This window comes from Coffea eugenioides, chromosome 7, assembly GCF_003713205.1.
Source record: "Coffea eugenioides isolate CCC68of chromosome 7, Ceug_1.0, whole genome shotgun sequence".
Classification (NCBI taxonomy): Eukaryota; Viridiplantae; Streptophyta; class Magnoliopsida; order Gentianales; family Rubiaceae; genus Coffea; species Coffea eugenioides.
In genome coordinates this window covers 29,032,464-29,102,545 of record NC_040041.1, presented here as the reverse complement: position 1 = coordinate 29,102,545, position 70,082 = coordinate 29,032,464, and the positions used below count along the sequence as shown (strand labels likewise).

At 39.0% G+C, this 70,082-nt stretch overlaps 7 protein-coding genes and 1 non-coding gene across 10 annotated transcripts; 5 read left to right on the top strand and 3 right to left on the bottom strand.

Moving 5' to 3' along the window:
• Nucleotides 1-299: 299 nt before the first annotated feature.
• LOC113777208 lies at nt 300-2,710 on the top strand. Its single transcript, XM_027322243.1, has 2 exons — nt 300-476; nt 563-2,710. The coding sequence occupies exons 1-2, from the start codon at nt 300-302 to the stop codon at nt 2,708-2,710; spliced, it is 2,325 nt and encodes a 774-aa protein (XP_027178044.1).
• A 45-nt stretch (nt 2,711-2,755) lies between these two features.
• Nucleotides 2,756-5,908, top strand: LOC113777207. The gene has a single exon (XM_027322242.1). The coding sequence runs from the start codon at nt 2,756-2,758 to the stop codon at nt 5,906-5,908; it is 3,153 nt and encodes a 1,050-aa protein (XP_027178043.1).
• A 4,502-nt stretch (nt 5,909-10,410) lies between these two features.
• On the bottom strand, nt 10,411-13,662 carry LOC113778870 (zinc transporter 5). Its single transcript, XM_027324394.1, has 2 exons — nt 10,885-13,662; nt 10,411-10,758 (listed from the first exon to the last, which is right to left on the bottom strand). Exon 1 carries the CDS (start codon nt 13,607-13,609, stop codon nt 11,006-11,008), a length of 2,604 nt encoding a protein of 867 aa, XP_027180195.1. The 5' UTR covers nt 13,610-13,662; the 3' UTR covers nt 10,411-10,758; nt 10,885-11,005.
• Nucleotides 13,663-16,870: 3,208 nt separating this feature from the next.
• On the top strand, nt 16,871-19,434 carry LOC113778549 (protein NRT1/ PTR FAMILY 5.9-like). Its single transcript, XM_027323987.1, has 4 exons — nt 16,871-17,038; nt 17,196-17,413; nt 17,973-18,481; nt 18,560-19,434. Exons 1-4 carry the CDS (start codon nt 16,981-16,983, stop codon nt 19,377-19,379), a joined length of 1,605 nt encoding a protein of 534 aa, XP_027179788.1. The 5' UTR covers nt 16,871-16,980; the 3' UTR covers nt 19,380-19,434.
• A 1,111-nt stretch (nt 19,435-20,545) lies between these two features.
• LOC113778719 lies at nt 20,546-23,014 on the bottom strand. 2 transcript variants are annotated; one of them, XM_027324202.1, is made up of 2 exons: nt 21,686-23,014; nt 20,546-21,076 (listed from the first exon to the last, which is right to left on the bottom strand). In XM_027324202.1, the coding sequence occupies exon 1, from the start codon at nt 22,695-22,697 to the stop codon at nt 21,690-21,692; it is 1,008 nt and encodes a 335-aa protein (XP_027180003.1). In that variant the 5' UTR covers nt 22,698-23,014; the 3' UTR covers nt 20,546-21,076; nt 21,686-21,689. The 2 variants fall into 2 exon arrangements, 1 of the variants encoding a protein (XP_027180003.1); XR_003469312.1 differs by having other exon boundaries at nt 20,552-21,076; nt 21,167-23,014.
• Nucleotides 23,015-28,335: 5,321 nt separating this feature from the next.
• On the top strand, nt 28,336-31,964 carry LOC113778268 (protein CREG1-like). The gene is made up of 6 exons (XM_027323608.1): nt 28,336-28,890; nt 29,965-30,000; nt 30,645-30,846; nt 31,044-31,122; nt 31,271-31,388; nt 31,538-31,964. The coding sequence occupies exons 1-6, from the start codon at nt 28,697-28,699 to the stop codon at nt 31,560-31,562; spliced, it is 654 nt and encodes a 217-aa protein (XP_027179409.1). The 5' UTR covers nt 28,336-28,696; the 3' UTR covers nt 31,563-31,964.
• Nucleotides 31,965-32,320: 356 nt separating this feature from the next.
• LOC113778668 (CRM-domain containing factor CFM2, chloroplastic-like) lies at nt 32,321-38,946 on the top strand. Of its 2 annotated transcripts, XM_027324143.1 has the most exons (14): nt 32,321-33,145; nt 33,621-34,152; nt 34,232-34,362; nt 34,492-34,806; nt 34,890-35,046; nt 35,167-35,459; nt 35,666-35,725; nt 35,816-35,872; nt 35,965-36,072; nt 36,822-37,059; nt 37,774-37,904; nt 38,060-38,394; nt 38,522-38,579; nt 38,704-38,946. In XM_027324143.1, the coding sequence occupies exons 1-12, from the start codon at nt 32,438-32,440 to the stop codon at nt 38,291-38,293; spliced, it is 2,964 nt and encodes a 987-aa protein (XP_027179944.1). In that variant the 5' UTR covers nt 32,321-32,437; the 3' UTR covers nt 38,294-38,394; nt 38,522-38,579; nt 38,704-38,946. The 2 variants fall into 2 exon arrangements, with proteins under 2 accessions (XP_027179944.1, XP_027179943.1); XM_027324142.1 differs by having other exon boundaries at nt 38,522-38,946.
• A 1,085-nt stretch (nt 38,947-40,031) lies between these two features.
• LOC113778895 lies at nt 40,032-40,155 on the bottom strand. The gene has a single exon (XR_003469361.1). It is a non-coding gene; the product is annotated as a U6atac minor spliceosomal RNA (small nuclear RNA).
• Between the last annotated feature and the right edge of the window lie 29,927 nt (nt 40,156-70,082).

Genomic DNA, 70,082 nt, shown 5'->3' with positions numbered 1-70,082 from the left:
CTGCTGTTTTTGGCTTAACAGCTTTAAGGGCGAACACAGGTAACGCTATTCACAGCAAAGCAACTACTCTTTTCTTCACGACTCTTCTTACTACTTGATCGTCGGAGTTGCTAAGGGGACCTAGCCCCCGCAAGCTCGCCTGAGTGCGGTCAGACCGCTGCAGCTTCGCCCTCCACGCATCTGGCCAGGTCGGACCTTCTCTTCGGCAGTCGCAATCAATTGGCGCCGTTGTGGACACGTTGCTTCTCTTCGCGATCTGCCGAAAACTAGGTCTAAAGGAATGCTGTGGATCCAAAGGGATGGAGGAAGCGGCCCCAAAACGCTCATTAGAGGATCCGACACCTGAAGGAGCAGGGGCGGGGCCCCACGGATCCCCGGAACAGCTGGTGCAGACGGTGGCAGCAAACGCCCACTTCGAGGCGATCATGGACTACCTCAAAGGGGCAGTCGGGAGGTCATTCCGACAGGAGCCTAAGGTACAAGGAGCGACCTGTCAGGGTCCCGACTGGGAGTCCCAAATCACGGGCCAAGCGGACGCATCGGGAACTCACACCGTGAGCAGGTCGAGGTCGTAGAGCCATCTCACAAGAATTCCCGAACTGAACATCCGGAGCCCGTCCGGAGGCTCTCCCCCCGGAGGGAGCGACAACAGGTACGAGACGAGCTTGACCTAATCCTCGACCCGGAGGCGGAGAGGTATATTGCTTCCCCCTTTGTGCTTGACATCGAGGAATACCAACTGCCCGCGAAGTTCAAAATTCCAACCATGAAACCTTACGATGCCACCACGGATCCGGAAGACCACCTGTTCGTATTCATGACGCAGATGCGCTTACAAACGGCCGCGGATGCGGTCAGGTGCAAGACCTTCCCGATGTTCCTAGAAGGAAGGGCTCGGCAGTGGTTTCAGGGGCTTCCCCCCAGATCGATCAGCTCTTTCACCCAGCTCGCGCGAGCATTCTCGGCACAGTTCGTTTCCTCACGAGCCTTCTCTAAAAGCACCGCTCACCTTATGACCATCCAACAAAAGGTCGAGGAATCACTGCGTGAATACATGGTGCGGTTCAATAACGAATCCCTCCAGGTCCGTGACCGAGACGACAAGGTGGTCATGGCTGCCTTCATTAACGGGCTACGGAAGCAGAAGTTATACACCGAGCTCGTTGAGAGACCGCCCAAGTCAGTTCGGGAAATGCTGGATCGAGCTCATGAGAAGGCCAATGCTGAAGAGGCTAACCGCTTGAAGAGCGCTCAGGAGAGGCAGAGGGACGACAAGCGCCGAAGAATAACCGACCAAGGAGACGCTCGACGTGACCAAGGGCGGAAGCCTACCTATGACCACCCGCCTAGAGGCCGACCCCTAGGGGGAGACAAGCCTTGGACTTCCCTCACGGCTCCCCGAGCTCGGGTCCTCGCGGTGATGGAGCAAGAGGGACTTTCCCGACCTCCCCGGCCCTTGGCCGGGGATAGAAACAGGAGAGATCAGGACCTGTACTGTGCGTACCACAGGGATGTGGGGCACGACACTGAAGACTGCCGCCACCTTAAGAAGGAAATTGAAAAGCTGATCCGGAGGGGTCATCTTGGCCAGTTCGTCCGCGAGGGGCGAACTGATCAGAAGCAGGGAGGATTCAAACGAGATCGGGCGTCCAGCTCGCACGACCGACCTCGGGGTCCTCGGGAGCGGACTCCGGTACGTGGGGTGCCGAATCTGGCGGGAGTAATCAACACTATTGCAGGGGGACCTGCTGGAGGGGATAGCCATTCGGCTCGGCGAAATAACAGACCTCCCCCCAGTGGGGAGAGCTCAAACAAGCGCTTAAAGATGTACGAGGAGATCGTCTATGGGCCGGAGGATGCGGTACCCTTAGCTTCCAATAACCACGAGGCAATAGTGATAGAAGTCGTCACGTGTAACTATAAGGTAAAAAAGGTGTACATTGACAATGGGAGCGCCATCGATGTGTTGTACTACAAGGCCTTCAGAGAACTGCAGCTGGAAGATAAGCAGCTCATCCCAGTTCGTACTCCCTTGATAGGTTTTGCAGGTCCGCCGGTAAGGCCTGAGGGAATGATAACCCTCCAGGTCACTATAGGGGAGTCACCGAGGTGCCGAACTGTTTCGGTGAATTTCGCGGTGGTAAAGGAGCCGTCCTCCTACAACATGATATTGGGACGTCCAACCCTAAACGCACTCCGAGCTGTCTGTTCGACCTTACACCTTAGCATGAAATTTCCCACTCCCGAGGGAGTGGCCGAGGTGCAGGGGGACCCGGAGGTAGCTCGGGCCTGCTATATTGCAACCCTTAAGGGTAAGGAGAAGCTAGTAGCCCAGACAGCCTATCTGGAACCATGGGAACCTGCGGAAAAAGAGGAGAGGCTGGAGACAGACGAGAGTCTGGTTGAATTGCCAGTCTGTCCTGAACGACCTGATCGTGTGGTCAGGGCAGGATCCGGCCTGAGCGAGCTAACGCGGAGAGCCCTGGAGTTTCTTCTGGAGGAATATGCCGAGATCTTTGCCTGGAATGCCGACGACATGCCCGGAGTTCCTCTCGAACTGGCGGTTCACAAGCTGCATGTGGACCCCAGCGTCCGACCAGTAAAACAAAAGAAGAGAAACTTCGCGCCTGAGCGCAACGAGGTCGTCAAGGAGGAGGTAGGCAAGCTGCTGGAGGCCAAGATTGTGAAAGAAATCTACTATCCGACCTGACTGGCCAATCCCGTGCTGGTCAAAAAGGAGGACAGGGCTTGGCGGATGTGCGTGGACTTCACCGACCTGAATAAGGCTTGTCCGAAGGATTGCTACCCTCTCCCTCGCATCGACCAGCTGGTCGACTCAACAACTGGGTACGAGATCTTCTGCTTTCTGGATGCTTTCAAAGGGTATCACCAGATAGCTCTGGATGAGGAGGACCAAGAGAAGACTGCCTTCATCACCGAATACGGTACGTATTGTTATACCACCATGCCATTTGGCTTGAAAAATGCAGGCGCGACCTATCAGCGGCTGGTCAACAAGCTGTTCAAAAACCAGATCGGCCGAAACATGGAGGTATACGTGGATGACATGCTGGTGAAAAGCCGAACTCCGGAGCAGTTCATCGACGACCTCAGGGAGATCTTTGACGTCCTACGGAGCTCACGGATGCGACTAAATCCCAAGAAGTGCACTTTCGGGGTCAGATCGGGCAAGTTCCTTGGGTACATGATATCAAAAGACGGAGTAAGAGCTAATCCCGACAAGGTGAAAGCTATCATGGACATGGCTCCTCCCCGAAGCATAAAAGAGGTTCAACGGCTAGCTGGCAGGATGGCGGCCTTGAACAGGTTCTTGTCGAAATCTGCAGTTCGGGGTTCCCCCTTCTTCAAGGCCCTGCGGAGAGGTCCCCAGTTTGAGTGGACCCCCGAGTGTCAGCGAGCGTTTGACGAGCTAAAGGCCCACATCGCGCGGTTGCCAGCCTTGACCTCTCCCACACATGGGGAGATCTTATTTATCTATCTAGCAGTGGGGGAGGAGGCAGTCAGTGCGGTGCTAGTTCGGGAAGAAGGAAAAATCCAGAAGCCTGTGTATTATGTCAGCCGAGCTCTGCAGGGTGCGGAGCCAAGGTACACCTCGATTGAGCGGTACGTTTTAGCGTTAGTCCACGCGGCCCGGAAGCTCAGGTCGTATTTTCAAGTTCACCCCGTGGTGGTTATGACCGACCAGCCACTCAAACAGATTCTTTCCAGACCGGACGCGTCAGGTAGAATGGTGAGGTGGGCTGTGGAGTTGTCCGAGTACGACCTCCGCTACCAACCTCGCACGGCCATTAAGGCCCAGGCATTGGCAGATTTCATAGCTGAAGGGGTCTCCTTCGGACAACAGGAGTCACGGGTCAAGCGGACCAGAGACACAGCCAAGGCCAAGCAGTCCGGAGAAGCAGTCGAGGCCGCGCAGACCTCCCGGTCCCAAACAACCCAAGGCGCAGCAGAGGCCAGGCAGGCCAGAGAAGCTGTCCAGGTCAGGCAAGCCACCAGGACTTCCAAAGTCGAGCAGACCATAAAGGCAGTCGAGGCCGAGCAAGCTAAAGGACATGTCAAGGTCGGACAGGCTACAAAGGAAGTTCAGGTCGGACAGATCGGAGACGCAGCGGAGGCTGAACGGGCCGAAGAGGCTGCCGAGATCGAACAGGCCACCGGCAAAATTGATCAGACCATTCCAGTCTGGACGCTGTTCGTGGATGGGTCGTCGAGCAAGGAAGGATGCGGAGCAGGGCTTCTCCTGACCAGCCCTCTGGGGGACGAGTTGGCCTACGCCCTGAGGTTTGATTTTAGGGCCTCCAACAACGAATCCGAATATGAGGCCCTGGTAACAGGGATGGTGATAGCTCGGAAGCTGGGGGCCGAGTCGATAGCAGTCTACAGCGACTCGCAACTGATAGTCAATCAGGTAGGGGGAAGTTATGAAGTTAAGGAGGAGCCCCTAAGAAGGTACGTCGCCAAAGTGCACGAGCTGAGGGCTCAGTTTCAGCTGTTCACACTCAAACAGGTCCCACGAAGCCAAAATAAAAGGGCAGACGCCCTGTCCAAGTTAGCTTCCACCTCGGTCGGTACGTTGAACAAAGAAGTCCTGGTGGAAGTCGTCAGAAATCGGGCATATGACCAGGTGGACTCGGCTGTTATTCAGGTAGTGAGTTCATGGATGGATCCCATCGTGCGGTATTTAGCTAGTGGAAAACTCCCTCAAGACCGGGTGGAGGCGCGAAGGGTCCTCCTCAGGACGCGGGGATACGAGCTCTCGAATGGGGTACTCTACAAGAAATCCTACCTACGCCCGTGGCTGAGGTGCATCACTCCGGAAGAGGGAAACTACATCCTGCGTGAGCTGCACGAGGGCATCTGTGGAAACCACGTCGGCCCGAGGGTTTTGGCCAAGAAAGGAATGCTGTCTGGTTATTACTGGCCAACCATGTTCTTGGATTCAACCGAACTGGTAACTCGGTGCAAGTCCTGCCAGCTGCATGCGCCGATCCATCACGCCCCGACTCAGGAGATGATCCCTCTCCAGAGCCCTTGGCCTTTTTTCCAGTGGGGAATCGACCTGTTGGGTCCGTTTCCCCGAGCTCCGGGGGGTTATGAGCATGTAGTGGTGGCTGTAGACTATTTCACCAAATGGGTGGAGGCCGAGCCCCTTACCACCATTAGCAGCAGGTCGGTGCAGAAGTTCTTCTGGAAAAACATCGTCTGCCGATTCGGTATACCCCATGTCTTGATCTCAGACAACGGACGCCAGTTCGCCGACGTTGCTTTTCAAGGCTGGTGCACGGAGCTCGGGATCCGGCAGCATTTCACATCGGTAGGCCACCCTCAGGCCAATGGCCAGGTCGAGAACGTCAACAGGACCATCCTGCATGGTTTGAAGACACGGATGGAGTTCGCCCGAACTAGGTGGTTGGACGAGCTGCCGACCATACTGTGGGCTTACCGAACCACTCCCCGAACTGCTACCCAGGAGACTCCTTTTGTTCTAACCTACGGAGCCGAGGCGGTGATCCCTGCGGAGATAGGAGTTCCCTCGGGCAGGGTTCAGAATTTCGTAGCTCAGGACAATGAGGAAGAACTACGTCTTAATTTGGACCTGCTGGAAGCAAGGAGAGAAGAGGCGGCTATACGGATGGCTAAGTACAAAGGGCAGGTCGCGCGACACTACAATGCTAGGGTAAGGCCTCTGACCTTCAAGCCAGGAGACCTGGTATTGAGAAAGAATAGCGTGAGTCGGCTTCAGGGCGCGGGCAAACTAGATCCAAATTGGGAAGGCCCCTATGTGGTGAGAGAGGCAGATCGAGCTGGGTACTGCAAGTTAACCCACCTCGGGGGGGAAGAAGTCCCGCGTACCTGGCACAATTCCAACTTGAGAATTTTTCGTTAAAGCTTGCGCGTGTTAGAACATCTCAAGGTCGAGACCTTTTATTTATGTCAATGTGTTCGTTCATTTTGTTTTAGAGTGTAGTTCATTTTGTTTGGGGCCGTGGAGCATGTAGTTCATTTATATTAGCACAGGGCCGAACTGATGTAGCTTTTTGACAAGAAATTTGGCAAATACGACTAAGTATGAAGCAAAGGAAAGGCTTTTCATTAAATTCAGTAAAACTGTACAAGGGGCTGAGCTCGTGCTAACAGAATTAAGCATAGAAAGGGCCGAGCTCCCACTGCCTACTAACAGTTCGGACTTCAAGACCCTACTCTAGTTCTCGCCTTCTTCTTCCTCTTGCTCGGATTCAGGGGTAGTCACCGGCAGCAAAGGATCGGCAACCAGGTCGACCAGCTTCCGCCCATGCGTGTAGCCCTCCACCAGGCGGTCGAGCTGCTCCACGGCCAGGGGGTTGTAGCTGGAAAACTTGCTCAGATCGAACCCGGGCAGATCTAGCCCCTGCACTTCCTTTAGGGCCAGGGAATACCCATGTTGCAGAACAGGGGTATTCAGAATAGCCAGGTCGCCCCTAAAGCCGTCCGACCTGAGGAAGGCCCGCACGCCTTCCTGGCCTCCTTCAGCTCTGGCCGCCTCCGCCCGAGCAGTCAGCTCAGCTGCCTTCTGCTGCTCCTCTTTCAGCTGTGAGGTCAGATCGGCGTTCTTCTTCAGTTCTAGCTCGAAGTTTGTGTGGACTTGCGCGAGCTGCTTCTTCAGGCCTTCAGCTTCGGCCACAGCTGCTGCGTTCTGGCTGAGCAACTTCTCGTTGGCCGCCTTCGTTTCAGTCAGCAGGGGGAGCAGGCCCTCGTAACGCTTGGCCAGTTCGGGCCCGACCACATTCATCTGTCAGGACAAGTGTGGAGGCGTCAAAACCATGACAAGAGTAACCTCTTACATATAGCAAAGAAGTGGGAGAATACCGACCTGTGCTGCTCCCGTGTAATAGTAATTGAGGAGGTCGGACGAATCCATGGTCTTGACTAGGTTGAAGTCGCGTGGAAGGATGGCGCCCTGGATAAGCTCCCGAGCTACGTCTGGGAACTGAGCTCGGTCGTTTATGGATAGCTTCCACTGGGGGCAGAAGTGCATAGGGTGTTGGTGCGTCGTCAGCTGCGTCTGGGGGTCGAAGAGCATGGAGCTTTGGCGTTGCCACAGGTTTGGAGGAGCTTCAGCGCGGGCTTGCTCTTCGGCGGTGTTCACGCCGTAGTGGCCGCTTTGGGCAGGCTCGGGTGTTGGCCTCTCCTCCCGAGCTGGGGACGAGGGCGTTTCCACCCTGGCTCTCTTAGCAGTGGTCTTCTTTTTCTTTTTCTTCCCAGCCTCAACCGCCTTGGAGGATTGGGCGGGAGCTGGCTGAGGTACGGGAACAGGCACCGAGCTGGCTGGGATGGCCGACGGAGTCTGAGTAGCGGCGCCCGGGTTGCTGCTGCCGCCAATGGATAGAAGTGAGGAAAACCGCTTCACTGCACAAGCAGAGGGCCAAGAGGTCAGTGGTTCAAAAAAAAAAAAATAATATAATAATGATGAGGGAAGGGCAGGATAGTTACAGGCGTCCAGCTCGTCTGTCGAGAGTGGCCTATCCTCTAAGGAAGGATCCGAGGAGCTAGCTCGGATCAGCCCCGCCGCCCAAAGCTGGCCATTGCTGAACTCCTTCACGTCCAGCTTCGTGTCCGAGCTGAGTAGGCGGCTCAGCTCGAACACGGGGAGCGGGGACGGAATGGGATCTGAGACTTGAGTCTCTGCTCTCCAGGTAAGGGGAGGAAAACCTAGGTTCTTCACGAAAAAGAACTGAGGTTTCCAGTCCTTGATGGAGGAAGGTGCCCCCGTAAACACCTCGCGGGTGGGGGTTTTCGTTCCACTTCGTCGGGCGAAGTAGAACCACCCAGGGACCTTCCCGCTGACCTTCATCTGGAAGGCTCGAAATAGGTCAAGAGAAAAAGGGATTTCGAGTGCTCGGCAGAGGATGAAAAAGCCTATGATAGAGCGAACAGCGTTGGGGATGACCTGGGTTATGCGAATACCCCAGAAGGTAAGAATGAAGAAGAGGAAGTTGGGGATGGGCAGACGGAGGCCAGCCATCAGCTGGTCCCTATAGATCGCCACGAAACCAGGGGGAGGTCGGCTGGCAACCTCTCCTGAACGGGCGGCCCTGGGCTCGAACTGGGCCGGAATTTCGTATTTTTCCGCCAGCTCGTCAACATCTTTTTGAGCCAGGGCTGGGGGAATAGTGTCGACCTCTCCAAAGTCGCCCCTCAGCCCCCCTGAGGTCCCTGCTGCCATCTGATCCGGAGCAGCCTGTTCAGCTGCTCCAACTATAGGCTGGGCAGGTCGCTCAGCTGGGCTCATTACTCTAACTGGGGACAGGTTAGGCGAGGCTACTGGTCTCGGTCCAAATGAAATAGAAGGAGAAGAGCTAAAGGAATCGGAAGAGCTGCTATCTAAGAGTATGGGGCTGGCAGCTCTGTGCCTATGGGCTGAACTGGTAACGTCAGAACTATCCGAACTGTAAGAAGACATAAAAGGAAAGGGGGACTTACTGGTGAAAGGATGATCTAAGGATTGCCCGGGCTGACTCTGGGCCCTTAAGGCGGGGCGACCCGATGTGTTCTTGAAGAGAAAGGAATGAAGCAGCGAGCTGGGGAGTGAAGGAGCGAACTGAAGAAATGAGAGGAGGAGAGTGAAAATGACGCTTGGAGGACCCTATTTATAGGCAGCGACAGCGCGGGAAAACGAAGAGGCGCGCATTTATTCGAGCAGTTATGGGGAACCGTTCCTAACCGCCATAATTGGCCGAGGCGACGATTGAGGTGACAGACGCGAACTGACGCGACGGTTGCTTGCACCACTCTCTGACGGCGGGTCCCACAAGGAGCTGACATGACCTCCTAGAATTCGGCCTAGATTCACGCGCACGATCGATGACTCTAGACTTGAGGGTGGGCTAGTGTAGTGGGGCCCACGAACACGTCGGCCTGGCCCATAAGCTCGGCTGGTAGGAGGTTCCCGGCCCAGCAGGTCGGCTTGGGTGGCCCAGAGGGCGCGGTCTCCCCAAGCGGATGGGCCGCGCGGGCTGCAGAGCCCAAGCACGCCTTAACTAAGCTATGGAGCCCTAGGGAGAGTTATGCTCCCATAAGGACTCCCTGTTCTACTAGGAGACTACTACCTGTGACTCTATAAATACCATGCGTAGGGAGAACACAAGGTACGCTATTCACAGCACAAGCACTACTCTTTTCTTACGACTCTTCTTCTGACTTGATCGTCGGAGTTGCTACAGGGGACCTAGCCCCGCAGCTCGCCTGAGTGCAGGTCGGACCTTCTCTTCGGCAGTCGCATCAGTGGTCAAATAAATAAGAACTATGCGTAATGGGATGACACACAGGAGAATCTTCCATGATGAGATCTCTGAAGTAATAAAGGCCCCCCGCCGAACCATGAGGCTCGTCTTCTTTCAAATATCTACAAAATAATTTTTATAAAAGGACAGAAAACCACACTCAGATTCAATGTTCAAGTTTTGTACTGGAAACTTGGGAAAGTTAGGCAGCCAAAACAAAGAAAAAGGGAAAGAAGAAAGCATGGAATCGAGTATTAGTAGAAACTAAACGGCCAAAGCTCACCTGATGACAGAGACTCTAAGCTCACTGGAGATTGAAGAGACGTATAAAGCAAATTCTCTCTCCTCGTAAAAACCAATCAGAAATATTTGTGCCAAGTTCTTGATCTGCTCAAACAGCACGGTCGAATTCTAATGCTGAATCACAACGGAAAGATACGGATATCTTCTTCTTCTTCTAGTAGTCCTTTTCAGGATGGAATTTTACTCAAAAACGCCAATCAAAAGGCATACCCTTTTACAAGCAGAAATATGATGGTGAACCATGGGCTGGCCAGCCAAAGGGAAAAGAGGCTTGGGAGTATTAAAAGAAAGTGGCCGAAATCGAGTGCCTGCAACATTTTTTGTCAAAGAAACAAAAGGAGGGATACGCACAGTTACTATAAATTATGCTCAAATTTCAACCAGAAAAGGCAATTCACAAACATGTAGCGGTCCATTTCTAAGCAAGGAAGGTGAGAAAGATGGTGGTAATCGGAAGTCGATACTAATGGTTGGTTGAACAGACCAGACCTTTAGTGGGTCCGCCGACATGATAACAGCTACCACCTTCTCCTCCGAGCTCCCCATATCTGCGCCTCCCTCACACCCGACACAAATTTCAATTGCAACGGGTATTAAATTGAGGTGGAACTTGGAAGTTCGGAGGGCAGGGACTGTTTGACCGTGGGACTGTGGACGTTTTTTTTTTTTTTCCCCTTATTCCCATTATGATTCTTCAGTCCTAGTGTGGCATGAAGAAATACCGGCCCATACGCTTGTCTTTTTTTTTTTTTTTTTTCCTATCGATAACAATCCATACGCTTGTCAATCAGCTAATTTCAATCGTTTCACATTTCTAACCTTTAAATTTTGAAATGTTAACAGAGAAATGATTCATCTAACACGAATGAATAATCATACTAGCATATGGACATCTCAGTTTGCTTTGTATCTCTTGTTAGTTGGGATATTCATCCCTACAATCAAAGCAGCTGAACTTTCCGATAACTGGCATTTCTGCTGTCAGCACACTCACTGATGTTGCTTGTTCTTGGATAAAACAAAATTCGTCCTAGAAACTGACAAAAACTAACTAAAGCTATCAGCTTGGGTGCCTCAAAATTGGATAATCCTCCTTTTGCAGCCTTCCAGCTTTGAAAGGATCCTTGCTTCGTACTAGCCACCTGTGTTTCTGCCAGATTAAACTCCAAGCCCCCTAAAAATATTCAGTACAATTACTTGCTTGTTATTACAGCATTTGACAGACGAAAAAAATGTTACAAAAGCTATTGAAAAAAAAAGAGAGGACAAGGTAAAAACTTAGAATATGAAAGTGCTGTACCCTGGTGAATCAGTAATGGCAATATTTCCAATCTCATGCCTGCTTGTTGCCGCAAACTCAAAAAGCCATCTCTGAAGACGTCAGCAAGATGTTCATTGGTAAAACCATTTTTCGTTGAATACTACTCATTAACACATTCCACCTGCAATGTTAAATCCTTGATCCCAGCATCCTCTAATATGCGAGACACTTGAGCCTTTGCAGAAGCTTTACTTGCCTCCGTTGATATGTGAAGATGGAGGGTCCCAACAACATCAGTGTTCGTCAGACTCCAAAAGTGCAGATTCTGAATTCCACGCACACCATCCACCTTCATAACATCATTTACTGCTTGTCTGAGATCCTGCTCAAGAGCTCTTGGAACTCTTTGCAGCAAGATTTCAGCAGAATTTCTAAGCAATGGAATCACAGAAGATATAATCAGTACAGATATAAAGATAGAGCAGGCAGGGTCTGCAACGAGCCATCCTTTATACTTAATTAAGAGTGTGGCAACAACCACACCGACACTTCCCATGGTGTCTGCTAAAACATGCAAGAAGATGCCTTCCATGTTATGGTCAATATGATGGTGGTGTTGCTGCTTCCTGTTAAGTTCCTCCAAGTGTGAATGATCATGACTATGCAAGTCCCCTAAGACATGCACACTCTGACCAGCATGACTTCCATGAGATTGACCATTCACACTCAATGAACCATCACAGATTAGCGTGCCAGCACCATGATCATAACGATGGTGATCATCATGACTGTCGCACTGCATTGTTCCACATTCTTCACCTTCTTTCTTGTCACTTTTCTGGTGATTATCACAATCATGGTGCTTGTGATGACCAACATGGTGTTCCGCATCACCAGAGCAAGGTTTCACATGGCTGTTGTGGACAACAGGAACACACTCGTGAGTTTTGTGCTGAATTTGGCATTTATGGTCATGTGAATGGTGGTGGTGGCTGTGATGGGAATGAGAATCAGAGCGGGAATTTGAGTGCGAATGGGAATGTGAGTGGGTACATGTTCCAGAACCACCATGCGCATGATGATGCTCCTCATGAAAAAAGATCAATCCCACTACATTGACAAGCAGCCCTCCAACAGACACTGCCAACAAGCTGTTTGTAGAGATCTCTTGAGGATCCAAGATCCTCTCAAATGACTCCAGCACAATTAGAGCTCCTACAAGAACCAGAAACACAGCATTCACATATCCTGAAAGAACCTCGAATCTTCCACGACCATGGTTGAACTGACCATTTGCTGGGAGGCGTGAAATGTACGATGCATACAAGCCAATCACAAGGGCAGCACAGTCAAACAACATGTGACATGCATCTGATATCAACCCAAGACTGTTACTCATGAAACCCGCCACAAATTCTATAACCATGTAAGCAGCATTTATCAACAGGAAAAGAGCAATCTTGCGTGACTTTCTCTCACTCAAAATGTGGCGAATGGGCTTCATAATAGACATGGTGAATGAGTCCGATGATTCAACACCTAATTCAATATAATTAGGATGAACAGGATCCAATTCGCTCACAGAAACCCGCAGCAACAATCCACAAATCAATAAACCCCAAAGGGAAAGCTCTGGAAAATAGAACAACTCCAAAATAACTGTACAAACAAAAGTGACAAGATACTCCCTCTGAAAATCTTTGGAAGCAGCAACTTTCTCATCAGTGTAATTCTCACTCAAAAGCACTCCAAAAACAACTGTATTCGCCAGAGGCCAACCAAGATTTGCAATGGAAATGCTATCTCCTTCAACTTCGAATATAAACATACTGATCACAGCAGGAACGAAAAGCACAACAGTAGTGAAAAACAGTGAAAGCAACCGAACCCGTTTTGGCCCCAGTTGCCTAACAGTACCCCAGTTCATCGAAACCCGCTCATAACACCCTAAAAACCCAGACAAGAACGGAAGCAACATCGGCCAAATTCTAATACAATTCTGACCAGGAAAAAATGACAATCCAAATTTGTGAACGTTGATAGAAGAGAAAGGGAAGCATTCAAGACGATCCCAACTAATAGATAACAAAAACAGCCCAGAAAACAAGGCAATAAAGCCACGAACCTTAGACATGCCAATTTGAGTTTTACCAATAAAGTTGCGATTTTTACCCTCAGCAATGAAACGCGCAGCTACATTTCCGGACAATTCAGCAAGAATCAACGCAGCTGTACCGCAGTAACGGAGAGCTTGGAAACGGAGGAGGAATATTACGGCTAGGAGGAGTGATTTAGCAACCAGAAGTCTATACTGGGATTGAGTAATGGAGGTGAAAGAGAAAATGGGCTGGCGTTGTTTTTGATGAAAAGGATCTCTAAAGGAAGAAGAAGATAGGGAAATGAAGAGAGGGAAAGAGAGTGTGAGGAGGAAAGAGAGGAGAGAGACTAAGAAAGAGAAGGGGAAGATGGAGAAAGAGGAAGGGGAGGAACGAAGGAATGGGAGGAGAGAGTAGAGGGAGCGAAGGGAGAAAAGGAGGAAGAGGAAGGCGAGAGAGGAAGTTTTAGAGCTCGAAGTCTTGGTGGAGAGAGAGGACAGGCGGTGTTTGGAGGGGGTTGGGGTGGGAGTCGCCGGCGGGAAGGGGAATCCTTGATACGGTATGGGTCTTGAGGTGGTTGGCGTAGTGTGAGGAACAGTGGTGCGTGGTGGAAGCGAGAGCCGGCTCGGGCGGTGATGGTGGTGGTTGTGGTGGTGGTGCTCTGCCATGATCGGAGGGGCCTTTTTTTCACCTATTTCCGATCTCTGGACAAATGCAAAGTTCGATCTAGTACTCGAGATTGGAATTGAACAGTTCAATCCGAGGGGTTCAAGACTGCAGAAGGCTTTCATTGAAAAGAAGGGATAATTGCAGAAACCTCCCCTGAGTTTTCTGACACTTGCACTGACCTCCCTGTGGTTTGAAAAATGGCACTGACCTCCCCTGAACTTACTAATCCTTTGCAAATTCAATCAAAACGATTAAAATATTGGTTTAGGGAGTGAAATTATAATTGTATACCATATTTGTCCTTTGTGCTACATGTTCAATGAATAATAAATTACTACAAATCAATTAACAATTAATAAACTTTAAACGGTATAGTTTATGAGCAGATATGCATTACCCATTTAAAGTACCGGCTCTTTATGGATATTTTACTTTCAAACATTTAATTTATGATAAATATGTCAATGTTTGTAAGTAAAATTCAAAAAGTATTACAGTAATATTCTTACAAAAAGGAAATCAGTAGGTTATCTATTTAATATAATTAAATATTTTTAAAAAAAGAAATAGCCCATAAAGTATTAATTCTTTATGGCTTTCATCCATTATATGAGTAAAATATTGGCTCTTTATGGACATTTTATTCTGAATCATTTAATTTATATTAAATACATAAATGTTTGTAACAAAAAAAGAAAAAGTGTTACATTAATATTTGTACGGAATGGAAACTGATAGGTTTTGTATTTAACAAAAATTAAATATTTGAGGGTAAATACAAATCTTTGCACTATCAAATATTTAATTTTTGTTAAATACAAAACCTATCAATTTCCGTTCCATAACAAATTTTGTGCAGACTGAAGAAGGCCGGGCCCCACACTGCCAAAACAGATTTAATTAATTTGAGCGGGCAACTTGCGAGTGGATATGGCTGTCGGGGCTTTTGTGTAGAACTATGTTGGCTTGAGATACAAATTTTGTGGGTTGCATGCCGGGCTTGTTAAGATCCCCATCTATACAGAGTCCAAGGTGACATTAGATTTTAGTGGGATCTGTTTTATCAGTAGTTTTGGTGTGGAACATTGGATCTCAGTAATAGTGGGCCTCTCCTCTTCGCGAGAGGTCTTTGGACTCTTTTTCCAATGAGCCGGGCCTCGAGACCGAGTTTATGCAGGTTGCATTTGGCAACTTTTTTTACACTGAAAAGCGCCGTTTTTTTTCAGTAGTATTCTTTATTCTTTTTTTTTTTTTTTTGGGGGACAAACACAAAAGCACAGAATGCTATACTCATAGTAATCGGTAGTAGTACTACTATTCACTAGCGGTATAAATTAAGGAAGCATTGCGCCCCAGAAGGACAGAAAATGCATGATATCAATATCATGAGAAGAGCCCAACCCAGGGTAGCTCGAGTGGTTTCGTTGCCCCTCTTTAGGGTATGGCGGTTCGAGTCCTGGGGTTACCGTGTTCGAGGGTAATGGGCCTCTGCCCTCGGGCCGCAGGGGATTAGTCGGGCCGAAGGCCCGGACACCCCTGTGTCGAAAAAAAAAAAAAAAAAAAATATCATGAGAAGAAACAAAATGGTTATTCAGATTGGGAATATTTGCACGGATTTGATGACATGTACGACAGAGCACAAGAAAGCCTGTTCCCCAGTTGGTTCGGTTTTGAGAATACTCCTCTCATAATTTTAGTGCATGCAGATAGGTACACGTCAAATGTAGCTAGGTAGCTAGCAGACCGGGACGCTTAAACCAAAATGGCGTCCAGATTCTCCAGAACCTGGAAGAGATAACAATGTCCCAATTATGTTGGAGGCCGCGTGTCAGTATTTAGCAGCTATGGATCCAATATGCATATGTTAAATATTGAGCTGGTCAATTCCATATGGTAGAAGGAGTGAAATAAGGGGAGTGGTTTCCATGTCAGTATATCACAAAAGAGCAGCAGGAGCGGGGAAGGTGCAGAAAAGACTCATTGATTGGTGCATGGCCCCGATTGACGTCTTGGATTTGTGACGCAAAAGGTAATTGCAATAAACAGCCTTTTAATGGAGCAGGACAGGAGCGTTAGTGCTTTTTTTTTTTTTATCAATTATGTATGGATAGTGATCAATACCATATGGCTCCGTACGTAGATCAGCGGGTCTCTCCTGTTCCGACTTTAGATGTTTTTGACAGAGTCATCGCACCTGCATCTGCATTATCGATCGTCACGAGTGTAAGTAGCATCACTATGACACAACGTAATTGGTTCATCAGGCCGAGCCAAGTATATAGACCAGACTACAGGAGTTTCGCCACTTTCATTGCTTTTTTGGTCGTCTGAATCAGTTCTGCCCACAGAAAAAGGTGACACACAAATATATACGTACCCCTATGAGTGTATGTTGTCGTCTGTAATCAGATTCTCAGAGCTAAATTGATCCAGCAAACGTCAAATTCGAAGCACGAGATGACCGTGAGCCGAGACAGACACCCTCGTTCCTTCGCGTGGGCAGAAGAAGCCAGTTACAAATTCCATAACGCTCGGACGTGCTGGAAATTAATATGCTGGTTAGGTTGTTTACGGGAAAAAAGGAAAGAAAGAAAGAAAAAGGTTATGTATACCGTCAAGCCAATCACTCTTTCGAATGGATCTTCCGTCTTAGTTTTAGTGGTGAAATAAAGCTGGAGGAATGGTTGGTCATTGGTAAATGGTAGAGGATAATCTTATTATTGTGTTGAAGCTTTTCGCAATAATTTGAGTTAAGTATTGTTTTTTCAACTCCAATATAATTGGCAAATCATCATCATGCAAAAGGCTAATTAAGTTGCCTACGCGGCAGATGTGCGAAGAGTCCAAGTGAGAGACCAAGCATTCAGTTTCAGGCCTGGCGTGCTTTTTGAAGGAGGAATGTATAGTGTCTGTTGCATGAGGACATACTAATGTACTGGTGCTAGTGTTATATTCTTGGGCAAATAGGACCGCCGTGACGAGGCAGCCAACTAAAATTTTTTTCCGTTCTTGCTGTAACCATCAGCCTTATAAGCTAGGGAGCTCATTTATAGCGATCGTCCTGTATTCCATTAACCACCCATTTAAGGACAAAGTTGTATATAGTAGTTTCCAACATGCACTGGTGGAACCCAACAAGAACACTAGTATATAGTTCCAACTTCTTAAGTGACTCCTCTAAATTTCTATGCCTATCCCTTTCATGCGTGCTTACTGAAACGCTGAGAATTTGAAAGAAACAAGGAACAAGAAGTTATCCTCTCAATTCTCCCACGCCTCTCTATTTCTTCTTTTTTTCCGGGTTGATACTTTTTTCCAGAGTCTAGAACCAGTTCCCCAACTTCGATTTTCCCATTCGACTCTGACACTCATGGCCGGAGGACACAGACTAACCGCAGGACTCAATAAGCCCATTGTACTTCTCATTGGTACGTAGTTTTTCATCTGCATGTTCACTTTTTTTTTTCTCGTTCTTTCTGGTTTTTCTTTAAAGAAACAATCCGGCTACCTGTATTATTAAAAATGCAACACGATTTACACACTGGGCCTGTGAATATTTACGAGTAATTGAAACGTTCTCACCAGTCATAGCTGGCGTGGAGAGGTTTGCATTCAAGGGTGTGGCGTCCAATTTGGTGACTTATCTTACTGATGTTGTTAAAATGACCAACTCGTCGGCGGCGAAGATGGTTAACAGTTGGTGCGGTTTTACGTCTATGGTGCCGCTGGTAGTGGCTCCGCTTGCTGACTCTTACTGGGACCGGTATACCACCGTACAATCTGCTGCCTTGCTCTATGCTTTGGTAAAGTCTCTGAACTTTCCCTTTCCCTTTCCCTTTCACTTCTTGTGTTTGGTTTGGCCCCTACGAAGCTTAATATTGGGCTGTTGCGTTACGAATTCAGATGCTTGTTGCTTCTTTTCTCCTGTTGTTTTTTGTGTATCCATTGCTAATGATTTAGTGGAATTTGATGTGGAAATGGTGGGATACTTGCTAAGGTGTGTAACACTCGGTCACAAATCCACAAAGGTAAATGGAACCCGAGTCATTTCCCACTTCTTTTGCCAAGTGAAATTGCTTTTTTTTCTGGAAAAAAAAAAAAAATTGGTGCTACCATCTAGTAGTTTAATGTACCATTGATGTGGCGATATACTTGCAGTGTATTGATTGATGAGAAGCATTGTCAAAATTTTTGAATCTGCTGCAGCTTTAACGTAGTCTGGTTTTTCATTCAATTATGTTTAAAATCTAGAGAATTTGAATGGAAATGTAACTAAAAGCCAGCGGTGTCGACGTTGTTAGTATAACTTAGAATTTGGCGTATGGCATATGAGACGATGACCGTAATCTTTCGTTTGCCCAGGGACTCGTAATGTTAGCGTCTACGGCGCTGGGATGGCTTTTGATTCCGATAGGCAAAGTTAGCTCCTCGGCACTCCTTCACTGGTCTCTCTATCTGATTTCACTAGGCCAAGGTGGGTATAACCCTTCCTTGCAAGCCTTTGGAGCTGATCAGCTGGACGATGGGGATGAATTACCTAGCAACAAAACTGACCACAGTTCTGATAAGAAGAGATTATTTTTCCAGTGGTGGTACTACGGCATTTGTTGTGGCAGCTTGCTTGGAGTCTCCCTCATGTCATATATCCAAGATACTCTGGGATGGGGATTGGGATTTGCCATCCCTGCAATTTCATTTCTAGCGTCCATTGCAATATTTTTATTGGGGAACCGGTTTTATAAGCATAAGAAGGCCAAGAATGTCGATAACAAGTCGACGGAAAACATGATACAAACAGTCAAAACAACTCTATCAAGGATGTTCTGCGGCAAGATTGATTTGGATAGAAACTCAGATGTGGCTGAGCTAGAGTAAGTGTCTCTCTATTTTACAGTTGCATGATACTAGCAATTCTACAAAGTACTAACGACTGGGTGTTGTCCTTGTAGACTCCAGGAGAAACCACTCTTTGACGCAGATCCTGAAGGAATGGAAGGCTTGTATGAGAAATCTGAGAATGAGAATCATCTTGTTCAAATTGCAAAAATGGTGCTGCCTCTGCTGCCAGTTTGGACCATGCTTCTGATGTTTGCTGTGATTTTTCAGCAACCTCCAACATTCTTTACCAAACAAGGCATGACGATGAAGAGGAATATCGGCAGCAAATTCAAGATCCCACCAGCAGCACTTCAAAGTGCAATAACCGTCTCTATTATCCTCTTGATGCCTTTGTATGACATCCTCTTCATACCCTTAACCCGAATCCTCACTCAAAATGAGAAAGGAATCAGCGTGATACAGAGGATGGGAATTGGAATGTTTTTGTCGGTGATAGCCATGGTGATTGCTGCTTTAACTGAAAGGAAGAGGCTTGAGCTGAGCAGACAAATGGTAGCTTCTGATCTGCTGTCTGAAACCGTACCATTGAGCATCTTTTGGCTGCTTCCTCAATACATTTTGCTGGGCATTTCTGATATATTCACGGTCGTAGGCATGCAAGAGTTCTTCTATTCTGAGGTTCCTCTCAGATTTAGAACAATGGGTATAGCTCTGTATACCAGCGTCTTCGGGGTAGGAAGCTTCTTAAGCGCCCTGCTTATTTCTCTGGTTGAACGCTTCACAAGTTCCGGTGGAAGAGAAAACAGTTGGTTCAATGATGACATGAGAAATTCCCGTCTAGACAACTACTACTGGCTGCTAGCCATACTCGATTCTGTAAGCTTCGTAGGATTTGTAATTTTCTTTAGATTCCATAAAAGTAGAATATGACCGGTCAGCTCAGTTGTAGCCAAGTTCGCATTGTATCAAACGAAGTTGTATTCAGTCAGTAGCGTGTTCCTTTTCGTTGTACATGTCTCGTCGATTTACCTATTATTCCAAAGGCCGGAAAGGGTTTAATGTTTCCCAAAAAAAAAAAAAAAGTGCGATGTTTTCAATCAAATTGTATAAAAAAAGAAACATATTTTTCTTGGAGAAGTCAAAGTGTTTCTGCCATCGGAGATGAAAATAAGACTACTCCAATCTTCAAACTTCAATTCTGATCTTTGATCAATCGAGATGGAGTAGTAAATTATTACATAGGGCAACAGTAGCTAGTTTTACATACTTGATGGTTTCTTATCTTACACAGTTACACAACTACTTATTTTTCTTCGTGAATATATTTTTTAATCGTCTTTTTTATTCATATATATCAAATCACTATACAAATTTTTCTTAAAAACAAAAAACTCTAAAATCTTGCAATCCAAACAGTGCGCTGCTCTTTCATAGAACCCCATGATTCTTTCTACTCTCTTTTAAATTTTTGCATACATATAGTTATCTGTCATTGTTCGGTACTCTTTTGTAGGACCTCATAATTCTTTCTATTCTCTATTCAATTTTCACAAACATATGGTTATCCGTCATTGTTCTGTTCTTTAATCGGCACCACCACATTGAACTAAGCGTTTTACACGCAAAGACAAACACTGATTTTGAGACGGCATCAATTACCACCGCCCAAGCTTCCATGACCCCAAAATAGGATGGCGGAATCTTCCTCCTGTTTCATTTCCCAAACAGGGTAGGCCTGCAACGCCTTACGCCTCACAGCTTGTGATATTGTACACGCTAAAATGGACATATAGCAATCAAGTGCGGCACAATGCAAAGATACTTGGAGAACATTTGGAACAACGAACTGACATACAAGGAAATAAACTGAAACCCCCGCTAAATCATCGCAGCCAAACTCACTGATCTCTTGCCATATCATCCCATATATGAAGTATTGGTGTCCAAGAAGAAATTGCTAATTTCAAACAAAATTCCTAAAGCTGAGCCACGATATATCCAATCTAAGTAGTAAACTTTTTCCACCAGTATTAGCAAAACATGAGCTACTATTCTGACACGAATAATGAGATGAGATTCAGTTTTCTGATCACCCCAAAAAAAAAATCCAATACTGATGTCTATATATGCACATCGTGAATCCTTATAAACATGAAACATAAAGACATTTTGTTCGTTATCTAGCCAATAGGTCCAGCTGTGCAACCCACAATGCTATATGCAAGAGGGCATAAGTTTAGAAATATGTATCCTGATCTACTCGTCTACCAAGTGAGGCAGAGATGAACAGTGTACCATCAAAGAGAGCAAAATGAAACACAGCACAGACTAGTCAAGGACGCGCTTGGCGTCCAACTAATGCTACCATCCCAAATAAACCTGGTTCATCATATCAAGGGTTTAGTAACTTTGATATCACCTAACAGCAGATTCCAGCAGGTCTTCCTAATGCTGATAATTGATGTGTCTATCTCTCTAGTCTCTACAGCCAAAGTGATGACCAGATTCTAAGCTACTTCTTGTTTTGAGCACCTTTAGAACCTTCCATCACCCCTTTGCCACCCTTGCGAATGCTTGAGAAACTCAATGATAATGATTTTGCACTCTTTTGGTCTCCATTCTTTGAGCTGCTCAGTGTAAGAAGGACAAGTAAGACGAGGAATTACATATGAAAATATGAGCTAAGTACATTTAATATGTTGTCTGATTGAGCAGACCTAATTCTACTAGCCTTCAAACTAACCGATTGCATATTTGCTACTCAAGTACATTCAGATGTTACTAACTGATGATCTTTTCTCCTTCCACCCTTATCACTGAAATGGAAGTCCTTCAAAAGGTGACATTATTGCCACAGATCACAAACCGAATCACAAATTCTGCGATTAGCAGGAACCACGAATAAATCATAATAAACCGCTATAAAAGATTCATCATGGCTGATAATCAGGAACATCAAACAATCATTGCAATTCTTCGAGTCAATTCATGGTTTACGTCAATAACATAAAGACAAACAAGAGCCAAAATGTCGTGAAATACTATAATTGCAACTTTAAGAAAAATTATAACAGCACTCACAATGCAGATCAATATCCTCTTCACCAGCTAACCCCAAAAAAAAAAAAAGAAGAGAATTCCCTCATTGCATTTATCCAAACTCTATGTCACAAACAATTTAACAAGTGAGCTAATCTAAGCTATTCACTTAACAAAACTAAGATCCAAATATCTACCTCGTCAATGAGTACCATAACCATTGACTTCTGATGCAGGCACTGCTACAATAGCCTTCTGCATTTCCACACTCCTCACCTCTTTAATCCCATTCTGATCAGCATCATCAAGATCATCATCAGAATCCAAAGTAAACTGAGGCTGAATCTCAGCTCCAAGCGGCCTATACAGCACCAAATCACGCCTAATCCCATGCTTCTTGCAGACAATTCCATACACCACAACACTCAAAGTCACTAGAAGTGCAAGATGGCAATTAAACTGAAGCGTAGCGATCGCTCGACCACGGTGATACTCAGGGTGCCCTTTACACTTAATCGTATAGTTACCTCTACTCTTCCCGTGCAAAGAGCATCCGTGTACCATCATCAAATCGGAGAAAAATGAGAAACCCATCTGGACTATCCACATACCCTGTAAAACCAGTCCAACCCCGCGTCCCAATCTTGCATAATTCGATTTGGGACTTTTCAGTTCTAGAATAGTACAAAACAGACAAATGCCTATTGGCACGAGGAAGAAATCGTAGTATCGGTTTTCTACCCCACTGGGGTCCTTTCTTCTAACGTAAAAGAACAAAAATTCTTCGCCGAAAGCGAAAAGAAGCAGCATATTGAGGATCGCTGAAGGAAATTGAAACGAAATCTTGACAAGCGTGAAGAGACCCAAAGTTGAATAGAGGAAAAAAAGGAGAGCGATTGCGATTACCTCTAACTGGAAGGCGAAACCGACGTGGTCTTTGGAGTTGAGGGCGTCGGAGATGGAGATGAGAGAGTTTAGAATGAAGAGGAAAGAAAGGACGGAGATTGATAAGCATGTTACCGATGATGAAGAAAGAGGGGCCTTTTTCGTTTGAGTGCTGCTGTTGTTAGTAGCTGAAATGGAGCGAGGGCTGGTAAGGGGCGGAGATGGTGGCGTATTTCGGATACATTCAGAGGAAGACAAGAACAATTCCCAAGCACCGATCAAGATGAAACCGCCGCCGGCTATGGTGTAGGTGAAGAGTCCCATTTTTGGCTCTTGATTTCTGTTTTCTGGTTTACTTTTCTTCTCTTTCCCTTAATAATAATTGAGCTATGAGCATGTGATTTGACTTCCTGGGAAACGCTAGTATAAAATGATTATTGTATTTTGATTCTTGGACCGTTTAATTAACTGTGGGAGGAAAAAACAAAGGCAGCGGAAGGATGCGGATGGAAGAAAGACGAACATGAAGAAGAATGGATCTGAGGAGGCCACGCGGTCAGAAAGTTTGCGGAAGAGGAGGGCCTGGTCGTCTTGCTGTTTCAATCGTCGTCGGGCGCTCGGACCTTGGACTCGACGACGGAGGCTATGTCTCCTTTTACGTGTAAAAAACTAAAATAGAAATTTAAGTATAGTTGAAGAGTGCAAAGTGAAATTAACCCTTTCTCAACTTTTGATTTATGCAAATTTTGATTTTACATTTATATCTCTACTTTGATAGACTTAGTAAAATTTTTATGACTAAAAATGTTCTCTTTTCATTATGACCAACTTATCGGTCGTTGATTTTGGAGATTAATCCAAAATATTTTCTATATGTACGAGAGAGATTTTTAATACAAAAATGAGGTTGCAACTTAAATCGCTTATTATGTTATCTATATCTATATGTATTGCAGAAGAGGTTTTTAGCAGAGATCCTCTCAATGACTTCCAAACTTCTCATCATTTTTTCTAGAATTTTGTATTTATTTTAATACATAAAAAATAGTGGGTTATAACCAACCATATCACCGATCAAATTTAAAATTTAAAACATTCTCACTATCTACTTCATAAACCGTTTATAGTTTGTTATTTATATTTTAAATCCTTTTTACTCTTTAATTAAAGACAAATGCTCATTCGTATACTATTTTAATATAATGTTACATTTTTATAATTAAGAAATATTTGTCACCACACTAACCCTATAACCACCCCTACAAATGAGCTTTGCAAATTACAATCACGTTTCAAAAAAATCACAAATGTGCAACTAAATGTAAATTTGAGGGAGTAAAGTACATCTAAATGTAAAGTTAAGAGGTATACTATATTTAACCCTAAAAAAAATCTCACGGAACAAGTAGTGGGTTATAGATTTTTGTATTTATTTTAATACATAGAAAGTAGTGGGTTATAACCAATCCTATCACCAGTCAAATTTAAAATTTAAAACTTTCCCATAATCTATTTTATAAACCGTTTATAGTTTGTTATTTATACTTTAAATTCTTTTTATTTCTTAATTAAAGACAAATGCTCATTCACATGCTTTTTTAATGCAATTTTAATTCGGAAACATACAACATGGTCAAGAAACAGCGGAACCAATTAGAATTAGATTTTGACCAATAAAAAAAAAATAGACCTAGATGCCACTGGCACGTTGCTGTAACTTGCGATGCCAATTAGGATTATTTAGCACTTTTTTTTTTCCAAAGAGTTAGGACACTATAAAGTTTATTTAGGCAAACTTTGTCTTATCGATGATTTGAGCATCAAATTATTGAATATACTACAAATCCTATAATATCAGTCTGCTACAAAAAATAATATTTTACTAGCATGTGGTATTTGCGTACGAAATTTCAGAGGTAAATTAAATGATTTTACTTATACTCTATATAATTTGAATAGTTTTTTAACGAATATAAACATACTATGCAAGACCATCACTTTGTACAATTAGAACTAGCAAATTGTATATTAATCACAATTTAGATTTTGCTCGATACCTGCGTAGTTGGTGAATTCCATCAGTAACACTACATCAAATTTTTAATGTTGTTTCATCCTCTTATTAACATGTATTTCAAAAAATTATAGATTTGAAAATGATACATGTGCTCGAAAGTTAGTTATATGGTTGAGGTCAAGCAATTTTACAACATCACAAGCATGTTGATAGCAAATTCAAAGAGAATATGGATATCCAAATATACAATCATGCATACGGTAAACTTACTTTATTTAATTTAATTACTGCACAATTTTTTTAAGTTTATAATCATAACCTATACCTTCTTTCATTCTTACTAGGTTAAATATTTTCGAATACTTACTTACATTCAGAGTATTAACATAAAAAACATGTTCTATGAGATATGCAAAAATTGTGGACAACTATGTGAAGGTTATTTTTCAAAAACAGTGTATATGCATTGTAATGACGTGATCGATACTGTTGTTAGGTAATTAATTTCATGTACATTTAATTTCAACAAATTTTTCGATATTGTATATAACTTTTATTTGCCAAACAGGTATAATATTAACATATAAATCACAGATTCCAGTGGTAACATGCATCTACATGACAGATATGCACGATTCGTATTTGGTTGTGATTCTTCTTATCTCGGAGAATTACAAACGAATGTAGAATTTCTTGATATATGTTTATTTTTTATAATACTATTTATAAATTATGTAAAAAAAAAATACACTAATTTTGAATTTCACATGTACTTAATTCTCAGGACAATGGTGATAGGTCGTTCAACCAACGAATTAATTCATGCAAAGATCGTGCATTTTCATTTGTAGTACGCATTTCACAAAATTCAACAGAATTAATTAAATCACCAATTTTGGCTTTCGTACTAAAAGTTAATTGGTGTGAAGAATGTTCGCACCTTTATGCAAAATTATCAAATCGAATGCATAATATTTATAAGTATTTCATTTTAACAATATTTAATTACATTCATTTTTATTCATATATCATTCATTTTCCAATATAAATTTTTATTATTTTTTTCAGGATCTATCTTCCGAAAAAGATAATTTTTGAATAATATACACATTCTATCATATTTCAAATTATTGTTAGACAGATATTATATTTTAATTATGTTGGTACAATTTTTTAATCTTTTTTAATTCACCCTTTTTTTCATTTTTTCAATAATGTCAGCACCGTGCGTAGCACGGGTATTCACACTAGTAAACTTGTAATTACAAATATCATCCCCATTTGGGAAGGTGTGGAAACTAAACTGAATGTCACTGATTGCCATTTTTTGGATGTTTAAATACTAGAAATTGTCAAAGATAAGGCTAAGTGGGAAATATTTCTAGAGATTTTAAATACTAGATTATCCATTATGCCTAACGAGTTCTATAATTCAGAGCAATGCCAAGCTATCATAATTACTCTCCGTAACCTATATACACACAATAAGGGTATTATGCTTGACACATTGGTGAAATTGTGAAGGGCTTAAATTAAGTATGCTATGTAAAAATGACCTTTTTAGTGGGTGACCTTATAACACTCGTTAAGACATCTAAGTATTACACCTAACTTATCATGTTAATATACTCTAAAAAATAGACAGAGATTGAAAAACACATTTTCTCGTCTTTTAGGTAGACTCATATCATCCAGCAACAAAAATAAAAATAAAAAATACGTATACATCAACTATATCATATGAAAGATAGAATTGCTTTCATATTTTAAAAATACTCACACTGCTTTAAGAAGGAAAAAATCTAAATGGAAAATTTTAATTGGAGCATAGATATTGAGATTTACTTAATCTATATAGTATTCCATTTGAATTGAAGAAAATTATATGCAATATTTCTAAACGTCTTTTATGGATTTGCTTTTTTTTTCTCTTAACAATAATATTTCAAATGCGATACTACAATAAGACACACACAAAAACACTCTATATACATCTCAAATACACTTCCTACAAATACTAAGAAAACAATTGAAAAAACTCACTATCTATATTTTTTTTCCTTTAATGCCTCCTCGCCACCCTCCCACCACTATCATCCCTTCACTTCTTTAACCCTTTTTTTTTTCTCTTCTATCCTACTTCGTCCTTCTCTAACACTACTCTCACCCCCTATTTTCTTCCCCCTTTCTCCTTCTCTCTCCCGCCTTTTGCTCCTCCCATTCGTTTCCCTATGTTCTTGTCCACTCTTTCCTCATTTTCCTTCCTCATCATTTCTTTCTTTTATATCCCACATTTCTTTGCGACAAAAGGAGAAATGGTATGAGGGAAAAGAGAAGAAATAAGGGGAGAGGAGGAAGGAGGGGATATAGAAGATAGGAAAAGAGAGAGGAGAGGTGGAAAAGGAAAATGAAATAAGGAGAAGGGAAGGGGTTTTACTCGGGAGGGGTTTAGATAGAGGGTATGAGGCGTTATGGTAGGAAGGATGAAAGAAATTTTTTAAAACACCTAAATAAAAGTTTTAAAATTTAAAATTACTCTCAAAATATATCTAGAGTGAAAGTTTTTAATATACAAAATTATAGTAAAAAATTTCAAGAAACACCCTTAAATATATTTAATCTATACAAACCCTAATACATACTAGACTTGGGGTTTGTTCAATTAATAAATGGCTATAACTTGGTATTATGAGGAATTTATTATAAGTGAATCAAAGAATAGATTTATTAAATAAAACTTTTTTTTTATTTTCTATCCAGTCACAAGTACTCAAAACAAACAAAATCATTTAAGTGAGATAAGCTGTTGTAACTGCTAATCCTATTCTTATAAAAGGTGAACTTTTAACTGCCATTCCGGTAAATCTATATTTATATCAAATTTACCATTTTACTTCACATTATATTTACTACCCTTGTATTTAGATAATTTGTTGATTTAACTTAACTTTGTCATATTAACCAATGCTCATTAGCTGATAAAAATAAAATATTTTGTTGTAACAAAATCAATAAAAAGTAAAAAAAGTGTTTGGATAGAAGATTATTTGGGGAAAAATTTATTTAGAATAGCATTGTACCATTTTTGTGTGATGTGATGTGATTACATGAGACAAAAAAGTTATTGAAAACTATGTTTATGATACAAATACAATAATATGTGAATTTTTTTTCCAAATTACAGTATCATATCTGTTTGGATTAATTATTTTTGAGGATATTTTTGAAATATTTTACTGTAACAGTGTATATGAAAAACTTTTACTATAAATATTTTTTGAAATATTTAATATATTGTATGAATGAAATATTTTTTGAATTGTTTTTGTTTGTATATTATTGTAGTATTGTATTTGAAAAACTTGTTTTTGAAAAATAGATCAATCCAAGAGAAGAATTGTGTGTCAAATGAGTGGGTTTGTTTGGACAGCTGATTATTTTCTCAAATATATTTGCTTACATCATCATTACAATTTTCAATACATATTTTTATCTTCCCAATTATTTTTTTTATCTCACATACATCACATCACAAAAAGTGCTACAGTAAAAATATGTCAAATAACTTACAATCCAAAACAAAATGAGTACTAATTTACTGCAAGTAGCATAAGGAGATGGGTGCTGCACTACTTAGAAACAAAGAGCAAAAAGATTCTCGACAAATGAGCATCTTATCAATCAAGAGATTAAATCTCTTGACCTACATTTAATTTAGGATTTTTTGAAATTTCACTAGCGGGTAAGTAGTTACCCGTCTGGACCAGTGGCGATTCAGCCACCCCCTCCCTAGTGTAGAGTAAATTAGGAGTGAGTGTAGCATAAAATCTAATTCATCCCTTTTCTTAGTATAGAGTAAAGTAGGAGCGGGTGCAGCGTGAAAAAAAAGAAAAAGAAAAAGACAAAGGGAACATCTTATCCAAAAGTCTTCTTCTATCATTGCACCACCAGTTGGATAGGAATCAAAACAGCACCCACCCCCGAGTCCGCGCCCATTCCCTCTTTGATTGATCATTGATGGTGCCACCATCTCTTTTGATACTCGTGAAAAAAGATGTAGAATCCGAAAGATGAAAAAGAAATAAGTGTTTGTTTTCGTTTTAATGGGATAAATTAAATTAAATAGAGGAATTATTGGCATAGTAATTGATAATTGCTGTGCCTGTCTCCATACGGCAGCTATAATAACCACATATATACGGGGCCATGTACAAAATTCCATCGTCATTCAATCGTCTCCTTTGGTAATTACTGGCGTTGCTTTTCAGTTTATTTTTGCCCTTTTCCCCTTGAAAGTTAAATAGGAATGAAGGGAGTAAAAAGAGGGGTCAATGCCCATGGAGTGGTGCTGCTCTTGGTGGTGGTTGTATTGCTTCAGAAAGCCGTACTGGGACGGCCTCTGCAACTGCAACAACTCACAGCGGTAACCAGGCCCAGCCCGAAGGACACTGCTGCTTTCGCTCGTTGGTTGGTCTGCCAGAGCTCCTGGGGTGTTCTAAGGTCTAATATCTATTATATCTATCAATCTGTCTTAGTTAACGAATGCGTCCTTCAAATTTTGCTGCCTGGAACTTTTTTCGGATGTGGTTGCAATTCCCATCTCCCATTCCTCAGAAGTCGTTATGATGTTTTTTTTTTTTTTTTTTGGGGGGATTTGCACATCCCTATGGGGATTATGCTAGTTATTTTCAGTTTATTTTAATTTTGACCTTTTGAAGATGCTTTGTATTGTTTTGACTGATTCAACTCACATCAGACTTGAATAATTTGGGTGTCACTAATTTTACAATTATAGGGTAACATAAACGAAAGGCTCCTTTTAATTCCAAAATGCTTCGGGAATTGTATGTTAGTACTTGGGAAATTTTCATGTAATTGCCGACAATTTGTAAAAGCTTCAAATTGCCAGGGCTCACATCTTATGTGTTTTTGCTTCTATTGATTGTAAGAGGTGAAGATTTAAGACTGTTTTAACTTACTTCTCAACCGGCAGGAGTCACAGCAGGCCATTGTTTACTTCATCATATGCAATAAATGCTACCTTACCAAGAACTGGCTGGGTCAGGAAGGATCACTTTAAACAGCGTTTTAGCTGAAAATTCTTCACATATACGTAAACTGTAGAGGTAATGCAAGTATCTGAACATTACATTATCACCTTTTGAGGAGAGCAAAAGATTGAAAAGGAAAGCCTTGTGATCAAGACACGAACACCCCCTCATAGTATAGTAAAAATCGTGGAGAACATTTTTGATGGAGAAAAAAGTTGTATTTCCTGTTAAGCATCGATTGCTGTTACTTACGTGAGTTCCAATGCAAAGGTCAAATTGGTGGGACAACTATCTGGATGAAGCTTGCAAAGATGTCAAGAACATTGGTTTACTAGTATAAATTTGAAATGATGATAAAGAAACTGAACCAAATAGTTTTTCGTTGTTTAATATACGTGTTTACCCGTTTGAAGGTTTCATGTTAGGCAAGTCGTAACTCCTCTTTCATTACTGTTGATCTTAAATATTGTCTAAACAGACGTTGAAGATGATCTTATCTTACTCCCTCCTATTTTTTTTGCAGTACCATAGCCAGTGATTTGGGAGGAGCACCTTTTGGGTATGATCTGTCGTATAATATTGCTTTCTTCCTCCTTATTTGGGCGACTGTGTACAAGTAATTTGTTGCAAGAAATTGTGATATTTTGTACAGAAGAAATTTTGAGGCGAAAGAAATCTCTGATCTGATCTAGTGATGATTGTGGTAGGTTAAACCTGATGCTTCGTTATGTCATCTGAGGATTGTCATGAATAGACGAGAATCTGCTTTTACACGTGGAAACTTCTTCACTTTGATTGTCACTTTTATGAGATTATCTGGAGTTTAAAATACTATGCTCAAAATTGACTTGTACTTTCCCAACTTCTTGTTGAGATTAGACTTATTGTTTAAAGACTTTTCTAAGGGTTGCAACTCTTCTATTAGCCTGGAAGGAAGTGTGTGTTTGCTGTGTCCTGATTGAGTTGAGTTGGTCGCATCGTCTAACCTGAGTAAACTTCTGGTTGGCACAATGCACAACATTGTGCAATTTGCTCATGTACTGAAATGCGCTTTAACAGAGCTTTAAAAGCTTGGTTTCAACTTCTTGTTTTCTTTTCAGATACAAGTTATTATTGGTCTCCTGATACTCAAATTTATTTTATTTTAGTTCTTTTTCTGTTTTTCCTTGTGGTCATAAATTGACTTGTCTGTATTGTCCACAGAAATGTGGTCTCATTTAGTGATGGGCAACCAGACAAAGGAAGTGGCATCCCATATTTCTATTTGACGACACTTGATCCAACAGCACGTTATGCCTTGAAAGACCAAAGATCTTCCTTCACAATTAGTGAACATCCCATCGGGACTTGTGGTACCAAGGACCCTGAAAATCCTTCTTGTGCAAAAATTACACTTGTAGGGAAGGTAATAGCTCAATTAACTGAAAATTTTGAACTTATTAGACCTGGTGGCTTTACTAATTTCTAGGAGGCCTTTCTCACTTGAATTTACAATATGGCTGTGTTATCTGCTGTGCTGTTGTATTGTAATGCCTTTCTCACTTGTATGACATTACTCGTTCAGTTTCATCCTGACTTAACCTTTGCGTTTGTGGTGTGTAGTTGACATTACTTGACGGAAATTCCAAGGAAGCTGAGCTTGCTCAAACTGCGCTGTTCACTAAGCACCCTGAAATGAAAGGCAAGCTTGTTTTTTCTTTATAAATGTTTGAAACAACGTTGTCCTTGTACTTTACTTAGTTTGGCCTTGAAAATCTTTATCCTGCTGCTGTATTGCTTTTGTTCGTGAGAACTACCTGCAAATTGTGTTTTAATTGAATGGTATGCAGGCTGGCCTAAGGGTCATAATTTCCAGTTCTTCGAGCTGGAAATTTATGATATATTTATGATCAATTGGTTCGGCGGCCCTAAACCTCTCACTGTGGAGCAATATTTGCAAGCTGACATGTGAGTGTTTGATCATAAATATGATTGCCTTCAAGTGCTTCCATCTTGCAAAAGAAATCCTTTATATGAAATAGTTCCCATAGGATATGAGAGCGAGTGATTGTCTTCTTTATCAGTCGATTTTGAGCAGGGATTTCTTGCATTTGCAGGAATAAAGTCACGTTCAGTTTCTGATGAGTAGTTATCTGCTTAATAATGGCCTGATCCAATCAGTTTGGTTGTGCTGAAAGCGTTCTTCAGTTTCTGGGTGGATCTTCTGTACACCGTTCCCAATTCATTTGTAAATGTGTTTCGTACGATCATGTAAATTAACAATGTGCATCTGCCCATTGTCTTGGAAAAAAGAATGAATATCAGAGGATAGAAATGCAAGGAAGAATTGCATTTTTAGTGTTGATGGATGGCAATATTGCATGCACAAAAGCAAAAATAAGAGAACCCTGAGATTGTAATTATCCCATTAAATTGTACCCTGAGATTGTTGGTAACCTGGGACTGTGAAAAATACTAGAAAATGGGAATGTGGGAATTCAAAAGTTTGCCGCTATTAAAGCAACCTTATTTAGTTATTATTCAGTCGTATAAAACAACTTTTCATAATTGCTAGAAAATTTTGAGTCGTGACGTTTCCTGATTATTTTATCATATTTAAACTGATTTTTCGAGTTTTGGTGTTTGCTGTTGTCAAACAACTGCTCTTTCTAATTGTATCTCTTTTTAAATCTTAATCCATACCACCGCGTATGTGTATGTTTATTCGAGTGATAATGGGAAGAATTTTAATTATAGATATGAACATGATAAATAACACACATATTTTGTACAAAAAAAATTTGAAAATCTGGCGGAGACAGTCGGAGAGGAGATATAGAAAACGCCTGAAAATGAAATATTCAACCGGATAATATACAGAGACCTTAAAAAATTATTGCTGTAGAGCAAAGGTACGGATTTCTGTCCTGCAATGGCAATGGCCGGTGAGCCGATAAAAAGCTTATTGCATTCCAACCTCAAGAATTCGTTAACGGCTTAGTATCCTGCTACGCCAAATGGCCCTTTGTACAGGCAACCACCAGTTCTACTTACTTCCCCCCGCCAAATCCAGACCCCTCCTTAACCCCTTTCTACCTTCCTCCTTCACCTTCCCAAACCCACCTACCACGTACGGCGTCTCTCCTCCCAAACCGCTCTTCTGCCGAGCCGCCGCCACTGCCACCGGCGACACTGAAACTCTACCCCAATCCGCCATCCAAAGGATTGCCGAAAAGCTTCGCGGCCTCGGCTACGTCGAAGATGATAAGGATGAGAACAAAGATGAAGATAAGCTTCCAAAGAATGGGCCCTCCCCGGGCGAAATCTTTGTTCCGTTGCCTTCCCAGTTGCCGAAGTACCGGGTCGGGCACACTCTTGACCCGAGTTGGAGCACGCCCCAGAACCCAGTCCCCTTACCCGGCTCGGGGAATGCGATTCAGAAGTATCACGAGTTGAGGAGGGGCGTGATTAAGGAGAGGATTGAGGAGAGGAAGAAAAGGGAGACAGTGCCCACCTTGGCGGAGCTCAATTTGCCGGAGGAGGAGCTGAGGAGGCTGAGGACACTTGGTATTCGGTTGCAGAAGAAGTTGAAGGTTGGGAAGGCCGGGATCACGGAAGGGATTGTGAATGGGATTCACGAGAGGTGGAGGAGGTATGAGGTGGTCAAGATCAGGTGTGAGGATATCTGTAGGATGAATATGAAGAGGACTCATGAGTTGTTAGAGGTAAGATCTCATTGTTAATGTCCTTTTTTTTTCCCAATTCTACAATTGTGTGTTGATTGTAGTTACATTCGCATATCTTGCTTCCAATGTAAAAACTTTGTTTGAAGATCAAGTTTAAGTAGAGCTGCTAGTTACGCTTGAAGTTGTTTCTCAAACCACTTTGTGAAAAACAGCTGCTAGTTATATTTGAACCCTTCCAACGACATATTGTAAGGCAAATTTGTCCAGTAATATTTGGGTTTTAATGAGATTTACATGTCCTATTACGTGCCCATTATTAGTTTGCATTTACTATGGCTTGACTTCATGGTATGTGCTGAAGTATATTTAACTGCAAATGGTCTTTTTTAACAGTTATTGGTACTTACTATCAGAAGTCCATAATTCACTTCAATTTTGTTTCTTCCTCTGCAATGTTACGTAATCTGACCTGTTTTCCTTCTTTTGGGTGTGGTGTGGTGATTTGGATTACCAGATGAAGACTGGAGGCTTAGTAGTTTGGAGATCTGGAACTAACATAGTGCTATACAGAGGAGCTGATTACAAGTACCCTTATTTCTTTTCTGATGATAATACAGCAAATGGCTCTTTGCGTGAAGAAGCTTCAGTTGATTTTCGGATGGATTACAGAGAGGATAATGAAAAGAAGGCTTCTTCATCTGGTGGGAATGCCCTGAGATCTTCTGTACCTAAGTCACTCGGCAAAGTATCTCATCCACCTCTAATACAAGGTGTAGGAACTCCAAATAGAGTACGATTCCAACTGCCTGGTGAGGCACAACTTGCTGAAGAGGCTGATCGCCTGTTAGAAGGACTTGGTCCCCGGTTTACTGATTGGTGGGGGTATGAACCTTTACCTGTTGATGCTGATTTTTTACCAGCAGCAGTTCCTGGATATAGGAGACCATTTCGTCTGCTTCCTTATGGAGTGAAACCTATATTAACAAATGATGAAATGACAATTTTACGGAGACTTGGTCGGCCTTTACCATGCCATTTTGCCCTAGGTGAGTGATTTGTGAATTGGGAAGCATTGCATAGTTACTAGTCAAAGTTTATTACTTATACCAATTTCCTTTGTTTCAGGCAGAAATAGAAAACTTCAGGGCTTGGCTGCTGCAATTATTAAGCTATGGGAGAAATGTGAAATTGCCAAAATTGCTGTTAAAAGAGGAGTCCAGAACACCAACAGTGAATTGATGGCTGAGGAACTAAAGGTCTGCTAGATGGGTTTAAGAGATCTTCTGTCGTTCCTGTCTAGGCTCTGTTTTATCAGGGGACTAACATGTAACTGCCAGTAACTCTTCTGCACTGACATATATTTACTTGAAACTATACTCTTGCAGAACCTAACTGGGGGAACCTTGCTTTCAAGAGATAAGGAATTCATTGTCCTGTACAGAGGAAAGGATTTCTTGCCAGCTGCAGTCTCTTTAGCAATTGAAAAGCGGAGGAACTATGGGCTTGATGGTGAAGAAAAGGGAGCAGACAAAAGTTTTACTACAGTGAGCTCAAAAGACCAAAGGCTGGGGACCTCAGAAAATTGTAATGGAGATGAAAATAATGGTAAAGAGGACCAGAAACTTGAACTTGCCTCCAAGCGAAGGCATCGAAGCTCAACAGAAGCAGCAATTGAGAGAACTACTGCCAAATTATCCGAGGCATGTTATGTAATACTACCTCAAAATCTGTTCCAGTCACTTGTCTATTTTCCCAAACATGTTAATCATTTACAGCCTTACAGGCACTAGTGAAGAAAGACATGGCAGAGAAGCTTCTTGTAGAGCTGGAGAAGGAAGAGACCACCCAAGAGCCAGAAGTTGATAAAGAAGGTATTACAGAAGAAGAACGATATATGCTGAGAAAAATTGGCTTGAGAATGAGACCTTTCCTGCTTCTGGGTAAGTGCTAAAGGAAGTGCTTGCTTACTACCCCCTATGATGAAGAATGACATTGGCACGCCAAAAGTGTGTGTTTCTGGCCTCATGTCATCCTTGTAAATTTCTCTCTTTCATGCTCAGGAAGACGAGGAGTATTTGATGGAACAATCGAAAATATGCATCTTCACTGGAAATACAGAGAATTAGTGAAGATTATAACCGGGGGAAGAAGTATTGAGGAGGTCACTGCAAGAGCACGAACACTGGAGGCAGAAAGTGGCGGAATTTTAGTAGCAGTTGAACGGGTTAGCAAAGGTTTTGCTATCATTGTATATCGTGGAAAGAACTACAGTCGCCCTGCTTGTTTGAGGCCTCGCTCGCTTCTAAGCAAAAGAGAAGCAATGAAACGTTCTTTAGAGGCACAACGTCGTGAGGTCAAGTTTGTGTTTATCCCCTGGTTTTCATTTCATCCATTTGTATATGTAGTGAGACAAAGCACGAAACTATTCCAAATTATCCTTCCTTTAATTTTCTATGGTGGTACAGGACACTGTTAACTCACAGCTTTTTTGTTATCAAGTATTTTGATTATGAGTATTTGCTCGTTGTGCCTCACATATTCTCTTTGCATGAATTGCAGTCTCTCAAATTACATGTTTTGAAGCTTACACAGAATATAGATCGGTTGAAGCTTCAATTGGTGGGTTATCTTATTTCAGAGCCTTAATTTGTTTTCTGCAGCTAATAGACTGTATTCTGGTGGAAATTACATATCATTCATTTGATCCAGGCCAAAGAAAAGGGTACAAACAAGACGGACTTGGCTGAAGAATTAAAACTCAAATTGGTGAATTTCCTTTCAGATCTCATTATACTGTTCTTCCGTGGCAAGATTATTTCAAAATCTGGGCTAATATATGCAGTTTAATCATGATCCAGGACAAAGAGCAGGAGCCAGACAAGTTCCATTCATCAAAAAATAAAATGTCCCTTGCTAGTCCTGAACTCTCTTCCCAATCATTGTCAACGAGCCATTATAATGAACAGGTAAAAAGGATCCCTTTCTTTTTTGAGTTTTGGAATGAGCTATATATTTTTTGTCATCATCCAAGGCCATGCTAATCCAGTGTGTGTCAACCTCATGCTCATCTATCTAATGGATTGTTTCACTGGCTTTGGAATCTGAAATTGTTGTATGACAAATATAAAACACTTACTTTAGGTAAAGGACTTATATGAGAATTCATGCTGCATTAAACTAGAGAGGCTAAATTAAAAAAAAAAAAAAAAAAAAAACCTTTTCTCCAGAAGGTTCAGCATATTTAATGGTTACAGCAATTTCAGTGCAGCTTAATTTGTACTGCTGCCAAGTCAGTCAATTTCAGTGTCATGCACCCAGGATGTGTGAAGTGTAGGCCATATGGTTGTTAATTACGTTTCTTTTTAATATAAAATATTTCCTAGTGCACAATAATTTTTTTCCCTTCATCATTTTAGTTTCTTTTCATAACCAGAACTATAGGATTGAATCGCTGAACAAACTCTCTGCATACTGTTTCACATGGAATTTATGAGTGATGACTTTGAAAACATTGCTATGAGTTTGATAATGCAGATGCAGAACCTTTATCTAAATGAAATGGGGGAAAAGGTACAAGTAAAGAAGCTAAAGATCTTTTGAATTCGTGGAAATGTGCCACCCTCATCTTCTCCTGATTCCCTTTTCTGTCAATAAATCGAGTCGAGTTGTACAAGCCTAATTAATCTTCTATGAATGTTTTTTTCTTTTATCTTAGACACTTGGTGTGACACGCACTTCCGCCATTGGTACTATGGAGGCTAGACTTGGTGGCACCAAAGCTATGCAGTCCCCTGCTGATTCCATGAAAACTGAGCTGGATTCATCAGTTCATGTAGTTAAGGAAAGTGGCTGCAATGCAATACCTGTTAGAGCTAAAAGCCTCTCCAATAGAGACAGGCTACTTTTGCGGAAACAAGCGCTGATGATGAAAAAGCATCATGTGTTTGCCATAGGTAATACGAATATATTTTGTATCTTTCTTGATTTAATATTCTGCTATAAACCCCTATTTCAAGAGGAATGTTGTTTTACATGTTGGATGAGACAAATTTGGCCCTTTTCCAGCCACCAAACATGTGGATTTCTGATATAGTTCCTTTTGTTGAGAAACTTTGTTGTATGTTAGTTGCGGGATATTTGTTGTCTCTGTGGATCACATTCTGTCATTTTGTCATTGGCCGTGGTTCTGGGACTCCTATAGTTCGGTTCCTTATGTTGTGAAACTTTGTTGCACGTTGGTTGTTTGGACATTTTTTTGTCTCTGTGGATTACACTCTGCCATTTTTGTGATTGACTGTAGTTTCTGGACACTCAAGTTTGGTTTCTGGCTACTCTAGAACACACGTGTTCAGAATATGAATCTCGTAATGTAGCATTATGTGGATAACTAGTTTTTCATCAGTGTAAGAGTCCAGCATATGGTATTCTGAAAAGCTGTAGACCAATAAAGAATTGGAAAATAGTATATTGAAATTGTAAATGCTCATGAATACACTGCCAAACTGTTCTAAATAATTCTTGAGGCAATTTTCTTTCTAAACGACGCAATAGATACACAGAAGTGGCAGTCTTTTATATTTTTATTGAGATTGAAGGTTTCTTTTTAACTGTTTTCACCTGTTTGGCTGGGTAACATAAAGTATTTTACAAATGGTCTTATTTCTTAGGGAAGAGCAACAAGGTTAGTGGACTTGCTGAAGCAATCAAGGTCCGCTTCCAAAAGTACCCTCTTGCTATAGTGAATGTAAAGGGCAGAGCCAAAGGGACTTCTGTCCAGGAGGTGGTCTTCAAGCTGGAGGTTTGTGATTGAAATCCGTTTTAAGTATCTGCTGCAATGAACTTTGAGATAAATTTAACTTTAGAAATTTACAGAAATCATTTCTGATGTTTGCTAATATTTGCTTTGATTAAATCGTTGTTTTGAGACTGTTTTAACTCCTGTTAACCTCACAGCAAGCCACTGGGGCTGTGCTGGTGTCTCAAGAACCAAGTAAAGTCATACTGTATAGGGGTTGGGGAGCAGGAGAGCCAACAACTACCCATGGTAGCCGGGAAAGTACTACAGATTCGAGATACTTTTCAGGCAGAGAGGGTAGGACTCCGCATGCTATACCTCACGATCTTATGTCAGCGATCAGGCTTGAATGTGGTTTGCAGCCTTACAACGAGAAAGAATCCCCTTCTTAGGCTACATCTCTCGTTGATTTTTGTAGCTTAGTTGGAATGCATCGGTTTTGACACGCATTTGATCTGGCAACCGGGCTTTCTGCACTAATTGCAAAATCTCGGTATTACTCTTCAACTTGACACTTGCAGACCATAGAATTCGGTACTTAAAAAGAGTTCCTGAGTTATATATGACTATATATACGGTATTGGTGAGTCTTGTTTACTGTGATTGAAACATTACTGCAGGCTATGGAGGCGTCCTGTTAAACCTGAATATGAAGCAGACATGCAGAGCCCTCTTTCGGTGGGAATCTCAACTAATCTGAACTTTATTTGACCGTGGCTTTTCTTATTGTTATTCAGCAGTAGCCACGGAATTTGCTAAAACGATAAAATAATATAGGAAGCCCTCTCTGACTCTCGCTCAGGTTGGCAGTCGGAACAATGGGAAGGTAGCCATGCTCCTGCCACTTCCAACTTGAACACTGGAAGACTTTTTGTTCTTGGGGTCCCAACTCCATAGCGGAAGGGAAAACCTGATGGCATTCTATGATGTTGATTCAGGTTTAAGGTTCAGTTTCTGTAAAATTCAGGTTGTAATTAAATTTTATCTATTTGATTTTGCAATGGGTGTGAAGTCATTATTTTTAAAATAAAAAATAAAAAATATATTAGACGAAATATAGGGAGTGTTTGGATACCAAAATTATTCCAAATAATATTTCGCTTGCATCACAAATATATTTTCTAACCTACCTTTTTATATTTTCAATCACATTTTTATCTTACATACATTATATCACAAAAAGTGTTACAGTAATTATTCCAAATAATATTTCAAATAATACACTATTCAAACTATCTCATAATAAGTACGTTGATGGACCCTTGGTACGGCCCAACGTGAACTTTCCCCTCCACAGGTTGACGTGCGTGCAGCGTGCTGCACATGCTTGCATAATCTTCTGAAAATTTGTCCCCACGAGTCGACTTATCTAAAATAAACTGAACAAAAAAAAAAGAAAAAAGAAAAAAAGAAATACGGAGTGCCGCGTGCCTCACGGCACCAGTTTGCAAAGCTTCCCGTTTTAGCTGTCAGTTCAGTTGGTATCGAACGCAGCGCCCTTCGCTTCATCAAAATTTTCTATGCTCTCAGTCACTTTTCTTTTATTTTTCCCCTACTCCCTCATTTTTCTTTTGGGAAAATTAGGTTTGTCTTGGTCTGGGGATTCCATTTGTAGATTATGTGCTGTATGAAATAGCCATATTGATATAAATGACATAAGAGAAGTGATAATGAATGATTTACCATGATAGATAAAAAAAAAAAAAAAACTACTGTCATATGACGTATGTTGCATGTACTTCATGATCCATGAGTGAACACAGCGACCAAGAAGAAATTAGGTTTGGCCTGGGATTCCCTTATGCTAGGACCAAGACGGCGTCTCATTATTTTTATTTTCTCTCCACTTCTTCTACGAGGTCCCATAATGGCACAAAAAGAAATATAGGGTTATAACCTTGAAGAAAGTAAGAGACTGCTTGAATTGCATTTTTAGTAGTTTTTGTAATAATAAAAATAAAAAATCACCGTTATATTTTTTTAAATGTGATGAAGCAAAAAAAAAAATGTTGAGAGAATGCCTTTTAAAAAAAATTCAACATTTTTTCCTGAAAATTACAATCCAAACAAGGGAAGTTAATTCAAAAATGGTTGAAGATTCCTTTGCCTGATTGAGTAAAATATTTTCCTAGAAAGAAGGGCTTTAGGCCCGGAATTGTGTGTACCTTAATCGAATGTGATGGTAGGAGGTAAAGCTTGAAGGCTTTCCCTGTCCCAATTGGGGATGCCAATCAACTCTCCTTTCTACCAACACAACCAATCTATTAATCACCTATCTTATATAAGTTAAAACTAATTGTACTTTTTTTTATTTTTTTATCAATCGACTCATATCTTTTTTGGGGTATTTTTGAAATATTTTAATGTAGCAATGTAGGTGAAAAACTTTTACTGTACATGAGATTATTTTTTAGGTTATTTTTTGTGTTTTTTGGTGGTTTTTGAGGTTGTTTTTTTTTGTAATGTTTTTGGAGTTTTTGAAGTTGTATTTTGTATTTTTGAGGTTGCTTTTTTTTTTTGTGTTTTTGGTATTTTTGAAGTTGTTTTTGGTGTTTTCGAAGTTGTTTTTGTTTGTGTATTACTGTAATATTGTATATAAAAAACTTGTTTTCCATAAAATGACCAATCCAAACAGAGCTATTATTTGAGTTGGGTTGATTACTAGGCCAAAAGTCTACAGACGACTTCAGATTTATTTTTGTCATATCAAGATGAAAGCTACATGAAGTAAAACTTGTAGCATTGCACGTCTTTTCAGCCGGCCGTGTCAACGTCGAAGGCTTGAAAGCTTTGAAAAGCAGTTGCATTTACGCGGAAACATAATTTATGATCCACGCAATAATACAGCGGCAAAGAATGATTAAGAGAGCAAAAAAAATTAGAACTATAACTAGTCTAATTTAGCGGGTGTTATAAGTCCAAGAACATCATACAAAATTGAATTCCAACTTCCCAATTTTCAACTTTTTTATCTGTACCTTGTTTATCCTTGACTAGTACCCTGTTTGGCTAAGTGAGTTTTTGTCAAATTTGTCATCGGTTACAATAATTTTAAAAAACTTTACAAATTTTTTAAACTACATATTTCAAAATACCTAAAACATACAAAATTTTTTTTTCTCTTCCTACTTTTTTCTTCCACCTCAACCCACCACCACCTCGGTCGCCAATCAAGACCGGAGCCTACCACCTTTTTGTTTTCTTTCTCTTCTTCCTCTCCTCCTCCCGCCTTTAAACAAGTTATTGAATATTGAATTTGGAGGAGGTGGTGGTGGAGGCAAATGTGGTGGTGCAATGCTGGAAAGGGAATATACAAGTTTGTTTTTGCTACTTTTCTTGAAAAGATTTTGAAAGACCCGAGAAGAAGGAAGTGGTGGCGGCGGCATTGGTGGTGGAACGTCTATTGTTATTTCCTTGGCCATTCCGTTTTTACTTCGCTGGAGCTTCTGCTCCGGAATTTGCTCAAACTCTAGAGGTGGTGGTGTTGACGGCGAAGGAGGAGGGAGAGGGGAAGGTAGTACTGTTAATCGAGTCGAGTCGAATCGAGTATTTAACTGCCGAGCTCAACTCATGTTTAGCTCGAGTCAGGCTCGAACTTGCTCGACTAATCGGACCAGCCTTGAAGTGTGTTCGAACTCAACTCGCCAAATGAGACATGTGACTCAAGCTCGAGCTCTACTCGTATATCACAAACGAGTCGAACTCGAGGTCGTGCGAATTGATCACAATAAAAATATGTAATTTTTAATTTTATTCTTTTGACGTATGAAATGGCATATATGCGCTTCCTTATCGAGCTCAAGTGAGCTACTGAAATAACAAACTATTCGATCTTACTCGGCTCGTTAATTAATTGAGTAAATTTCTAGTTCGAATTCAACTCGTTGACTAAAATTGACAAGTCGAGTTCGAGTCTTATCGAATTGAATTCAATCGAGTTTTTCGAATTGCTTGCTTTGTTTAACAGCTCTAGGAAGGGGGAAGGGGAGAAGAGAAGGAGAGGGGAGGAGAGAAGCAGAGGGAGAGGGAGAAGAGGGGAGAGAGAAAAAAACAAAAAAAAAATTGTTTCTGTTGTTGCTTGTTTCGGCTGGTAGGGAGAGGTGGCGAGGGAGGGCGAGGGGGAAGGGGAAGGGAGAAGAAGAAGAGAGGAAAGAAAAGAAAAAGACAGAAAGAAAAAGAATAGGAAAAAAAAGAGAGAAAAAAAAGGAAAAAAAAGTTTCCATCTATACAATTTTTCTTACAACTTCTACCATAAGTTACAGTAAACTGTTAGACAAATATCCAAAAAACTCATTTGCAAAATGGGGATATTAAACTACTACATGAGTAAAGATTGCGAGAAGAATAGTGAGATTCATCAAATAGAGGGTGCAGAGAGGCAAAAAAAAGAAAACAAGGACAGAGACTATTTTACTTTAATATTTTTTAAATGAGAAATTTTGAATTTAAAACCTCCTACTTATAGGCACTCTCATCTTACCATCCAATTTAACTCTAATCATATAGTCGTAGCGTTGTAATTAATCATTTTTCTTAAACTAATTTATCTTTCATATCATGTTGCTCACCTAATGCATAACAATGACAACAGCATGATATGCACCTCACAGTTATTGGTGTGTAAATTATGGATTAGGCCTCACAAGTTGCAATTCAAATCAGTTTACCCCTAAGGTGTAAATAGGCAAAGATACCGTGTAAATAAATTTGGACAGGATATAAACTAGTAGTATTGTGGTGGAACTTGTCCTCAATTGGTCTCAAATGGAACTTGTGAGACCTGCAATCCATAAATTATCATGAGCATTTAGATAGCAAGACTCCAACTGGAACCAACGTCCTAGTTCTTTTCAGTTGGGTCGGCTGCTTCTTTCATAGTTTAAATAGTTTTGGACTATTCAGAGTCTATAGAACAGGGATTTACTGCCAACAGATATTTGGTTGAATGGGATTATTGTCAATCTAAGAGTAAAATACGAGTGATCAGAATATTTGGTTAAATGAAGTTTTTGTCATCAATGGTTTCCTTCTTGCTTCTGATACAGGTTTTTAATCTGATAATTCCAGCTGCAAGTTTGTCTGGCAATGAAACTGATTTGCTTGCGCTCCTGGATTTCAAGAATCAGATTTCTGATGATCCAAATGGAATCCTGAAGTCATGGAATGCTTCTAAACATCACTGCCAATGGTTTGGAGTGACCTGTGGCCAAAATCAGAGAGTTATTGGCTTGAATCTATTTGGACAGAGCTTGGTCGGGTCAATATCTCCATGTAGGGAATCTCACCTTCATGAACTTCATTAACCTCAGAAACAACAGATATTTTGGTGAAATTCCCAAAGAAGTTGGTCGCCTGTTTCAGCTAACATATCTCAATCTCACAAATAATTCACTCGGAGGAGAAATACCGGTCACTCTCAGCAACTGCTCACGGCTGAAGACGATAGATATTTTAAGGAACAGACTAGTGGGCAATATTCCATTTGAACTTGGCTCCCTGAAGAAGCTTAAGAGCCTTTTCCTTGGTAGAAACAATTTGACTGGAGAAATTCCAAAATCAATTGGGAACCTTACGTCCCTGACTCAAATCTATTTGTCATACAACAATTTGGAGGGACATTTACCAGAGGAGTTGGGGCAATTAACAAGCTTATATTCGATAGGCATCGATGTAAATTTCCTTTCAGGTACCATCCCTGCCTCTCTTTACAATGTCTCTTCTGTTGCTGGCATTTCACTTTCATCAAATTCACTTGAGGGGCAGATTCCGGACAACATGGGGCTTACACTACCAAACATTCAGGAGTTCTTGATTGGTGGAAACCAATTCAAGGGGACTATTCCAGTTTCCCTTGCCAATGCTTCTCTGCTTGCCAAACTTGACCTTGTTAGCAACAAATTCAGAGGACAAGTACCAACTAACCTTGGAAAGCTACCAAATCTTTATTGGCTAAATTTTGCTGGTAATTTTCTAGGCAGCAATTCTACTGGGGACATGGATTTCATTGCATCTTTATCCAACTGCAGTAACCTACAATCTCTTTTATTTAGTCAAAATAATTTTGGAGGCACTTTGCCTGATTCCATTGGAAATCTCTCTAATACTCTCCAGCAAATAGATCTTGCATTGAATCAAATTTCAGGGGAAATTCCAACAGGGCTTGGAAATCTGGCTAACTTATACTTGTTAGGCATGGATCACAACCTCTTTTCAGGTTCTGTACCAAGTTTTTTTGGTAAGTTTCGGATGTTGCAGAAGTTGTTCCTAAATAACAATCAGCTCTCGAGCCAGATACCGCCTTCCCTTTTCAACATGACCTCTCTGTATGGTCTGTATTTATCTGAAAACAGATTGGAAGGCAATCTGCCATCACTTATAGGTAATTCTCAATCCTTACGAGAAATGATCCTTTCAAAGAATAACCTGAATGGCAGCATACCTTTAGAGACATTCAGTTTCTTGTCCTCATTAACATTACTCAACTTGACACACAACCTTTTTTCGGGATCTCTTCCTTCTGAAATTGGGAAATTAACGAATATCTATTTTTTGGACATTTCCTATAACCAATTTTCTGGAGAAATCCCAGAAACAATAGCCGACTGTACAAGCCTAGAGTACATTTACATGCAAGGTAATTCTTTCCAAGGAGAAATCCCACAAAGTCTGGCTTCTGTAAAAGGCATTCGAGTTTTGGATCTTGCACAAAACAACTTAACGGGGCAAATACCTAAAGATCTAGATATGCTTCCCTTTGTCCAACTGATGAACTTGTCTTTTAATGCCCTTGAAGGTGAGGTACCGACGGTAGGATTTTTTTCCAATGCAAGCTCATTATCATTGATAGGAAACAGTAAACTTTGTGGTGGCATACCTGAACTGAAGCTGCCATTATGCCCTGAAGAAATAAAGAAGAGGAGAAAGCCTCTTGCACCAGGATTTATTGTCTTGATTGTTGTCTTCAGCTTGATTGTTGTAGCATCAGCCACTTTTTGCCTAATATATGTCAGAAGAAAAAGAAGAACATCCTTCATTGAAACAGATAACTTTTCAGGGATCTCTTATCATGAGCTTCATCAAGCAACAAAAGGATTTTCAACTGCAAACTTGATAGGTTCCGGAAGCTTTGGATCTGTATATAAAGGAAAACTACCATTACAGGGAGAAAGGTCAGTTGCAGTTAAAGTCCTTGACCTGCAGAAGAATGGAGCTTGCAAGAGCTTTTTGGCTGAGTGCATAGCATTAAGAAACATTAGACACCGAAATCTGGTTAAAGTCTTAACTTGCTGCTCCGGTTATGATTTTAATAGAAGGGAATTCAAAGCTCTAGTCTACGAGTTCATGTCAAAAGGGGACTTGGATGTGTGGCTACATAAGAGCTCAGATGAGATGAATAATTCCAACAGGGCTTTGAGTTTGCTTCAGAGGTTAAATATTGCAATTGATGTAGCTTTTGCTCTGGATTATCTTCACAACCAATGTGAAACTCCAGTTGTTCACTGTGACCTGAAGCCATGTAATGTCCTTCTTGATGATGATTTAACTGCTCATGTGGGAGATTTTGGATTGGCAAGACTTCTGTATGAAAACACAAGCAATCCTTCTCAACAGCCAACTAGTTCCATTGGCATCAAGGGATCACTAGGCTATGCAGCTCCAGGTAACAATAATTTTTCAATGCATTCTGAATTCTTAATATACCCCAACCTTTATTTTTTAAAAAATTTTAATTTAAAAATTTGTTATTATTATTATTATTATTATTATTTTGGGCCAGGGAGGTTGATATGCCTTGTATTAGTGATACAATTAAGATGAATAGGTATTTCAATGGATAGAACTTGGCTCCTTTGATTCAGATTCATACCCATTAAATTTAGTTTAGCCCACACCTAAACCCAAATCCTTATGTGTTTGAAAAAGTAAACCCAAACCTGGACCTTCATGAGTTTGGGTATCCATTGAATATCCGTGAATATTTTATTGAACATATAATGACGAATTAAAGTAAAAAATATTTTAAAAATATATGGAGATAAAAAATAACATAAATACCATCCACCTTTTGTTTTTAAATAATAAATTTAACATTCAAGAGATGGTGTTTTCTTAAGTTAAGTGTATAGACTTTAATATAATAGTCATGAAGTCTTGCTGTATTCAATTTAATGGTCATAGAATATTACTCTTGTCATCCTGAAATGTTTGTCGCATCTCGAAATTCCAACTTTTTAAGAATAGTGGATTGATAGTAATGTCAGTCAATTTATTTTTAAAATTACCCTCAAAAATTCAAATTTTAAATTTGAATTTATTATGAAATATAGATAAAGGTGGGGATAACATTGAAAAAAAAAAGATCAAAAGTAACTTTGACTTTAATAAGATGACAAACATTTTGAGACATTCTAAAATGGAAAGTATGATGCTTTCAATGGGACGAAGGAAAAAGAAGATTTTATAAAATACACAAACACACACACACACACACACACACACATATATATATATATATATATATAATTTATACATAGGTCTGTGTAGGATTTGGTTTGAATATGGGTTTGGATATGGATCACAAAAAACTAGACGCTACCTAGACTCGTGACTCTCTTATAGGGTTTGGGTCTAGGTAGAGTTTGAGTTTGAAAAATTAAACCCAAGTCCTACCCAAGTATATTGGGTTTAGATTGGATTTGGATAAAATTCGACTTATTGATATATCTAGATAAATGATAAACCAGGACATGAAGATAGAAGAGATTTTTTGAATTTTAAATGAAAAATTGGCCTACTGCTTGCTGAGTCCATATTAATTAGTTAGAAATAGTGAACGAAAATGAATTCGAGGATTGCATTTGTTATTTTCTTTTTGGCTCTTAAGTTGAAAAGAAAAAAAATGCTAAAGTAATGATAACAAGAGTATATAAAGCCTGCACTCTAAATATTCATTTATAAGTACATTATAGTAAATTTGTTGTTGGAAAAAGAGCTGTAAAGTTAATTTCTCTATCGTATATTCTTCTCTTTGTGATTTTTCAGTGTTTTGAAAATCTGATTGGACCAGTTGATTCGATCGATTGAACTGTGAACTGACCATGGCTGCAGTCTGATTCTATATTTAATTTAGAGAGTCAAATGAATCAATCAAATTTGATAAGAACCAATCGAACTGATCAAAACTAGTAAAAAATCGGCCATTGAGCTAGTTTTTTACTAAATATTTATTTTCTTTTTTATGTGTTAATTTTATCTAAGTAATTTAATATTAAAATACTTTTGAAAATTATAAAATCATTGAATAGGAGTTGAACTGGTCGAGCTAATTGAACCATGATCCGAAAGCTCATCTAATTCACTTATCGGTTTGGCTTTCAAAACATTGTGATTTATAGTAAATCTAATTCAAGCTTGCTAATCTCTACTTGCATACTGAAAAATCATAAGCATATTACTGTTCATTTGTAAGTTTAATTTTTGTACTTTATCCAAGTTTGTAAGTATAACTTTCGTTATTTCCATGTCTTGATGCCCTAAATTAAAAGGAAACAGAAATTATATTTTGTTAGCTAGGCAAAACGAGTGGGGCTGCTCGTTTTGCTTACTCGAACCAGTATCTAATAGACAAATGAAAAATAAGGGCGAAGGGTAAGCCTGTTCCATTACCCTCATCCAAACGCAAGATTCTGAAATCCAAATTCATTGACCCAGAAAAACAAATGGGCCAACGGTCACTGGTTTAATAGTTGGGCTGACCGTTATTAACCCGTGATATCATAAATATTATTAATAAATATTAAACATCTAAAAAACAAACAAATATTTGCAGAAATTTAAGTCATATTGTTAAATATAATCACTTCAATTCTCATTCTATTATTCTAAGTAGTATTATTTGTTTAAAACTCAAAAATAACTTTTATAAATTAAAGAATTTTAAATTGTATTATTTCATATATTTTTAATTTTCCTAAATTATATGAGTACTAGTTTATATGATAATAATTCAAACACATAAAAGGCATTAACAAATAAATGAAATGCATTCAAGATTTAAAAAAACTAATACAGTCAATTATATGTTATAAATGTTAAACAAGAGTTAATATGTTATTATGGAGGAAAGAGAGAAATGAGTAGAATAAGGCAATAATTGTTGTTGTCTAATTAATTGGAAATAATTATGCATGGGTAATTGATAAAATATTAAATTTGGAACGTCATTAATGAGAGTAGTTGATCAAATTCAAAATTGTTGGCTTAATTAAGGTTGGATCTTGATTCTCACAAAACCATTCTAGGTCAATGGTTCAGTGGTTGAACCGGACGATTCAACTGATTTAAAGGCAAATCGATACAAACTGGTTTTTTAAGCAAACCTAGATCGGAAAATAGGCCGGTCGACGGTTCGACAGGTACCACCGGCTGGTCCGAGCTAGGTTTTAAAATATTGTTTTGGTTTTAAAATATTGTCAAAACGGATAAAGACTCCTGTCTCTCTAGGTTTGAGTTAACTCTAAACTTTTGTGAAAAACTAATTTTTGGAAGTGTTATTACCACTTTTATCCTCTTAATGTTTTGTGTTACTATCAATTTTCCCTTAACATTATTATTTAGTCAGTTTACCTCCAAAGCTACTAGTCAAATGTAATGGAGTTTGTTAACTAAAATGAAATGACATGTTTAATCCTTAAAATATTTTTATCACTTTACCCTTATAAACTATAATGTTATTATGAGTTTATCCGATTGATGTTATTTTTAAGGCACTTTACGTCACTTTTAAAAATAACTTAGCATATTAAAAAATTTTGAGATGAAAGCACGTTCTTCTCTTATATAATTAAAAATTCAAAAACTTGGAATACTCCTCCTTTGTTAATCCTTTTTAGTACCATGGGAAAATGTCAAAAGTGTTCTTATCCTTTTTTTTGCACTTTATTAATACTAAGAGAGAGAGAGAGAGAGAGAGAGAGAGAGAGAGAGAGCTCAATTCGAAAAAAAAAGAATAATAAAGAATCTAATATCCTCATTGTTTTGAATCACTTCTTACTATTGCACCCACCACCCAACTTCAACTCTAATGACCTTAAAGTAACCATAATATTAGATTCTTCTTAATTTTCTTGAGTGTTTTTGTCTCCTCTCTGCCATTTTTTTTCTTTTCCTTGGTTTTAATAGGAGTGAAAACAAAAATTAGAAAAACCATTTTACATTTATTTTCTTGGCACTCTTATTGTGGAAAAAGGAGAACAACCATTTCAAAATTTTTATTTTTTTAAATTATATATAAGAAGGTTATTTCCATCCAAAAAATTTTAGCATGTTGAGATGGGTTAATAATGGGGTAAAACGCCTATGGACTAATGTCTGTGTGGGGGGGGGGGGGGGAGGTAAACTTGTAGTAGCTTTATAGTTGAAGGAGTAAAATGATAATAATAATATACTTGTGCTACAGGAGAGGAGAATTTTTGTTGAAAATTTCTCAATCATGCTAGCTTGGCATCATGTTGGGGGTAAAGTCACTAAAAAAAAAACCCGAATAAACTGATAATGGTGCTATAGTTTAAGGAAGTAAAATGGATAACCCTTTTTAAAAAATCAAAATCAGAATCCAAAAAATAGATATCTTGTAACTTCTAATTTTTCGTTTTTCAGTTTTTAAAAAGCCTAAAGATGAAAGAATTGAAAACATCACACATAATTTTAAATTTGAAGTTAAAATCAAGCCTAAAAAGTTACAGTACTAAAAGCTGGTGAATTTTCTTGAAAGCTGATGGATACTATCGAGAACATGGATTTTCAAGTTGATGTTACACATTAAGATTTGGTGATAGAGTCCGATAGATCTGACCCTCGGAACAAAAATTTTCGAATTTATTATTATTATTATTTTTTTTAAGAGCAAAGTCAAGTGACCAACTTATCCAGTTGGGAGTTTTGTCGATAAACAACCATATCAAGTTTTAAAACAATAAAAACTACACTAGAGGGGGACTTGCAATGCAAAAGGAAATGGCTATAAAAACAAAAGTTTCTTGTTTTTGTTTGTTTCCAACCATTAAAGTTAATATATTTTACTTATAAATATGAAAAATATGTATATAATTAATAAAGCTTCCTGGCATGTTTATGTACTAGTATTTCATCTTGGAAATAATGACTAGAAGGGCTAATTGTACTTTTCAGAAGGCTACTGTCAAGTTCCTTGAACCTTGAAACATTCATTCTATTGTATAACGACCAAATCTATTCCTGTAATTAATTAGTAGAAACAGACACTTATAGATGTTTTTGCAGCAAGAAAAAATTTATTCTAATTTATCATGTTGTTCTCACCCAATTCTATGTAAAAAGTGTTGACATATTAACTACATTATCTCATTCATAGTGTACATTGAGTCTTGACTTGTTCTTAAAAAAAAAAAAAAAAGATTGGGTTTGTTGGCAGGGAGTTTCGTCCATTTATAAGGGGAAACTCTGCCAAAATTTTTAATAAAAAAGAGATTCTCATTAAAAAAAAAAAGAGAAATTAGGCAGAGATTGAGTCTTGACTTGTTCTTAAAAAAAAAAAATAGTGTACATCTAAAAGGTTAATTTTAAATGTACTGACAGTGTATATACTAGTGAATATGAATTCATACCATCTACTTTTAATTTGAATTCAGACTTCAATTTTTGTATATGTGACATATATGTATGTTCATTAGTATATACATTGTTAGTATTTACGGCATTAATCCGCATGTAAATAGTACATCTACGTTTATTGGGTTTGTCAATTAATTATTTCACTTATCATGATATTGGCAATGCTGTAGAGTATGGGATGGGAAGTCAAGCATCAACCCTTGGTGATGTATATAGTTATGGAATCCTTTTGCTAGAGCTCTTGACAGGACGGAGACCAACCGATCAACTTTTCATAGACGGGCTTAATCTCCATGAATATGTTAAGCAAACATTCCCACAAATATGGGATATTGTGGATCCAGTTCTTTTTACCGAAGAAGAAGAAGGAGGAGGAGATGCAGAAGAAGATGATCAACCTGAAATTACAGAAAATAACAAAAGCACAGCAATAGAGAAAGAAGTTGAAGAAAATACAAGAAGCCCGGAAATAGAAGGTGAAAAGCTTAAATGCCTTCGATCATTGTTTGCCATTGGACTTTCATGCTCTTCAAAATTACCTAGAGAGCGAATGGATATGAAAGATGTTGTTAAAAAATTATTATCATCAAGAATGTTCTTGTACGGAACAAAATAACAAGTTGAACTTGATTATATGGAATAATTAAAGGTGTATCATATAGAAATTTACTTCACTTTCAAGTTATTTTTTCAAGAGATTAGGTGCTTATAAATTCTAAGAAACTTATTAGGTGTTTAGTATTGAAAAATTATTTCAAATGCTATCTACGATATATTTTGTTATTGTTTTTGATCAATAGCTTATAACAGTATATTCGTGCAGTGCTGAATCTTATTTATTGTTTGATTATGAAAAAGAATTTTTTAGAGTGCGACAACAATGCAACTAAAATGTGAACAATTAGATGAGAATATGACTCCACTCATTGTTCTCCTGTGTTTTTTCATTACCCTCCTCATTTCATCGTAAAGAAATCTCAAAATTTCCACGGCTAATTCAGCCATGCTACTTGATTAATTTGACTAATCATATCGTGGATAATATCTCGTGCTCTGACAACAATTTGTGATGATTCGCATCTCCTATACACTTTTACCAATTTGCTATTTGTTAACAAAGTCTAGTGGATAACAATGCGCTTTTAGGATGACACGTGAGATTGAGACATATGCAGTGCAACCAAAAGAAAAGCCACCACATGCGTGGAAACACTTGCGCAACCAATTCTAAAATTTTCCCTTAATGTTATAGACTTATTTTGTATGGTTAAAGTGCGAAATACTGGACATCTTAGGGGCTAAATTATCATACACTGAAAGTAATTTGTTTTCAATAGGAAATAGCAATGAAAATTCTTTAAGATGAAATGAAAATTTTACCCGTACCTTAACACGGTCTTATTTATTTATTTATTGTGAATTTATACAGATATGAATAATTTAAATATAAAAATTAACAACAGTTCTGTATGTTCATTCATATTACTTTTAAAAAATTAATGTATTTTAAATGTTCAATTATTTACTAATTTTTTAAAATTTGTTTACATACTTTCACCATAATATAATAGTATACATCAAATAATACTCCCCATATCCAAAACTTGGTAGATATTCTTTTAGATAATTTCAATTTTTATAATAACCATAAATCTAGAATTATATATTCATACTTAATTAAGTAGAAAAGATCCATTAATCCTTTTTTCTTCATCAATAAATATTCAATTTCCAATAATATTGGTAAATTTATCGGTGTAACAGTTAATTCTCTTTTTTACACTAAATTAATTCAAAATTAAGAAGAGATGATGAATAATTTGAATACTAATCAATGATATGGCAGTGAAAGGAAGTAATTAATGGGATATATAAGATTTCAATAATTGTGATTTAAAAAGGTTTTACTATACTTCTATGTAATAATTTGGTAGAAAGCAGATATCATTAAGATAAGATTAGTTATTTTTAAAAGTTATTTTAAAATTAAAGATAATTTTTAAACATATAATATAATCATTATAATAATTTGATAGAAAGCAGATATCGTTAAGATAAGATTAGTTATTTTTTAAAATTATTTTAAAATTAGAGATAATTTTTAAACACATAATATAATCCAAATAGAATTCAGTATGAGTAATACTCAAGTGAACTATAACTCGTTAATTCTCTTCAATTAGGCATGCCACATAGGAGTGAGAAACACTGCGATTAAAATAGCTACTTTCATATATATATATATATATATATCAAGTGACCCATAACTCGTTAATTCTCTTCAATTAGTCATGTCACATAGGAGTGAGAAATACTGCGATTAAAATAACTACTTTCATATATATATATATGAATCCTATTTGGATTATATCATGTGTTTAAAAATTATTATACCTGCAGCAAGGATGGGAAATAACAAAAGTTGGGAATAGGTTCTTCCAGAAACATGTCATTATCAGGTTGGGAAACGAAGCAGATTTCCATAGATCTGGTCTAGGGGGATTTGGTACGCCTTTGGGTATCCAATGAGAGTCTTTAAATGGACTCCTACTTTTCATGTGTATAAGGAGCCGTCAATGGTTCCAGTGTGGTTCCAATTGTCTAAGTTGTCGCTGCACTATTTCAACAAGAACTGTTTATTCCAAATTGTGAGCATCTTGGGTGTTCCATTATGTATGGATGCAGCCACTACTGCTGGAACACGCCCTAGTGTTGCTAGGGTATGTGTGGAAATTGATTTGTTTAAATCTCTTCCCCATCGTGTTTGGATTGGTAACGGTGACTGTGATGGCTTTTGGTAGCCTTTAATTGCTGAATCCATTCCATTTTACTGCGCGCATTGTTTTCATATGGGGCACAATCAAGACTTTTGTCACATCCTTAATCCTAATCTTAAACTAACGAAACCTGAGGTAAAGGTCGTTGGTGAGGTTAAGCACAAGGTGCAAACGCAGTGTCGTCCTAAAGCAGATAAAGGGGAGGGACCGAGTTCGATTGCTGAGGATGAGAGGGCTAAGCTTTTTGGGCCTGATTCGGATGTAGTCACTTTTTCTATGACTGGATAGCAAACTATTGTGCCAGTTTCTGATGCGGTTGCTGCTGGAGAACAAAATTCTGGTGTGATTTTGGATGTTTAACTGTCAGGACAGTCTTCAAAGCTTGCGACTGTTACTGGTTCTATTGTTACAGTGGTTGAAGTTGTTGCTCCTATTGCTGGTTCTAGATGTAGCATTGCTCGAGTTTCTTCTTTGCATTCTAGTGATCAAAATTTGCTATCGGTTGCTAAAATTCCAGTCTCTCTTGCGAGTTCTACCTCACCTGTGTCTGCTCAGATGGTATCACCTACTACGCATGGTCTGCAGCCTAGTGATCAGCTTAGCATTGATCAGCAAGAAGGGGAGTATGGTTTTGCATCGGAGAAAGGGGAGTTTCAGCATGCGGAGGATGCAGTGGGTAGCTTATCTCTGCGGCAGAATTCTAGATAGCAACACAAAGCGCCAACCTTTTCAGTGCTTGACATTTTTCATTTGGACCTGATAATTTAGCAGGTACAAGATAAATTGCAACAATAGGAAGGCTTCCAGTTGGTTAGCCAACCAAAGGGTATAAGGGCTAAGTTTCCTTCGGATCGATCTTTACGCTCCAAGAGTAAGTTGTCCAATAACTCTTTCGCTACTTTATCGGATGATTAATTATCTTTTTGGGAATATACAAGGTGTGTCTCGTGCCCCTAATCTTCATAGGTTGAAACATTTAATACATTAACATTCTCTTCAAGTTGTAGGTTTGTGCGAACCACAATTGACTCCTATCCAAGCTAATATTCAGGCCATCCAGGTGAAGCTTCAAATGGATTCGGCTATGGTCAATAGTAGTGGATCTGTGTGGATATTTTGGTCTAATTCGGTTTCTTGTGATTTCGTTGGTGATTCTGACCAGCACTTGTTTATTAAAATTCAATCTCAGCTTTTAATTGCTCCGATATTGTTTTCTTTTATTCATGTTAAATGGACTATTGAAGATCGGGAGGTGCTTTGGCTAGCCTTGATGAATGATAGATCGAAGTCTCTACCTTGGTTTATTGTTGGTGATTTTAATGTGATTATGCCAGAAGAAGAGAAGTGAGGGGGTATGCCTTTTAGAAATTGGGAAGGTGTGGAATTGATGTCTTTTATGTCTATGATTGGCTTCATGGATGCGAGTTTTCAGGGTCCAAATACACATGGTGTAATAATAGGTAGAGTCGTGCACGTATTTGGAAGCGTTTAGACAGGGTGCTTCATGATCAATCTATTTTGGATGTAGGTATTAGCTTTGCGGTCCAACACTTAAGTAGGGCCCCTTTTGATCATGCTCCTTTGTTGTTGTTTGTGTTTACCCTTTTGGATAATTCTCCCAAACCTTTTCAATCTTTAAATTGTTAGACCACTCATGATTCATTGTTGGATGTTATTCGTCAAAATTGGCACGTGGATTTTGTGGGGGAACTGTTGTACGTTTTGGCAGCAAAGCTGTGTAATTTGAAAAAGGAGCTTAAGGTATGGCGCAGGAGTTCTTTGGGGATATTTTGATTTAGTGAAAGTGGCCGAGCTGGAAGTTCTACAGGCTGAAATCCTCTTTTATGAGGATCTTTTGGAGTATAATCGTATTTGGTTACATGAGATATAGGCACAGCTTACACATGCATAGATGAATGAATGTTTTGGCGTCAAAAAGCTAGGGTTAAATGCCTGAATAATGGTGATAGAAACTCAAAGTTTTTCCATGCTGTTGTGGCTGAAGGTAGGAGTAAATCAATGATTCATCGGATTAAATCAAATAGTGGGGAGTGGTTAGATAGGGAGGAAAATATTTTATGGGAGGCTATGTCATTTTTTCAGGAGTTGTTTTCAGCTCGATCAGATCCTCTTTCTGTTCAGGAGTTGTTTTCAGCTCAATTAGATCCTCTTTTTGTTCAAGTGCTAGATGACATAGCCTCCCTTGAAATATCTTCCTCCCTATCTAGCCACTCCCTGCTATTAGATTTAATGCGATGAATTATTGATTTACTCCTACGTTCAGCCACAACAGCATGAAAAAACTTTGAGTTTCTATCACCATCATTTAGCCATCTAACCCTAGGTTTTTATCGCCAAAACATATCTTCATTCACCTGCGCATGTGTAAGCTTTGCCCGCATCTCATGTAACCAAATATGATTCTACTTCGAAAGATCCTCATCAAAGTGGATTTCAGCCTATAGAACTTCCTACTCAACCACGTTAACTAAATCAAAAATCGGGGACCCTATTTCTCTAGCTTTGTTTGTTGTGGGGGCAGAGGTGCTATCTGAGTTGCTTAATGTGTTAATAGATGTTCGGGGGTTTGTTCCTTTCAATGTTCCTAGGGATTGCCCTATTATTACTAATCTAGCTTATGCTGATAATGTTATTATATTTAGCAGTGGATTGAAGAGTGCTTTATGGTTGATAATAAGATCATTGGAGGTTTATTGTAGTGTGTCGGGTCAACAGGTGAATTTTGATAAGAGTGGTTTTTTAGTACATCACAGGCTCTATTCCGTGCGGAAGCATGTCATATCTCATGTGACCAGGTTTCGAGAGAAGTCGTTTCTAATTAAGTACCTTGGTTGTCCCCTCTATGTTGGAAGAGGGAAGTCACACCTTTTTTCTAGGATTTGTAATTCAATGTCTAGACCGGTGTTTTCACGGAGAGCTAAGTTGTTGTCTTATGGTGGTAAGCTGGTTCTGGTAAAGAGTGTGCTCTCTTCCATTTCAATACATTTATTGGCAGCTACTATGCCACCTAAAGGGGTGTTTTGTATTCTAGAAAAAATCTTTTATAACTTCTTGTGGGGATCTCAGATTATGGTCTCCGGTTTCATTAGTTTAAATGGAGCTCGATTTGTAAGCCTGTTGAGGAAGGCAGGGCTGGTATGCGATTTTATAGCCCGTGTTTGGTGCTTTTTCTATAAAGTTATGGTGGCTCTTTGTCCAAATGATTCTCTATGGTCTCGTTTTATGTAGGCCAAGTACCTCCGTGGTGGGCATCCATGTCAAGCAGAGTTAGTTCAGGGTCAATCTAGTATTTGGTAGAGGATGGTTTTATCCAAACCTTTGGTAGATGCTCATATTCGATGGGTTCTGGGAAATGGCAAGGTAGATTTTTTGGCATGAAAATTGGATGGGAATTGGCCCATTGTGCGACATAGTGGAGATTTTTGGAGTGCATTCAGTTGCTAATTTTGTTGAACAAGATCGATGGAATATTAATATGTTGTAGCGGGTGGTTGCCATACGATGTTGTGTCTGTCATTCTAACCATCCCTCCTCCTACGTCTCAACTACCAAATAGGATGATTTGGGATTTAAATAATTCAATGATCCAGATGGGGAGAGTTTAGATCATATTTTTTGTAATGAAGATCTATCTAATCAAGTTGGCAGTCATTTGAAGAGGTTATTGGTGGGTTTGCTCCAGCTTTCATAGTGCAACATGTGTTGGCTAGATGGTGGTTACATCTTTGTTCTAATTCTTGTTTGAGGTTGGTATTTCGTATTCTTCCTTGCCTAGTTTGTTGGCATCTGTGGCGAGCTAGGAATTTGATGTATTTTGAAGGTAAAGTGATACTGTCGACCAAATTCACTTGCGTATTATTGGGAAGCTACGAGATATTCCTTCTATCCGCTTTCCTACACTAGCTGAGAGAGGTTTTCCTTGGCCAGTTCTCTATGATTCGGCAACGAAATGGAAGAAGATTCATCGATTCTATTTGCTAAAATAGGGGAGGTTGAGTCTTTCAATTCCTAAGTTGAATGTAGATGGGTGCTCTAGGGGAAATCCTGGTAGGTTTGGTGGGGGTGGTATCCTGAGAACTTCATCAGGTGAATTTATTTTTGCTTTCTCGTGTGCTTCTCTGGTGATGTAACTAGTTTGCATTCAGAATTGAAAGCCATGCTTCATGGCGTGAAACTTTGTGAGCAACGTGGTATTTTGCCAGTACACGTGGAGTCGGATTTTTTGCTTTTGGTTAAAATGTTTCATGGTGAGATTGGTGTTCCTTGGTTCTTGTTGCGTGAGTTTGAGGAGTTGGTTGCGATGTGGTAGCATTTGCATGTGGTTACTCATTGTTTCCGAGAGGCATATAGGCTTGCTGACAGATTGGCAAATATTGGCGTTGATTCTGGATTAAACCTGGAATATGAATAGGTTGCACAGCTCCCAGGATTGGTTAGAGGTGATTTTAGAATGGATAACTTAGGGATTCTGTAAGAATCCGAAATTTATTTTTTATATTTTATATTCCCGAAAATTATTTTTTTATATCTTTTGTATTCGAATCTAATTGCCTTGAATTTTTGGTTAATTTAATGGTTGAATCATGATTTTATTCCTATTGTCTCATTCAATTTATTGCATGTTGGTTTTCTTGAGGTGATCTACTAATTAGTCCAACTAGCAAGGTATATGCAATAAATTTCGTGAACTAGAGGGAGTTTTGTAAAAAAGGGTTATTGTGCTATAAGGTGTTAAGAGTTAATGGGATGAGAGATAGATATTAAGGTGAATTAGTGACAAAGGGATAGACTTAATTTGTAGTTATGTCATTTGTCAATCATCCCTCCAAGCTTGATCAAGATTTTGACCAAGACCAAAGTTCCTAAATCAACCCTTTCTTGTTTTTCTTTATTTCAGTCGAGAGAGAGAGAGAGAGAGAGAGAGAGAGAGGAAAATTAGCAAAAGTCTTCCTCTTGTTCTTCTTCATTTCAGCTAAGAGAGAGAGACTTTAGACAGGCCACAAATTTTGACCAAACACATCTTGACCAAGACTCCAAACTTACTAGTCTTTCTTCTTCTTGCAAGACCAAAACTTTCTTTTTTTCTTGTTGGAGCCGAGAGACTAGAGGGAAAGTTGAAGGAATTTTTCCTTGTCTTGCTTCGTCTTCCAACCGAGAGAAAACCAGAAAGAAAGAATGAGAAAATTAAACTTTCTTGCTCCATTTGCAGCTGAGAACCAAGGCTGATTCAGCCACAAACTCCACAAAAGTTCCCTATTTCTTCAAGCTTCAACCGTGAGTGAGGGAGCCTTCCTCTTTTCTTCTTCGAACCATGAGTGTAAGGAAAAAGGAGAGGAAATCTGGAGTCTTGTTACCTTGTTCTAGCCGAGGGAAGTTGGAGTGAGTTGGGAGGAAACCTGGTGACCTGTATTGGTGCTTCAACCAAGGGAATCAGTGAGGAAAGAAAGGGAAGAAACTGACCTTATTTTTCCAGTTTAGTATTTTGCAGGAAGGGAGGTAAACTTGTGATAAAACCCCTCAATTTTTGAATACACTACAACAAAAATGACCTTTAACGGCATTTAAATGTGTCAGTATAGATAATTTAAGCTGACACTTTACTTTTCCTCACACCTCGGACGAGTGTTGTCCCTTCCAATGTGGGGATAGGCTCGTAGCATTCAAATGTGGGGAAATCTGGAGTCTTGTTACCTTGTTCTAGCCGAGGGAAGTTGGAGTGAGTTGGGAGGAAACCTGGTGACCTGTATTGGTGCTTCAACCAAGGGAATCAGTGAGGAAAGAAAGGGAAGAAACTGACCTTATTTTTCCAGTTTAGTATTTTGCAGGAAGGGAGGTAAACTTGTGATAAAACCCCTCAATTTTTGAATACACTACAACAAAAATGACCTTTAACGGCATTTAAATGTGTCAGTATAGATAATTTAAGCTGACACTTTACTTTTCCTCACACCTCGGACGAGTGTTGTCCCTTCCAATGTGGGGATAGGCTCGTAGCATTCAAATGTGTCAGGAAAACTATGCTATTATAGCATCCCATCTGCCAACAAAAATCTTTTTTCTTGACAATCGAAAGTGTCAGGATATTGTCGATGCTGTTGAGCTATGCTGACACTTTTAACTGCTAGGAGTGTTTTTTCTTTTTTTTGTTAAATTAAGAAAAAACCTGATTGTGCTCCCTGCTATACATTCCGTCAATCAAATACCCAAAGGAATTATAAAATTATCCCAAAGAACAAAATGCATGTAGTAATTTAAAAATACAAGTCAATGCTCAAATATCCTTCAACAACAAAAGTAACCAAGTAAAAGAGTTCAAAAGAATTGCAAACTAACATGAAAAGCATTGCCATCTAATAAACAAAAGAAACTAAATGAGAGAATCAGCACTAAGTCTATAAGAACTTGCAGTAAGAGTTGTCCAAGGGAATTTCTGCTTTTTGCTTGGTCCAAGAGAATGCTTTTGGGCCCAAAATTTCAGTAACTAACGACGAAGAACTCTGGAATGTTGTAACTTCCAGAATTCCTTGCTTTGGGTTCTCTGATCCCAAGGGTGATGAAGGGGTAACTAGCTGGGAAATTGTTCTAGATGCAATTGAATTAGGTATGGTGACACCAGTTTTTTCTTTACCAACATCCATATTATTGCCAATTTCCAAGTCACTTCTTTTACCAGATATAAGTTCTGGAGATGTCCTTATTTCAGGCAAAGCTCCAGTGCTCTCTGGTGCCAGTTTTTCAGCAGAAGATGAACTTTTATTTGTAGCAGATGTTTCTTGATTTTCTCTCCCTTCACGCAAAGGTTCAGATGCACATCTTAAGCTTATGTCATCCTCCAACTCCAGGGAATCCTGAAAGATACAATCCCATAATCAGGCGCAGAAAAATAAGAAATAAATGCAAATCTAATTTTTCAGAGCCATTTGCTTCTTTTCTCTCCTCTTTTGTAGGAGCAGGAACACAAAGTGAATTGCTCTGGGACCAATCCTCCAACTTATGGTTATCTTCATTGCCCTGCTGCAACTTTAAGGAATCCGTATGTTCCAGGCTTTTAAGAGCCTGTCCACGAAGCATATCCGTTGTCAATCTAGCAGGTGTCTTCTCCCTTGCAGTAATGAGTTTGGACTTCGCAGATTTCTCTTTTGGGGTCATCTTCTGCAACCGGACGTGGCCAGGTTTGTCTTGTCCAATGACTTAAGCAAATATGTCATTTCAGCCAATTGAGTCGTCAGTTTTTGGTGGAAGTTTAGCTTGCTTTTCTTTCATTTTACTTTAAAAGAAAAGCAAAATGTAGTTATTATCAGTTTCAGCATGACTTAAGTAACATACAAATGCTCTTAGTTCACTTATCAAATTCTCAACCACCACTCTACTCGATGGAGTCCCATCAGCATGGCTATAAAATTTATCAAACATTTCAACTCTTGTAGTAGAGCACCCCAACTCCTTTGTCTAGAAGTAGTTATATAATTTTGTTTAGTCCAGCATATACAAGTGATAGTTTAACATAAAATTCTGAAAGTCATAGCACAAATATATTAGTACCATTTTGCTTCGAAGCACAGCAAATGGTTTCTTCCCGGTTGTGTGGTTCATGTTCTTCTTCTTTCGAGCCTCCTTGTTTCGCTTGCTTATTTTCTGAAATTACAAATCAGACTTAAAGATTATTAGAAATTGATAGTACTGCATTTAGCTGGACTAAATGCATTAATCGGAAAACTTTTTTAAGTAACAGCCATATTCCCACATGACATTTCGAGGTAATAAAACATTTGTTGTCTCTCATGTATAAAAAGATAAGAATAAAGAAAGAGACATCAGTGTTTCCTGTCACATTTGCTGGATGAAAACTTACAAGCTAAAAGTGAATAGCGTAGCAGCTATAGATTTGTAGAACTCTTACAATCAGACTAGTATCTGTAGCCAAACTGTAAGAACCCATCTGACCTGACAGAAACCTTGTGAGATATGCATTTCAAAACTGCACCAATCCTATTTAAAGTCACACACTTATCTTCCACTTCTCGCTTCACTTTTCCTTTCAAGTAGATTCACCTCTTATCTTGTAATATGAGTTTCTGTGCCAAATTCTGCACACAAGTATGAAGCAAATTTGGATAGACAGAAAATGAATGCCTAATCTTTCCTATTCATCTATTTGACTTTTTATCGAATAGGTTATGGACAACAAATCCATAACAAAATAGTCACATGAATTTAGTACCAGATTTTTCATCTCAAGAAAAGCACTCTGGTAAAGATTGTCTGCTGAATCAAGCACTAATACACAAAACTCCTACAGTCCACCGTATACCCACCACACATCATTAGCTAAAAGCAATTAAGCAAACACAAAAGAATTAAAACCAAATCCAGTTTGTATCGATCAAATAGATGAAATGGTACCGGCATAATTTGACGGACACACAAGCACGAGACAGGAATCTAGAAAGGAGAAAGTTCAATTACCACAAGTGAGATTATTTGGCTTGCCATCTTCTCAAGACTCCTAAAGAATCCTTTCTTGATTCCTCTGCGTTTCGCTTCTTCTCTGGATACAGTTGATTTCACCAACTCATTGTTTTCTCCCATTAACAAGACGAAAGCTTTATTGGCCTTAAGTTCAGCGACTGGTAGCGGATCCCCTTCAACATCTACACTTTCAAAGGAAACCGTCACTATGTTGGTCAGGAACGAAATTGCTGCCTGGCTGCTACCCATTTTTCCCACCAACTACATCAGAATCTGACAACAGAGAGACAGAGAGACAGAGAGAGGGGGAGGGGGGCTGGAAATGGCGGAGCCAAAAAATGAAAACTTTGAGGAAGTATTTTGGCCGGCAAAATGAAAATTTTGAGTATTTTATGGCAAATGAATGTTCCGCCAAAATCAAATGATGCTGTTTGGTGTCTTTTTTTTTTGGTACATCTCACATCTTCTCAAGTGTCATGTTAGATAGTCTAAAGGCACATTATTATTTTTATATTTGATAAAATAAAAAAAATTAAAGTATATATTATTGAGGTGATAATAAGTGTCATGATAGGAGTGCTATAATGACACAAACCAGCAAGTGTCCTTATAGGCATGTCAGAAAAGGCCATTTTTGTTGTAGTGATACTCTTAACTATGTATGATATATGTTAGATTTTACCAAGAAAGAGAGTTTTTGAGGAAGAAAACCTTGTGTAATGACTGATCTTCTACTGGAAAAAAACGTCTGTTATGGCCAAGGAAGAAAGAAACTAGTTGTTGCCTATTATTTGACACTTTTGGGAGGAATTTAACTAGGAATGCATGAAATATGTTTACCTCTATTCTTGTAAGATGTTTATCTATAAAATTAGTGAAATCTTGGTGAATTTGGGTGAAAATTTGTCTAAGAAAGCTGCTGAAATTTCCAGGGGGAAACTGAGAGAGTTGAGCTGTGAACTTTCAGCTCTTATTTACAGATTTTGTTAAGTTTTGCTAGGAAATACTTGATTAATACCTTACCTTATGTTATAAACATGTTATTGTGTGATTTATGGATGAGACTAAGCAAGAAAGGTGCTGCTTTGGTGAGAAACAAATTGAAGAGAGCTTGAGAAAAAATTGGAGGAACTTTGATCCATCCTTGTTACAGCCTCTTACTTCAACCCTTTGAGGAGTTTCCACTAGGAAGTCATGCTCTAAATGTTATATTTCTTGTTTAGTATGATATATAGCATGTTGTCTTTGATTTTGGTAGCAAATTGCTGGCTTAGAGGTGAGAATTGGCAGCAATAAAGTTGAAATAACTTCTGTGAAATCTTGAATTTCGGGTGACAGTAACCTCTGATCCGTTTTAGTAAAATGATCATAACTTAGTGTGAAAAAATTGAAATTGAGTGCTATCAATTGGGTTTGAAACTAGACTTAGAGGGATTTCTAACGGTATAAAATTTGAGCTGTGGTTCATTTTATATACACACCAAAAAATCGGCAAAGTTGACTGAAAAATCTACCGTGCACAAGTAAAAACTGGAAAATTGTAGTAACTTGTGGCTCAATATGGACTAATTTATGAACTGAATCTCTTTGAGTGTCTTCTAAGGATTGTTACTTCTTTGAGTCTAGTTTCAATGGACCAAGTTGTATGATTTTTTTATATTTATAACTCAAGTTATGATTTTTCAAACGAGTGATACTTGCTGGAATTTTTTCAGCTTGGACCAAGCGAAAAAGATGGGTTTTTTTTCAACTTTTCTATAACTTTTGGCTGTAAAACTGCATGCGTACTATTAATCTTCCTTTATAATGCAATAACAGTGACATGTATGTAGGTTCTAAGGAGAAACTTGAGTTGTAAGGCTGTGATTCTTGTTGGAATTTCTTGAGCTTTGTCGAGAGAGTAAGCTGTGTAAGTGCAGCTCTTGTTTGCAAATTTTGGTTGAGACATCTTATTTCTATTTGTATGATACTTATGGTATGTTCACCATTGAATCTAATGAAAACTTGATAACTTGGTTGAAGAGCAACTTGAAGAACTGCTGGAAATCCACTTGATTGGATGAGTAAGGAAGAGGGGAAAATTTCTAGTTATTACATGACTTTTGGGGCTGAAAAAAATTTTAGGTTGTTGTTCATTAAACCTCATAACATATTAATCTTCATATGCATGTTGAGTTTTAGTGATAAATAAAGAGTTTTATTGAAGAAACGCTCTCTTAGCAAACTGTTTTCTTGCTAGAAAATTTTCCAGCTTTGAGCCATAGAGAAAACTTGAACTTATTGTTATTAAATGTAAATTTTCTTGTTTAGTTTTATTGGAATCCATGAGTAGTACCACCTCTCTTGGTGCAAGCCTATTTTTGTGTGATTTATGGTTGCAATAAGTATGAGAGGGGTTGTTTTGGTGACAAATGAGAAGAGGCTTGCTGAAATTTTGCTTGCTTAAACCGTGGACTATATGCTTGGTTTTCCAGCTTATAACTTCCATTTTGTTGTAGTTTTTCAAAGAGATTCATGCCTTATATTCACATTATGAGGCATTGCATGATTTATACTTGAACCATGAAAGAAAGTTGAGTTTTTGGTTAGCAATCCACTTACATGTAACCTGTTTTGGAGGAAAAATTTCCAGCCATGAACCATGGTTAAATTTTGACTTTGCTTGTGACAAATGGATGCTATTTTACTAAAAACTTCCTGCTTAAACCAAGAACATGTAGCTACCATTTTCTTTGAACTTTAACTCCAGCTTTAACTCTAAGATGTAAGCTGCGAACTCGTACCTTTTGACTCATTAAATTGTTAATGCTTTAAACATGACATGCATGGGTCGATTCACTGGTTTTGGAGAAACATGAAGTAATCATGGTGAGAGAATTGTATGAAAGAAACCAAGAGTAATGGCAAGGTTTCCAACCTTATATTCATGCATTTGGTTGCAAAACCCTATATCTTTTAACCTCCATGTTCGATAACTTTAAAACTGGAGTTTATATGTTATTCACTTGTTTTGATTAAGATGATAAGTGTAATTAAAACTTGGATATGTCTCAGGAGTCAGTGATGAGCTAAGAAAATCCCAAAGTCAAGATGTGACTGTTCATTTGATTTGGTGAGTGTTCCAACTGCATGTCCCATGCTACTTGTTGCTTAAATATGACTTGTATATGACTTGTTGCTTGAATTAACCTATTATTGCATAAGCGAGTGTGTACTTTATCGTACTCGACCTAATTTAACTGAGCTCTTGATATACTGTTTACAAGTGAACTATTTATAAGTGAACTGATATACATGTGCATGGCTTGAAAGTCGGTTGGAGATGTTATCTCATCGACTATATTGATTGCTAGGGAACCCAAACCCCACTGGCTAGTTAGTTGAATCGAGCCAGTAAGGGCTTGGTCGAGGAGATTGACGAACCTTGGGTACAGTTTACTATTTTGCCACTGAAATTGGATCCACTGAATTTGATATACTCGAGTATTACCACCATTGTTACTGTTTGGAGTTCGGGCCCGATAGGGGGTTGATCGGTGGATGAAAATTGGAGTTAAGTGGTGCTCTATTGGACTTGTTATAATTCCATGGTTGACGGAGTGTCAACAGATCTTGAACAAGTTGCTACGGAACCTGCTCCCGAGAGCTGACCGTATCCTTTTCGTGAATGTGTTATTTACTGTACATTGTTAAATGAGTGATTTGGATATTACTTACTTCATGGAACACGTGATCATGCCAGCATGTGAATGTTGTAATACCTGATTGTTTGTTGTTTTCTTGGAACCTCACTGGGTTTTTAACTCATCCCTTTTATTTGTTTTCCTTTATAGGGTGCGGGGATGAGAGAGACAAGAATAGTACTAGTTGTGATAGGAAATCTTAAACTTGCAATTGGCTGGCACTGTATTATGATATTAGTTGTTCAAGTTTTCACCTTTTGGCTTGTATTTTGGTTCATCTATTTGGACGATTTGCAACATGTAAATGTTATATTGAAGAAGTTTAGCGTTATTGATTTAGTACCCAAAGAGTAGTGAGTTTGAAAGTTGTACTCCACATTTTAAGTAATTGCCATCCTATTTATACTTAGTGAATGGATTGAACTACTTGTAATTTGATCCGTTTAGTTGTAAGTTGGATGGTTTGCAATATTTACCGGGAAGTTTCGTGCTTACTTTGGAGTTAATGTTATCTCTGAAATTAATGTTAGTGTGTGAGTCCTGGCGAGAGTTGGACAGGCGGCTCACTAACCTCTAGGGTATGCCCTAGGGTGAGGTGGGGTCGTCTCAACCTTCACCTTCGAAATTAGAAAGTGAATAATTAGTTAACGATCCTAAGCTATCTTGGGAATTAACTATAGAAAAACTAGCTAATGCAACCTCCGATCGTTTTGATAGGGTTGAAGAAAGGTTAGATGAATTAGCTTTTCACTTTGGTAGAATACAAGACCAATTGCATGAGTTGTGTGAAGTTATTTCTTCTAATGATATGCACTATGACCCTAGCATGAATGATGAGTATGTTGCAAGTGAAAGTGGATTGCATTATGATCAAAATATTGAATGTAATTTGTGTTTCAATGAGAAAATGTCTATTTCACATAATAGTACCTTTAGAACTAACCTTGAAACTCAAGAGGTGAGCCTTAACGACTCATTTTTCACCCCTCTTGAGGAATGTATTGAGAATATAGGTTTTAAAGGTATTATTCTCCAAGAAAATCATGTGAATGTTCCTTTGGTGAGTTCTCAAGTGATGCATATTCAAGATAATATCTATGACTCACTTGAGTTAGGTAAGCTACTTCTAGCTCTCATATCCTTAGAACACGTGGCTTTAGTTGTTAAGCCACCTTTTAATGATCCACCACATCCTAAAATGGTGGATTATTCATTAACAAAACCTCCTTGATAATGAGGTTATATAGTCAAGCAAATGACTATAAAGAAGCGCTTGTTGAGAGGCAACCCAATGATTTCTTGTTTTTAGTAGGTTTTAGTTGTTCGATTAGTATTTTTGTGTGTTTTGTAGGTGGCAATGGCAAGGATTCATGCAAATGATCTCAATTGCAAAAATGTCTATATTGAAAGAAGCAAAATGGAGTTTTCATGTTCATTTGATGCATTTCATGCATTTAATGTGCTTTATGTTTGTGTTATATTAATGCATGATCATATATTTCTAAGTGTATTTGGTTGAGAAAAGCACATTTTTATGGTTTAATGTGAATTTTTCTTGAAAAACATGAAAACAGTTGAAAACCGGGTGAATGTGAAAACTTGGTCAAGCAGGAAACTGGAGAAAAATCTATAGAAACAAAAAATTTCTGCAGCAAATCCGACCAGGATTTGGCCGGATCACGGTCGGATTGACAAGGGAGACGAAATTTTTTTCCAGCTCACCGGCCAGAATCAGACCAACAATCTGGCCGGATATCAGGCCAGAAATCAGCCGGATTCTGGCGATGTTTCAACTAAAAGAAGGAATCCGTTCACGGATTCCTCATTTTTTCCTTCCCTTCTTCTTCAACCCCACTCACACACTAACATCTCAAACATACACCACTCATTAAAACACCACTTTTCACCATTTAATCTTCAAACAATCTTCATCAAATCACTTTCTCCCATCCTCTAGAGTGGATTTCATAGTTCACATTCTTTCAAAAACAACTCTAAAGTGGTTTCAAGCTTACCATTAGTTAGGGTTGCACCTTCTTGAATCATTCAATTGAGACCAAATTGGAGTAAGTTTCTTGGGGATTATCACATCATTTTCTTCTCTAATTATCACCAAACCACTTTGAGGTAGCAAATCTTCACCTAATTTTGTCATTTGAACTTTGCCATGGTTGAATATTTTCTATTTTTAGGTAATTTTTAATATGTGAAGTTAGGTGTATTTATTTGAGCTTATTGATGCTATCGGTGATTGTTAGTGATAAATAAATCTTGTGGTTTGCATTTATTGTATTTATTTGGTGAATTTTTGCTAGTTTTATGCTTAATTTGGTTTGGTGATAAAAGTTACATATTAAATGGCCAAGGTAGCATTTTAATTAGCTTGTTGGAGTTTATGATATTTATGTGAGTAATTTAGATTACCTAATGAATGAAAAGGTGCTTGGTTGAATGATTTCTTGAATTCTTAGGTAATTCTAAAAGAAGAGGTAAATTGAAGATGGCCTTAATTGACGAAATTCATAAATGCACTTATAATCTTTGTGGTTCAATGGTTTTTAGTATTTCATAAGTTTTCAAGAAGGTCATTTATATTTTGACTTGGTGTGTTTGCCTCCATTTTGAGATTACTTTTGTACTTAAGGGGACTTGATCATTGATGACAAAATGTATAAATGGAACTTACTTTGTTCATGATGATGGGGTTATTTTGTGAAATTAGCTTCTCTTTGATTTGGATACTAATGCATATACTTGATTAGCGAAGATTAGCTCATTTCATGTTTTTATTCCTTGAACATTGTATGGTTCCACATGCTTGATCACTTTCCCCTTTTCTCTTAATTTGCATGCTTACTTCTTGATCGTTGCAAGTTTTTACTCAGTTGTTTTATTTTGATTTTTCCATTTGAAATGGTGCATTAATTGAATTCTCCTTTCTTTGCAAATAAGGTTGGAAATTCATCACTGGTCATGGATTTGGATAGCGCAAGTTCAATAGGGGGGTACTAATTTCTCTTACTTTCATTTTTTTTTCTTTCTCACATTGAGGACAATGTGAAGTTTAAGTGTGGGGAGGGAAATATTTGAACTGGCATTCTAGTGCCATGTGATGATAGTTTGAGGACTTAAATGCATTAGAAATGTTTAATTGTACTTGGAAATATTGCCATGTGGATAATTTTCTTGAAAGTGGGTTTGTTGGTAGGGAATTTCATCCGGTTAAAAGGGGAAACTCTGTCAAAATTTTTCTAAAATCTTTTCCAATATTTCACTATGACCCAAAAATTTTTGCAATTTTTGTCTTTGTTTTAAAAAAAGGCCAAATTGTTCCAACTTTAAGTGCTCTAATTCTTCCACTTGTTGAAACTTTATATGCATTTTGAAAGGTTTAGTTCTCATTTGACTTGGAAATGGTTATTATGTAATTAGGATTTTTGCATTTTAGAAAGTATATCCTGTAAAGTGGGAAAAATTATGTCTATAATTTTGCATGTTTAATGAGATTTCTCCTCTTTACTTAATTTTGCAAGTAAGTGATTGATATTGTCAATAAAAGCTATATTCTTCATTTGATTATTCTTATATGTTTGTTTCGAGGGAATGTCTATTTATTGTCTTTTACTTAAAAAAAAAAAGAAAAAGAAAAAAAGAAGTAAAAAGAAAAAAGAATAAGAATAAGAGTTTTTGTTCTACTCTAATGATTCTTGTACCGAGTAACTAGAGGTTGGCATCTACAAATGTCGACACTCACGTAAAAAGGTACTTGAATTAAGAGTATGCATAGCAATTTAAATAAGTGAAATGTTGAGTAACCGAAACTCTTTACCTAAAAGTGTCGATCTTAGCATCAAAAGACTTTTTCACTATCTAAGTAAGATATCCGGCTGTGAATCCCTCTTAGTTAAAAATTTTGTGCAAAAGATGATTGAAGGAAGAGGATAGCTATAAATTGATTATGTGATTTGCTTGCTTGTGAAATTAGGTTAGGGTGAGAGATTAAGTTTAATTTGTTAAAATTAGGGTATAATTATCTTTCCTTTACTTTATATTATGAGTATTTAGTGTAAATTGAACAAGTGTATAATGATTGTTTGCCAAGTTATGAGGAATTGAATTCGAAAAAGTGCATATAGTGTTTCACCTCTTGAATCATTATTGTTGATTATGTGTTAATTGCTTGAGGACAAGCAATGGTTTAAGTGTGGGGAGGGGGGGGTTTGATAAGTGTATATTTTACGTGTTTTAAGTGTGTTTTATTAATTAGTTTTGGTGTGTTTTATCTACTTCTATAACTAATTAGCTACAATTTTAGTGAAAATATACATTTTGTGGTTTAAGTGGTAAAAATTGCATTTTTATGGATTTTAATGGTGAAAACTTCTTGTCTTTGTAGGTTTAATGATTCAATCATCAAAGGGAGTGAATTGAGAACATTTTCGGATGATTATTGATGATTTGAAGTGGTTTAAAGAAGACATGAAGTGCAAAACATTCAAAGAAAGAAATGCAAGTGAAGACAGTTTTGACACTTTGTGGTATTTCGGCTATATATTGAGTTAGAAGTATTGGATTGAGGT

Bases quoted from the DNA above. Each gene is read 5' to 3' on its own strand.
- LOC113778268 (XM_027323608.1), top strand. From the start codon at position 28,697: ATGAAGGGAGTAAAAAGAGGGGTCAATGCCCATGGAGTGGTGCTGCTC. The intron at 28,891-29,964 runs GTCTAATATCTA...TTTTTTTTGCAG, and splicing joins AGCTCCTGGGGTGTTCTAAG to TACCATAGCCAGTGATTTGG. The intron at 30,847-31,043 runs GTAATAGCTCAA...TGTGGTGTGTAG, and splicing joins AAATTACACTTGTAGGGAAG to TTGACATTACTTGACGGAAA.
- LOC113778549 (XM_027323987.1), top strand. From the start codon at position 16,981: ATGGCCGGAGGACACAGACTAACCGCAGGACTCAATAAGCCCATTGTA. The intron at 17,039-17,195 runs GTACGTAGTTTT...CGTTCTCACCAG, and splicing joins GCCCATTGTACTTCTCATTG to TCATAGCTGGCGTGGAGAGG. The intron at 17,414-17,972 runs GTAAAGTCTCTG...TCGTTTGCCCAG, and splicing joins CTGCCTTGCTCTATGCTTTG to GGACTCGTAATGTTAGCGTC.
- LOC113778870 (XM_027324394.1), bottom strand. From the start codon at position 13,609: ATGGCAGAGCACCACCACCACAACCACCACCATCACCGCCCGAGCCGG.
- LOC113777208 (XM_027322243.1), top strand. From the start codon at position 300: ATGGAGGAAGCGGCCCCAAAACGCTCATTAGAGGATCCGACACCTGAA. The intron at 477-562 runs GTACAAGGAGCG...CACCGTGAGCAG, and splicing joins CATTCCGACAGGAGCCTAAG to GTCGAGGTCGTAGAGCCATC.
- LOC113777207 (XM_027322242.1), top strand. From the start codon at position 2,756: ATGTGCGTGGACTTCACCGACCTGAATAAGGCTTGTCCGAAGGATTGC.
- LOC113778719 (XM_027324202.1), bottom strand. From the start codon at position 22,697: ATGGGACTCTTCACCTACACCATAGCCGGCGGCGGTTTCATCTTGATC.
- LOC113778668 (XM_027324143.1), top strand. From the start codon at position 32,438: ATGGCCCTTTGTACAGGCAACCACCAGTTCTACTTACTTCCCCCCGCC. The intron at 34,807-34,889 runs GCATGTTATGTA...ACAGCCTTACAG, and splicing joins CTACTGCCAAATTATCCGAG to GCACTAGTGAAGAAAGACAT. The intron at 37,060-37,773 runs GTAATACGAATA...CTTATTTCTTAG, and splicing joins GCATCATGTGTTTGCCATAG to GGAAGAGCAACAAGGTTAGT.